This window comes from Centrocercus urophasianus, unplaced genomic scaffold, assembly GCF_019232065.1.
Source record: "Centrocercus urophasianus isolate 14NV4802_14NV808 unplaced genomic scaffold, USGS_Curo_1.0 seq_17, whole genome shotgun sequence".
Taxonomy (NCBI): domain Eukaryota; kingdom Metazoa; phylum Chordata; class Aves; order Galliformes; family Phasianidae; genus Centrocercus; species Centrocercus urophasianus.
The window spans coordinates 491586-561334 of record NW_024884722.1 but is presented as its reverse complement, the minus strand read 5'-3'; the positions used below and the strand labels follow the sequence as shown (position 1 = coordinate 561334).

The following is a 69749-nucleotide window of genomic DNA, read 5'->3' as shown; positions in this document are numbered from 1 at the left end:
TGACCTCTGGTCTAAATCGATCCTCTTCCAGTTGAAAGCCACTTCCCCTTGTCCTGTTGCTGTATGCTCCTACACTAAATCCCTCCCTAGCTTTTCCGTAGGCACCTTTTGGGCCGCTAGAAGGTCTCCCTGCTGCCTTCTCTTGTGCAGCCTGAAGAGCCCCATGTCTCTCAGCCCGGCCTTGCAGGCAGGTGCTGCAGCCCTCGGATCATCTTCGTGCTCCTCCTCTGGACCCACTCCAGCAGCTCCAGTCCTCCTTGTGTTGGGGGCCCAGAACTGGACGCAGTGCTCCAGGTGGGGTCTCCCGAGAGCAGAGCAGAGGGGCAGAATCACCTCCCTCGCCCTGCTGGTCACCCTTCTCTTGATGCAGCCCGGGATGCAGTTGGCCTTCTGGGCTGTGAGAGCAACTGCTGGCTGTGTTGCATTGCAATCAGTTGGCACTCCCAAATCCTTCTCCTCAGGGCTGCTCTCAAGCCAGGACTTTTCTGGTATTATGATAGATAGCAGAGAAACCAATGTCAGTGTGATTCATACGCAAATAGGAATTCCCACCCCAATTATAGCCTCAGCAATGTTTACTTCAGCGCATGGCAGCAGCACCCTAGAACTGACCCACAGTCCAAGCCATGGATGCTGCATCTTCAGGACCATGTGCAGAACGTTTAAAATCCTCCAGTTTAAACATCATCAAACAGCTTCATGACTGCATGATTATTTCATAATTGCTGTTTTTCCCTTTAGAGTGGCTGAGATGCGAATGTGAAAAATAATCTCTTTTCTTTCCTTCTTTTGTTTGCGTACTTCTGGAAGTTTATGGCAGCACATCAGAATGACATTTTCTAAATGGGCTTCGTGGCACTCAGTCAGGGCAAAGTGAGCTTAATGCAGTCGGATCACAAGGTAACTCCAGCGGAAGCAGATGAAGATGACGTGGGAACTGTGAATGCAATATTTCCTGTATTCTGAAGGATTGATCTCTACTCGTCACACAGAGCACAGATTCAGGGAGGATGGCAGATACAGACGAAAGAGAGACAAGAGGGGCTGAGTTCTGGAAATGGAGAACATTATGTAACATGATACATTCCAACTTATTTTCTCTTATTTGAAGGCAATAATTTGTATCTATTTATGTGTCAGAAGAACTAATGGCATTACAAAGCACTACTGATCCTGGTGCTTGTGCAACACTAACACAAGTGAGGTGTGTTACAATTAGAGAAAACCTCTCATCCAATCCCATCCTAAGAAATAAAACCTGAATATTAATGGCTTGCATGTTTTTATATGGGAGCTCACATAAACTAGAGCACTGAACTGACCCAGTTCTTTATTCTTGTGGCTCATAAGATGTCTTCTTTACGTTCCTTCTAAATCTGGCACAGCTGCTTCCATAGCATTGGCTTTTTATAGACTCGGGGCTCATTCTCGTGTGCGATATTTTCTTACTCCATCTGAAAACAAATATCAGCAAAGGCAGCTCTTGAGAAATGTGAAGGCACACTGCAAATGTGATGTAACCACCCAAAGCACAGACCTCTTTCTCTGCCTTAAAGGCAAAGCTTCAGCTTTTCCTCTACATATAGGAAAAAATTCTGCACACATCCTTGGTGCCACGTTTGCGTGTCAGGCGGGCAGCGATTTTCAGTCACAGCCTTTTCTCTGTGCAGGGCTGCAGTGACGGCGTGCTGTGATATCTGTGCTTCCAACTGGTCCCCAGGCACAAGTGGCCTTTGGCCCATACTGCAGATCCCCACGGTGATTATGGGGTGCTCACTGGTGCTTCTACATTACTTGCCTCTTATGTTGGTAGCGAAGTGAAATGGTTGCTCGCAGTGCATTATTTCTTCACTTGCTGATATTGAAACTCCTTCCTGCATGTTAGGTAAGGCCAGATGGCCTCGCTGGTTCCTGGGAAATGCTTTTGCATTGGATGGGAAGTTTGCTTCTAGCTTGTTTGCATCCGAGGTAAAGTCAGAGGAGGTACAGGAAAAGGACGTGGTGCTGTTTGGGCTCAGCCATGCTCACAGCACTGCTCCCACCATTCAGACCTGGTGGGGCTGTGAAGCTGTGCACTCAGCTGGCTCGCTGCACGCATCTCATTGTGCACAGCCACCCCAGGCTGCATCCTGGCTTAGCAGCTGTCAGCACAGAGGTTGATTGCCCACAGGTGTCCGTCCTTGGCTGTCAGTTACCCAACAAGCACGGAGCTGCTGACTTGGTGCTCAGCACAGCCTGGCTGGGTTGGTCTGGGCAGCTCTTATGAACAGGGTGGTGCTGCAGATCTCTTTGGTTGGTGGGAGGCCTGGCCTGATGAGGTCTGGGTATCGCAAACCAAATTAAAGCATAGTGGAGAAGTAAATGGGAAGCATTATAGATATGCAGGATGAAAAAAAGAGGAGCAGTTGGCATGTGCTGGGGCTGTCCCATGAGGGAAGGCCTGGTTCAGTGCAGTACCTGACCGCTGGGCAGCATCTCTGGGGCTGGGGTCCTATTTGGGTAGACCCAATGTCACCCCATAGTGTGGATGGAGAGCTCAGGAGAAGGATACCACAAGGTGCCCATCTTTGTAGTGTTAGAGAGAGGTGTGCATGGCAAGGAAACAAAGCAGGCTTTGGGACTGGGCTTACAGCATGGCTTGTGCTCACTCTGCAGTCACTGGCAGCCTCTTAGGAGGAGCACTGTGAGGAGTGGGGGGCAGATGATTCTTACAGCCTGCAGTGTGTTCCCTTTTCTTGATATGAAGTAATGTGTGTTGGGGGGGTTTCCATTTGTGCAGAGTTCATGGGAAAGAAAAAGATGTAAAAGATGTAAGCAGTTTCTTCCATCATCTGGAGAGCTGAGATGCTCAGCAGGAGTGGCTTAGCACCAGCACTGAGTGCTTTGGGGAAATCTGGAATGGCCTCCACAAGCAGGATGCTTGCTATTGGCACCAGCCGCTTTATTTGCCATCAAGGGGCAGCTCTCCATAGCAGAAGTGGGCCGGGTGTCCATCTGAACATGGCAGCTCTGCTTGCCAGCCTTCTGGTCGGATGCCATCAGGGATGTTTGGTTGTATTTATGAGCAGTAACAGTATGTGAGGGGGGAAAGTTGCTGATTAACTCAGGATTGAGAATAAATGTGTGAAACTGAAGGAAAATAGGTGCTCCTGCTAAGAAATATCTTTGCTGTCAGTTACAAATGAGTCACTCAACAGCTGCATTTGACACTGATGGTATCATACAGACATGAATATTTTTCCTTCTCCTTACATTTCGATGTCAATCCACCAACAGTGATATCAGGTAGCATTAGTCGGCTCAGGAGTAGATGTACCTCCTGGGAAGGGATGTCTGCACAGAAATAGATGTGCATGGAGATCTCCAGATCAGGAGTGAAAGACAGAAAGGCAGGGAGTGAGAAATGCAAGGGTTTGTTAAAACAACAGGCATATCTATGGGTCAGAGTTTGAAGGTATAACTGAATATCAGCATTTAATGAAGCCAGGTAATTCAGCTGATAAAGCCTGCCCTGGAAACTATGAGCTGCATTGCTCCTGCCCCCAGCCAGCCCTTGGGCTCATTGCCTCATCTTTGTGTTTTCTTTAGCATCCTTTATCATTGCTTTACACATTGCTGTCTATAGGAACCGGTTTGCTAACTCTGGGCTGTGATTTAAGCACACTGGAAATGTCTCCTGCTCTGCTTTTCATTTTGAGAGCTGCTGTTGCAGTCCCTGTGCTGCTCTCAGCTCCAGGCACATCCTGGGGCACACAGATCTGTCTGTTCCACAGCCCAGGCGTTCTCACAGCTCTCGTTGGTAACTCAGGATATCTCAGCATTCCTCTAAGAATTATTATTATTTACAATTTATGTATTTATTTATTTGACCACTGAGATCAGCACCATATGCATGAAATGTTCTGTCTCAGTAACAGCAATGATTACTATTTTGCCCAAAGGACCCAGGCGTTTGCACTGATGTAGATGGGGCCGTTTCCTTACAGACAGGAGCACAGAATGCTAACACACAACAGGCCACTTCCCACTGACAGCTTGGAGAGCAGTGGGTGAGAACCTGCAAAACTTCAGATGCCATTTAAAAAAGGCAACTTTGGATAGCAGTAACTTCTCATTAAACTTAGCTTTGGTTTTCTGGCTGAGGGCCATCAATAAGAACATCATTTTGCAGATGCCCAATTCACGTTGATGTGACTCACTATTTAAAGTAGCAAATGTGCAAACTCAGGTCTCTGAAGTTTTCTCAAAGTTCCAAGCACTGGCTTGACTTGTCTGAGTCCAAATACTTCATGCTATGACCACTGAAGTCCCTGCTTTATTACTGCAAAGCCTCGGGTGTCAGCCATTCGGGTGAGATCAACAGCAAGCACTTGTGATAAGCATGCAATCATTTTATTGCTGCCATTTTCATGTGGAAGAGGAAAGCAGGGATTTGAATGTGCTCTGCGCCTTCAAGTCACTGCAAAGGAAGCGTGGCCGCCTGGGGGTCACAGCATTGCTGAATTGCCTCCACGGTGCCTCAGTTTCAGGCCATTTTCTTCCAAAAATGCCTCTGTGGAGTAACTCCTAGGCACCCTGCGTTAGGCTGCTTTTCAGAAACGTGTGCCTGCCCGTTGTGATGATTCACCTGTGAGATGAGGGCTGGAAAGCAGAGCCGTGCGGTGCTGCGCTCTGCTTGGACTCCGAAATATCTGTAGTTCTGATCTCAGACACAGGGGTTTTGTTCTGCTTTCTACCATATCTACTTCAGAAGCAAGAGGCATCAGAACTTTTCTTTGTTATCTGATGCTAAGTTGACGCCAAGGGACAGCATCTGCTTTGACAGCAGCAGGGCACAGCATTCCTGTTGGTGAGGAGCCTTCCTGTCCCCCCACGGCTCAGCTTTGCTGGGGCAGGAGGAGCCCCACAGGCTGCAGTGGCCATGCCTTCCTGAGCAGGGGCTGAGCACGGCGCAGGCAGCCCCTCCTGCATGAGGGCCGTGGTGCCTGGCAGCAGGATTGAGGCAGGCAGGGGCTGATTGCCCGTGGCGATGAGACGTGGGCTCTTCTTTTCTTGCAGAACCTGCTTTCTATTCTCAGTGACATGCACACGTGCTAAAAATTTGTCCAGAAGCGTGCATCAAACCAAAATGTTTTTTCCTCCTTAAAGCGTGCTATAAAGAGAAGCAGAAAGGGAGGAAGGCTATGCAAACTTTGATCAAAGGAAATATCTATTTAGCTCACACCAAGATGCTTTATTTCCACCTGGAGGGTCTAACACAAAGCAGTGCAGTCAGGAGCTGGGCTATGCATGAAATCATTGTGGGAGAAATGGACACAGTGCAGTTTCTCCTCATCTCTCCCACCCCTGCTGCAGGACACAGCAGTGGCTGTGAAGTCCCAGTGTTCCCCCCTGCTGCATGGGCACAGCCTCTGGGAGAGCCACTACTTTAAATTTTGTTTTGATAGCACTTCAGGTTAGTAAAAAAACCCCTTCCCCCCCCCAGGTATTCATTCACCTTGCAGTCTCCCAGGTGCCATGAAATATTCATTTCTTTATTTTCTTACTAATTCACACACTGAATCCATTCTAAATCTCTCAGTTGTGCTATTCTCCCATTGCAACCAGCGGGGCCAGTGTTTGTGTCCGTGTGGTGCCCAAACCCAGCAGCACTGCTGCCAGGAGCACTGGGACATGCTGTGGCTGTCAGCAGGTGCTGGGGATGCTGCTGGAGCTGCCTGTCGGCCCCAAGCAGCGCTGTATTCAGAGCTCTCAGTGATAAACAACTGCCCAGCTGTAGCTGATGGTCTTCAATATTTCAGTGGTTTGAACAAGCCATTAAGTAAACAGAGGCTGAGGGAGCTGGGGGTGTTCAACACGGAGAAGGGAGAGCTCTGGGGAGACCTCGTTGCTGCCCTCCAGTATTGAAGGGAGCATATAAACAGGAGGGAGAGTGACTTTTTACATGGTCTGATACAAAAGGGAACAGCTTTAAACCAAGAGAGGAGAGTTTTCGATGCAATGCTAGTTGGAAATTCTTTGCTGAGGGTGGTGTGGCCCTGGCACTGCTGCCCAGAGCTGTGGGTGCCCCATCCCTGGAGGAGCCCCAGGCCATAGCCAGGCCCTGGGCAGGCTGAACTGGGGGGCACCCAGCCCATGGCAGGGGTGGGGCTGGGGGGCTCTAGGGGCCCTTCCAGCCAGCCATGATGTGTTTCTATGAATAAATGGCTGCAGAGACCTGTGCTGAATCCATGCAGATGTGCAGTGTGGCTGCGAGTCAGTTGTGCTAGCAGTGGAAGGAGCACAGGAGCTGGCCTGGGGCTGTGGCCCCTCAGTGGGCAGCTCAATGTACCTGGACATGACATCTTGCTGTGTGTTACCCGACAAGACAGGCTGCTGGCATTAGATGGAGAGGCTGGATTTTGCACTGGAACAGGCCAACCTGTTTTCTTCCTCACCTGCTGGAGATGGCATTCTCTGAAGCGGCAGCCACAGGTTGTGCCCTGAGCTGCAGCTCGCCGGGTGCCTGCTCCTTTTTGCTGTCTCTGAGCCCCCAGCCCTCCTGCCCCTCTGTGAGATGTTCACCATGTGTAGGGGGCTGTGGCCTCAGGGATGCTCAGAGTGGAGGTTGCTGCTCCTAGTCACACAGCTCCATGGCTAATGATAAGATGCTGCATCTGCTCTTACACGCAGCAGAGATAGAGGTTGAGGATGTTTTTCTGTCTTGCTCCACTTGATTCCCATGCAGGCTTGCAATTGATTTTCCCCAAATAAACCGACTCCCGTCATCATAACATAACCAGATGGGGAGGGCTTAGTGAAAATACCTCCGGAGAGGCCGGCAGAGAGGCGGATGCAGGAAGCAGATCCTCCCCGTAACGCTGGCACGGTTTGGTAAGTTCCATCTGAAAAATCAAAAGCTGTTCCCTGTGCTGAGTCACAGCCCCTCGGCGCCGGAGGCAGCGCGCAGGTGAGGCAGCGCCGCTCGGAATCCCTGCTGAGCGCGTTTCTCAGCTGATCCCATTTGATCACCTCCTTACAGTGCATTGCAGGTGTGATTCTGTCTGCAGAAGGGTTCTGTCGCGTTTCTGTCTCGCGGCTGCGTGGCTTTTCCGAGGCACACGCGGTGCCAGCCCTGCTGGCAGCCCCCCGCGCCCCATGGCAGGAGCAGCCCCGTGCCCCCGGCCCGGCCTGAGGCACAGCACAGCCCCTCTTGTGCCCCCGCAGTGCAATCCTACTGAATTTGGGGGCGCCGGGCGCATCGCTCCCCCGCCGGCTGGAAGCAACAGCTTTATTTAGACTCGTTTTTATGGCGCGTTCCAGCGGTTCAGACGCACAGCTAAAGGCTGTTTGCTTTCGGAAGCCTTTCCGTCTTCTTAAATCTACAGAACTGGGGTGAAATCCAGAGTGTGAGTGTGCATGGGGGGATGGGAGAGGGGGCTGGCGGTGCTGGGAGCCAACCAGCAGAGCTGCACAGCAGCATCCCCTGACCACCATGAAAACACAGCGTTTGGCTTTGGAAAGTAGCCCTGTTTGTGTTGTTAAGATACAGATTATTCAGATGGAAAAATAATCTCTGTCTATAATCTCAGATACAGACACGGAAATTTAATTGGCAGTCCCTTGTAGGTTGCAGATTTGTATTTTATGAACAAAACCACTTCCAACGTAAATATTAAACTTAAGATATCATGGGTAAATATGTGTTTTCTATAGATTTTAAAAAGCAAGAACTGGTATCCCGAGGGGCTGTGGTTGGTGCAGAACTGCCCAGCCCCCAAGGCTGCCCTCCCACCCCACTTATTCTCCACCACCCTTGAGCCCTTGTGGTCCTGCTCCTCGCTCAGGCCCCACTCTTCACTCCTGTCCGTTCCTATTCTAATATAGAAATGGACAAAGTGAACTGAAAGGGTGGGGGAAAAGGTCTTGCTACATTGAAGGACCAAGAGACATTGCTGTCTCAGCCCTGATGCCTGGAGTGTTGTACGAGGGAGGTCCGGTCCCAGCCTAGGAGCACTCTGATGTGGGGCTGGGGGCAACGCAGTTGTGCTGGGAGCTATAAATGTTTCTGCAGATTCACCGAAGACAGTATTTTACGTGTCTTACTGCCAAAACAAACTTGTTGGTGTTCTATTCCACTTTTGGTTCTGAGCAGCAGGTACATTTTGGCTATTTTTTCTCCGAAAGAGAAAGCAAAATAGCATGTGGAGGCTGAACAATAACCACTGAGGCTCCCCAGGGCTGGAAGCTGAGGCCATGTGCTCTTCATGGTCATCTGAGTACTGCATGCTTTCCTAACTGGCGTGATTCGGGGCAGTGCTGAGCCTGGCTCTGCACCACGTCCTCTCCATCACAGCAAGGTGGGCTTTCAGCGCAGGCCAACTGCGTTCCTGTCATGCTCTGCCTGCAGCCATGGGAGCTCCGCAGCCCGAACCGCACAGCTGACCCAGCCTGCTGGTCTGCCACAGGGCTTATTGCAGGCACTGAATGATGATATGTTGTGGCTCCGGCCGTGGGCTTGGAGTTGGTGCCTGGCCCAGAGAGGCTGCTTACAGCCCTGGCTGCCCTGGGCTGTTCCCATGCTGATCTGACACAAAAGTGATGTTTTTCCAGTCAGGAAATTTAAATCTAGACATAGATTCGCTCTGTGATCCTCATTTGATGTGAGCTGGGGTTGGAGTGAGACATTCCCAGCGATGGGGCTGATCTCCTTCCTTCTGGTTGTGCTGTGGTTGGGCAGCAGGGCTGGGTGCTTCCCTGCACCATGTGTGCTCAGGGAAGCTGCAAGAAGGAATCAGAACGATGATCTTGCTGGAACAACAAGTGAGGATGCAGCTGGAGCCCTGTGGTGAGCTTTGGGTTCCACTATTTTCTGGAGGAGTCTGGGTTCTGTGGGGAGAATGTTTTAAAGAAATAAAAGAGCATGCAAGAGGGGTTGTATGCCTAGAGCTGAGTGCTGGGGCAGCTCACCACAGGGCCCACTGCTGCAGGGGAAGAGAAACTGCAGTGACTGTGCTGCAAGCCCCTTCAAAACAGCCACAAAAAAACACCAGAACCCGATCACAGCAGTGAGCAATACAAAGGCTGCATAATTATATTGATATTTCCTGTGTTCCTTTCAGTATCTGCTGATGGAGATGTAACGGCTGGAGCGGAGCAGGGCACTCTCTGCAGTGCTCCTCAGCTGCTGCAGGTGCACTTCTGTGTGCTGGGACAGTCCTCTTCCACACTGCTGTGCCATTGCAGGTCACCCCACACCGTGGTGTTGCAGGCTGTTCTCCTACCAGTCCTCCTGGGGCTCTGTTACTCACTGCTCACCAACCCAGCAATGCTGAGGTTCACGGAGGCAGCTCAGAGCAGTCCAACAGCACCCTATGGAGGCTCAGACAGGTGTGCAGGGCTGGGAGCTGTGCCCTGCAGGTGCCACAGGGCTGCAGAGCCTTGGAGCAGCGTGGCACTGTGCTGGTGGTGCCTGGCTGATGGGAGCAGCAGGGCAGGGCGTGCTGCTGTTGCCTGCAGAGCACAGAGCAAAAGGGAAGGTGCAGCTTTCCTCTGCAAAACCCATAACTGTCCCCTGCCAGCGTCCCTTAATAATGTTGGGTATTTCTTGTCCTTGCAGTATTGTGGAAAAAAATCAGAGCAGTTGTTCTCACTCTCATAACATCAATAATTTATAACTGCCTGCTTAATGTCTCTTGCACAAATCACAGATCCTGGTAATTTATCTCCTGGCTGTACCTTTTGTTTCAGATGAGTGTTGGTGTGATAATGACTGCCTTCCTGCAACATTGCAATGCTTTCCATCTTATTTCCTATCTCCTGCTATTGCAATCTAATACCTTGTTTACCTTGCTGCTACACAACAGATGTCCCCAGTGATGGCTTGATCTTTCCTTCTAAACCTCTGTCTGCAGGGTATGCCAAATTGTATTTTTAAATATAGATTATCTTGTACTTTTCATATTGAATCTTGCGTTGCTTAGTTACCTAATTTTCTGTGCTTATTGTTTTAAATTTTTCTTCCTTCTTCTTGCTTTATATCCCTCCCTCATCTCGATTGACCTAGATAATCCTCTGTTATCAGCAGGTTGTGATAGCCTGTCCACTCTTTCCACAGGTTGCCAGCAGGGTCCCAAACTTTGCCAGCCCACCTCCAGTCCAGGCAGCCCTTTTGCTGGGACTGTCCATCCCAATGGCTGTTCCCCCTCTGATTCTGTGCCCTGTACATGATGAGTTGCTTAAGCTTCGTCTTACCAAATCTTCTTAAGCAGCTAATTGCTTGGCACCCAGCCCTTAAGCATACACCATGGAACTGAGACTCAGATTTGCACTCTCATGCTGTACACGTGTGTTTACCTGCAAGGTTTCACTGAGCACAGGCTGCTGCTCACTGCCAAGGGCGAGGGTCAGCCAGGAGGTCGGGAGCCAGGAGGGTGCATCCTCCTAACTAGGAGTGGTGCAGCACAGGCTTGTGAGAAGCAATATTCTCTGGAGGAGTGAGTGCAGAGGGCTGCCAGATGGGAAATGCCGAATTTAAGTACTATTCAGCATGGTGAAGCCCTGGCACTGCTGCCCAGAGCTGTGGGTGCCCCGTCCCTGGAGGAGCCCCAGGTCACAGCCGGGCCGGGGCAGCCAGAACCAGGGGGCACTCAGCCCTTGGCAGGCTGTGCAGCTCTGAGGTCCCTTCCAACCCATCATGCTGGGATTCTGCCATTACCCACTGAACAAATAATAAGGAAAGAGCTCTTCTGTAGCTGCGCCCTGTCTGTAGGCAGAGAGCTCTGTGAGAGGGTTCCACCACTTGGTGATACTGCATTTTTCACAATGAAAAGCAAGGCCAGCACTATTTCCAGCCTGAACAAGTCTCTGGGAGGGACACTGGCTGGCGTTGCTCCCAGGAGATTCCATTTGGGAATGGGTGACTTCGTTCCTGGTGTTTATGGGCCAGAAGAGCCCATGTGGTGCTGCAGGTTTCCTTTTGGTGGAGCATTTTGGCACTTGGTGCTGTGCAGGCTAAAAAAGGCCACGGCACTGATGTGGGATAGGTCCTTGGGATGGGTAAATGAGCTCCAGTGATAGAAAGGGAGAGTGAGTGGCAGCCTTTAAGCAAGGCAGACTCATGTTCCTTCTGGTACCCAGGTACTCCTCGAGTGCAACAAAACAGTTTCAATCTGTAACCAATAATTAAGCATCTAAGGGTTAGCAGCTATTGGAAAGAAAAGGGCTCGTTCTATAGATGTGCATGTTCTTGTGGGAAATTAAAAGCAAGTTGGGAAACTAAGCTATCAGAAACAGACATGACAGACCCACGCATGTTGGGCAGTGGATGCACCAGCTGACACTGGGCTCCGGTCTGTCACTTCTCGACATTTGACTTTAGAAACTGGAAACATCCATTTTCTATTTTATTTGTGTGTGTTCTTTTATCTCTGTTTTCTTTCATTTGGACAGTGCTGCAAATCTGGACAATTCCCATGCTTGAGCAGCACTCAGAGGTCAAGCACTGGTGCTAAATCTATTCTTCTCTATTGGATGAACCACAGAAGTCCAAGACTACAAAAAGGTGTTTGGGACCAGAGCTCACCTGGGGACAGGCTGTAAGGTTTGGGGTTGCTGATATTGTATTTTGAAGCCATGTTTGGCCTAGCTGAGAGATGAGGTCTTTCTCACTGTTTGTCATAGCATCAGATACTTGGAGCTGTCACGTTACACCACTGGTTTCCAAATGGAAATACTGGGAACCTGATGTAGAAGACAAGTTGGTCTGTTATAGGAACGTGCTTGGCAACATGCATTTCCTTGCAGATGATCTGTAGGGGGCTTTTCATTGAAATAATCTCATCGGGGTGGGGGTGGCACATTTCACTTTGCATTTTAGGATTCAGCTGTAGAAGAACAGCCAACATTCTGCTTACACCCCATTGATTACGTTAGCACCCTGTGTTGAAGTGTGGGGTTTTCTGTTCCTGGCTCGGTTAAACCAACCCTCAGCTCTGCAGCAGGCAGCCACTGTTGGTGCCGTTGTGCCACTGGGAGCTCACTGCTGACACAGAGCACATTTCCAAGCTGCTGTTCAGTTCTAGTCTGTTGCATGCAGCGTGGCAGCAGATACACTGATGTGGTTGGTTTTACTTCTTGCCTTTGAATATCGGATGTCTCTTGAGGGCAGGTGGAAGGCGTGTGAGTTGGAGCTGTAAACCTTAACGCATGTTTGTCATTGGTCCTGCTTGCAGGAGGCTGTACAGCACTCATTTTTTTTGGATGAACTGCCTTCTGAGTTGATCACTCAATTTATCTGTACGTTTATTGCTTCTTACATTTAGTGAAGCATTAGAAGACTCAATTGTAAAACATGGCCCTCTTGTACAGTGAGGGCAGTGAGGCACTGGAACAGGCTGCACAGAGATGTGGTGGATGCAGCTTCCCTGGAGACTTTCAGGGCAGATCTGACTCTGGGCAACCTGATCCAGCTTTGGTGTCGCTGTTCAGGGCAGGGGGTTGCACTAGATAGCCTGCAGAGCCCCCTTCCAACTCTTAGGCTTCTGTGATTCTATGATTCTGATTTACGTCATCCTTCTTTGTAACTCTGCAGTTGTATCTTGAATATGGCAACATGCACAAAATGGATGTGATTCTCCATTGAAGTCAGCCCATTTCTGGCAGCTAGTCTTGGTTAAAGAAAACATTTAAAAGATGACAGAGCTCCTGTGCTGAAGAAAACATTTCCCTAAAGGAATGGATTCCTGGCCCTGCTTTAGGTGGGCTGGTTCTGCCCTGCCGAATGGAAGTCTCAACTCCCTGACTGTTCTGTTCCATGAAACTGCAGAGAAATGGATACCTGCAAGCTAACAAAATTGACCGGAATGATTGATGTGGCATCATGGATCAAGTCAGCTTTAAAGAAAAAAATCAGTTTACAGCTTAAAAATTCCTTGCCATGTGCATCTGCTTAAAGCAGAACCCAGAACCCCCTCCGAGCAGAAGTCACGTTGCCATGGTCAGCAGCAATGATGGAGCCCCACAGCAGCCCCTGCCCCACAGCTGCTGTGCTCTGTGCTCAGGACCACACGCTCCATTGCTGTAGGGTTTGGTATTCTCCCCATTCCATTCCTGGGAGGGCATTTTGCCTTCAAGACGTCGTTCAGTCATCTTCTGAGGCCTGGAATGACTCAGGGTTTTTCTGGTTTTGTTGCTGTTGTTTAAACCTTATTCATTTCTTCAAATTTAATTTAAAGCACTCATTTCGTTTCCTTGTAGCTGGAAATGTCAGGCAGATAACGATTACCTCACATGGATCACAGCATGCACAGGTTGGTGGCTTAGCTTGGGAGCACAGATGAGCACAGAGCCCTGCAGACTGAGCACCCATGGGTGCTGTATGGAGGAGGCCAGCATTCTGCTCCCAGGGCGGTGGTTTGTTTGCCAGAAAGCAATTGCCTGAAAGGGGCCTTTAGGTGCCAGAAGCAGACACAAAAAGAGAAAGGTTTGTCAAAGTGCTGCGCTCATCCTGCTGCCCCATTCTCCCCGCAAGCTCCTTTTCCTTTTTGCATTAATCATTTTCTGTTTGCTGAGCATCTCTCTGTCCTCCTGGCAGGTGCTCTGCACCATTAAAACATGCCATGTTACGGAGCAGTGTGTTCTGGTTGTCCACAGCACTCAGCAGCACTGAGGAGCACAGCCCACTTGCTGAGTGCTGGGCAGATCACACAGCCCAGGGCAGCTCCCAGGGCAGGTGCTGCAGCAGATGGGTGCAGGCGGTGCCTGCTGTCCCCAGGGACACCCATGTTAGGTTCAGTCCTCCTTTTCAAGTTTGAAGATCCGAAGGACTTCTGGTTTTCACTTAGATCTGCCCCCAGCTATTTCAGATTACAGCAGTTCTTAATCGCAGTTCATTTGGGTTCATGTGAGATCGTCGGTGAGATTCAGGATGCGAATAGCCCAGAGCACACAATTTCCAGCAACAGCTTTCATCTATTCCCAGCCATATGCTATTATGTTGTAATGTGTCAGAAACCTGTGTACCTACAATTATCCCAGCTAATTGGGTAACAGTGCATATCAATACAGCTGCGTTTGTTATAGTTTTGCTGCCCCAGTTCCAGTTCCTGTGCTGAGATCAGCTGGGTGCTGCCCACTTCCAGTGCTAAGAAGCCCCATGCTGTGATGCTCAGTGACAAATCTGCAGTCACAGTAATGTGACATTCAAACAGCTTCTCCTTTCTGAACTCACAGATCATTACTAAATTGGATATCACTCTAGGTTCCATCCTTTCCAGCAGTGTTCCTGCTAGTAGCCTGCATGGTGTGAAGGGCAGACCTCTCTCTCCAGTGACTGCAATACAGAACATCTCCCTTTTACCAGAATTCATCCAAAGCTCTCTTGGTCCTTCCCAAGGTCTTTTCCAAGGTCTTTCCCATCTCCCCACCAGCAGGCCCAGACCTGATTCCATGGGCACTGGGACCCCCACCCTTCCCTGGGACCCTTTCAGATGCTCGTGGCAGAGGATCAGTGCTGAGCTCCATACAGTGCAGTGGGGCCCACATTGTGCACCCCCATCCCACACTGACACCCCCAGGACGCACCGCCAGCAGCGCTCGTGCTTTGATCCAATTTCTGCTTTCTTAACCAGCTTATGGGCCAAGCATCGAGCTGCCTGCTAAACGAGGGGACAGAGGTGGGCTGAGACTGGGGAGGGGACCTCAGCAATTGCCAAGAGGTGGCAATTTAAACCGATGAAAAAACAGGTTTGAAATAATCTGACCCTCAAAGAATAAGCTTCTGGGACACGAGCAGGCAGCATTAGAGCTTATGGGCATCTAACAACTTGTAGTAGACTTCCTAGCAAGTTCTTGTTTGCTGCTGTTAAATGTCTTTCTATTAGCGTAGAACTGGGCACATATCTGGTTACAAATGAAACAAATTCTCCAACTAAAAATCCATTTTTTCTCTTGGAAAACCAGAGTCAGGCTGAGGAAAGGTTCCACCTGCCACCAGCATCCTCCCATGCTGCCTGATCCTCGATGGCACATTGGCTGAGGATGAGTCACTCTGGAAATTGGTCGTGTTTCTGAAATCTGAAGGGCAGTGCTGTTTGTTGCCACGGTACAGCCTGCTATTTACAATCTCATTCATCAACTGAATAGCTGCAAGAACTGGAATCTTTTTCTGATAGCACTGCAGTGAAATGCCACCTGATGCTCCGCAGTCCAGCTGTGTTGTGTGTTCGCACAGAAGAGGGTTGGAGAAGCACCATTAAATAATTATTTGGTGATATTAATGACGTGCTCAAAACACTGCCATGAAGTGCTTTTGGGTCACGCGATGCCATCTGTGTTGCAGTTGCCTGTGGTTCATCACACAGGAATGAATTCCTCGGGGAAGTGGATGGGTTGTGCAGACTGCTTGTGATCGAGATAATGCAGTGACACAGCATTAAGCTGAGAGAATTAAGCTTGAAATGCATCCCTCAGTAATAATCCCAGGGAGATCTGTGAAATTACTGCGAGCTGCTCTAGGTTAGCTGGGCATTCGGGTGGGTGTGCATTGCACTGCTATTGTAACACCCCAATGGATCTGTGTACCCAAAGTACTGCAGAGTATCCAAGGAAAAAAGAAAAATTAACTTCCTACCTATCAGCCACCGCCTCTATTTTTTGTTAATTTCTTTAACAATTTAGCCATAGGAGATATAAGAGCAAAAAAGGTGTCCTGCTTAGGCAATATCAAACCTGTGTTAAAATGGCAGTTCTGTGTGTTGGGATTTGGGAACAACTATGCCTTCTGGTCCTTACATGCTATTAACGTAACTGTAAACCATGCTGCTCACAGATGTGACTCCCAGTTATGTTTTGCATTTAAAAAACACAAGCACACGAAAAGAAACCCCACAAATGGCTGTAACATTTAAGATGAAAGGTCAGTACGGATGTGAAGCAGACAGGTAATTACATAATCACACACAGGCTGTGTGTGCATGTATGTAAGCTATGTGTGTGTAGCTAACAGGGGCCAGGATTTTGCTGTGGACTTTGTGACCTTGGCCCGGCCATCAGTGAGTCGAAGCTAACGATGGCTGAGGATTAATCTTTGGGGACAGACTGCGGCCGGTAGGATTTGACATGTGTCTGTTAAAGCTGTAGCTGGCACTGATCTAATCCTGAGCAACGGCCGGGATGGACTTCCAGCTGCAGGAACCCATTGCTGTGGGGTTTTGTGGCTTTGTTTCCTTTCTTACTGGATGCTCTTTCTTGAAAGGCACAGCCTAGATGGCTGTTTGCTTGTTTTTCATGGTGGGGACTGAGATGTGCTCTGGAACAGCCCCCTGTTGATAAATAAGGTAGACCACCAGGGATTTGTTGGCACAAATTAGAGGGCACCACCTCTTTTTGGAGCTGAAATCTCCAAGACGAGATGCAGTTTCCCACTCACGTGGCTCTTGTCTGGAAGGAGGGTGCTGAGCACAAGGCTCCTGCGCCCCAAACTCCTGTCCTGCCTGCAAGGCTTCTCCCTGCTCTGCTGTCTTCTACCCAAATTCACGTGAGATTTGGTTTTAAACCTGACACTTTCTCAGCAGAATTGTGATTAAGACAGATACACTCCTTTGGAAGTTTGGGTTACCTGCATTTGATCTTGTTAAACATATATATAAATACGTATACATATTTAAAATCAAGCTCAGCTCAGTTAAGCAATGATATCAACAGCATAAAGACAAAGATCCTCATAGCACGCATGAGCTAAATACCAGCATGACTCTGCATGCATGACAATTTGTGTCTTGGCAATTCTTGATCTCGGGGCTTTAAAGGCTCACTGCCTGCTCGCTGTGCTTTACCATGGCATTTCCAACAGCTCTTCTTCTCCTCATGTTGCAGGTAAGCCACATACTTGTTGTGACAAACATTTATGCACTGAAAACATAGGTTTCGGGTGGCAAAACTGTGCTGAATTTATCAGATAGATTAGGGCTAAAATTTAAGTCTTCGTGAAAATTAGGAAAAATTCATGGTAACATCCTTGGAAGTTTCTGTTGCAGAGTCCAGAAAATGAGAGCCTGGGTTACAGTGCTGGGCTTTGTGAGCTGAGAGTTGGCATCCTCTGTCAGGTGTGGGGGCTGCTCCAAGCTGAGAAGAGATTAAAAGAGCAAAAGAGCCTCTTTATCATGAGAGCCTATAGGCAGAGTGCAAAAGTTTGTTTTGCTTAAAATATTGGTACAATATGGTTTGGAGTTGAAGGAGGGCAGATTGAGGTTGGATGTCAGGGGGAAGTTCTTTGCTATGAGAGCAGTGAGGTGCTGGAGCAGCTGCCAGAGAGGCTGTGATGCCCCGTCCATCCCTGCAGGTGTTCAAGGCCATTGGATGGGGCCCTGGGCAGCCTGGGCTGCTGTGAAATGGGGAGGTTGGTGGCCCTGCATGTGGTGGCGGGGTTGGAGATTCATGATCGTTGGGGTCCCTTCCAACCCTGGCCATTCTGTGATTCCATGATACGCTGGGTTGCAATTTACTCATTTATTTTAAGCTGTGGTGAAACCTTGATTTCAGAAACTGTTATCTAGAAAACATGTTTTCCAATTAGCCTTGATGTCTGGATTCCAAGTCAGGAGCCAAAAGAATGATGAGCCCTTGCTGGAGGCAGCGTATGATGCATTATTAATGCTATTTTCAATATCAAACATGTCAGGAATCATACACATGCTGTATTCTCCCAGCATCAAAAATACGAAGGCCTTATTGCTGATAGAACTTAAAGATGCCCCGCTACAGAACTTGCTGGAAAAAAAAGGAAATCTACCCATGTGACATGGCTCTGTCACAGGCAGTGCTTCCTGCCCATTCTTTCCCAGGACCACAAGCTCCATGTCCTGCCATGCTGCCTGCTGTCCCAGCTGTGCACACCCCAGCTCGGCCCCTTGGAGCACTGCTCACCTGCAGCTGTCAGAGCAGAACAGAGCCAGCAGGGAATGACTGGTTTGCATTCCTTCTCCAGAAAGGAAAACTCTTTGCTGGTTTTAAACTGAGACAGGAGAGGTTTAGGTTGGATATGAGGAGGAAGTTTTTCCCCCAGAGGGTGGTGAGGCACTGGCACAGGCTGCCCAAGGAGGCTGTGGATGCCCCATCCCTGCAGGCATTCAAGGCCAGGCTGGATGTGGCTCTGGGCAGCCTGGGCTGCTGGTTGGTGACCTGCACACAGCAGGGGGTTGGAGCTGGATGAGCACTGTGGGTCTTTTGCAATCCAGGCCGTTCTGTGATTCTGTGATGATATCATTGTACGGATGATGCTGTTACCTTGGAAATATTTTTATGGGTTCTTTTTCTCCCAGTATTTGGGAGCAATATGCCCCCATGCCTGGCCCTGTCCCAGCAGCCTGCAGATGGCTGATGTGCAGGCAGGCACGCACCAGCCGGCACCGCTGTCTCAGTGTTACAAGGCCACAACGTTTTGAAACACAAATAACCACTTTCATACTCTGCAACAATGATGCTTGTTCCCCAGCAGGCACAGAAGCTCAGGGCTGTCGCTAGAAAGCTGCCACGCTCTGTTCAGACCAGTTTCCCATTATATCTCCAGGGAAAGCAGGGCTGCTTTTCCTGAGCGCCCCGTTCTGAGCTGTGTGATCCCTTCCTGATCGCTGGAACGGCAAACGCTGCAGGGCTGCTCTGTGTGTAGACCAGCCCATAATGACACTGCTTTGGGGTTTTCCCTTTAATCCCTTACACTGCTGCGTGTCAGCCTGAGAAGCCCACAAGTGGGCAGGTCCATGGTTGGTGCTGCGTGTCTTCGTTTGCCCTCCCTGCCGCTGTCTTCATGGATAAGCAGCAACAAGGGAACGGGTTTTTGTAACGTTGTGGTGCCTCTGCTCTGTCTCACACAAAGTCTCTGCTGTAAATTCCAGCAGGGTTTTTGCTGCTTTGCTCTCTGAATCGATGTCCTCGCAGGTGAACAGCAGCTCAGGTTATGTCCCTTACTTTGACAGAGCTGCACGAATCTGGTCAGTAATTGCGTATATTGCTCATACTGCATTTTAATTTTTTTGTATTTAGAAGCTCGGGAGCCTGACTGTTTCTTGTCTTTGAAGTGAGTGTCTCTGAATCCAGTGGAGTTCCATGAATGTATATTATCTAAAATCTGTCTACCATTCACTAACCATTCATTGATTTGAACAAAATGAGGCAAAACTAAAGTGAAACCATACAAGGGAGCATTTAGCAATGCTGACATGCCCAGTCCTTGGTCCCAGGCTGATTTTCCTTCCCTCTCTCCTCCTTCTCAGGGAAGGACACAGACTCAGGTCTGTAGCAGGGCAGGAAGCACCTCCTTCTCTGTGTGCTCCAGGGTCCACATCTTCCATGTCAGGAGGGATGTTCTTCCATGACAGGAGGGGAAATTCTTTACAGAGAGAGCGGTGAGGTGCTGGAACAGCTGCCCAGAGAGGCTGTGATGCCCAGTCCATCCTTGGAGGTGTTCAAGGACATTGGATGGGGCCCTGGGCAGCCTGGGCTGCTATGAAATGTGGAGGTTGGTGGCCGTGCATGTGGCAAGGGATTTGGAGCTTCATGATCGTTGGGGTCCCTTCCAACCCTGGCCATTCTGTGATTCTGTATGTGCAGAGCATCCCACCAGCCTGGGCCAGGGCCTGGGGGTCTGCACTCTGTCATACCCAATAATACATCCTGCTGTAGCTCTGCACAGATCTACATCTCATGTACCCATGTTTCCTCTGGGAAGCTGGAGAAGCACAATTCTTTTTGTGTGCTTTCCTCTGGGAAACCTTCCCTGCCTCCCTCACAAGTTTTAGAGCTTGCAATGTGCATGCAGAGTGGCTTCTCCATCGTGCTGCAGCTCTCAGTGCCAGCAGTACCTGTGCAGAGATCGTTACCAAGGCTGATCAAATTCCGATTATCTGCATCCCTTAATCCTCTGATGTTTTCCTTGGCTACATTCAGGATTAATCATTATATCCTTTCTTCAGCCTTGAAGATTTAATTAAAAGAGAAAAAGAGTCGTCAATTTCTGCGTAGTTTTTCAGAACCAGTCCTATTACAGTAAGTAGTGGTGAGGCAGCAGATTTTTCTCTGGGAAATCTTGTTAAAGCCTTAGCATTCCAGGTTGGAAGCTCCTGATGGCAGCTCCATGCCTGCACTGATCTGATGGGAGCCTGTGGGATCTGCACTCCGGTTCTGTGCCCATCCATTGTCACCTCCCTTGTGTTACAGGACGTGTTGTGCGACCAGAGCTGAGCTGGCAGCGAACTTCTCACTCTGATTCCTGGGGGAATGGATGCCACATGTGGGCAGCCCCATCTGGGCCAAAAGTGGCCACCCGTGGGCTCAGGGCAGCACCCAGCCTTCCAGGCTCCTATGGGACAGAGCAGAACAGGCTAATTGTAGCTCAGTTGTCACCCTGGGGGTGTCAGACAGCTCTGTGCTGTGACCGTGTGCTGTCCCCCAAAGCAGCTGCTGGGCTCATGCTCCTTCTACTGTGCCTCTATTAACAGTTTTGCCCTTTGCTTTCTTGTTCCAGTTTCTTCAGTTTGCTTTCTGTGAACAAGCAAACGTTCTTGTAGTTTTTGCCCTTCAGAAGTAGAGGTTCTGATGTAAGTTATTCTGACAAATCACTGTGTCATTAAATCTGTTATTTCTCTGACATTCACATATAAGCAGTTAAAATTGGATTACGCTGCTTCTCATTTGCCAGGGTTGTGGAGCAGCCAGACTCCACTGACCGCAGCCATCACTGCAACATATTGTTGAAGAAAGTCGTCATACACAAAAATGCTTCATTCATCTCAGAAGGAGGAATTCAGTGCCATGGGCTATGGACTGCCCCATTTTCTGCTTGAAGATACCTCTGTTCTCGAGCAGTCACTGACGCAGTGTATCTTCTGACAGAAACAAGCAGGAATTTCAAACGCTAAGGATATCTACACCACCTCTTTACAGATTTTGTAGCGTGTATCCAACATTTTTTTCATTTTAATTTCTTTGAATTACTAAAAACATGTTGGCTTTTTTTCTGTAGAAAAATGGAGGCTGCAGTCAAACACCACCACAGGAAACAGCAGAGCTAAGGCTGCTCGCACTGCCCTGCTTTGGTCCCCTGGCAGCAGTGCAGCTCTTTCCCTCCACCCCTCCACATCCGTGCTCCCCATCACCCAGCAGCTCTGTCCATTTGTTCCCAAACTTGGCCACCTCCCCCGGCTGCTCTCAGCCCTGTCCCAGCTTCTCATCTCGGTTAAGTAGCACCAGAGGTGGCTGCCCCTATCTGCTCTTTTCTCCTCATGGATGCAGTGTTTGCTCTTAGAACATAAATTGGATTTCTTTCGTTATGATGTTATTTATATTTATTATTATTCTGCTTTTGCAGCTGTCTGCAATGCTTAGCCTCCTTCCTAGCACTTGGACAGGACTAGGGCTGCTCTACTGTGCTTTTCATTATGAATCAAGATGAATATCTCAGTGCATTCAAAGTCATTGTCTAAAAGCATTTTTATCTGCATTAATAAGGTTAGTGTTAAGGAGTCTGGGAATACTTCTCCAAATGAGAGCTTTCTGTGTATGTTTTATTGTATGAATTCACCAAAATTTGGAAACAAATTGTTATTTCAAAACAGAAGTGTGGTGGCAGTTAAAAATGCATTCCAATGGATTTTGGAACTGATGAATGCATGCAATCTGTCTGCAGTTTGGCTTTATCTTAGCAACTTACTTCTCCAGCAAAGCATTTTTCATTAGATTTTTTGCTATTCTTCAACCTTCAATTGTGTTCTGAAGCGCCATCCTTTCTGCTCTTTGCTCCCAAACAACAAAACGTGTGCTGGCACAGAGATCTTCTGGGGCTTTGTGCAACCCCTGCTTGTTCCTATAACTTCTTGCTATTTCTATCACTTTTATTATGTTTACCATTGCTTTCTTAAAGTTATTTGGAGGAAAGCAAACTTTTTTATGTGAGACATTTTTCTGCCCGTACTGGAAGCAGATTTCCCAGCCAGAGCCGTGAGGGTGCCTTGAGACTGGAGGTGGAAGGCCAGGCATTGCTAAGGCTAGGAATGGCATCCGGGATCATTGAGTCCAACAGAGCACAGTCCACATCCTCCGTGCTGTGTGAATGCAAAGTGCAGGTGAATGATGAGATGAACGGTGAGAAACGTTTCAGTGACAGCCAGTGGAGTAAACGGTGTGCTGTGCACCCAGCAGCGCAGGCTGAGCTCCAGCCAGCCTCACGCACCACAGGCGGAGCACCTGAGCTGGAGGTGTGAGCTTCGAGTTCCCGAATCCCAGCTCCCAGCTCGGCGCTCCTCCCTGCAACGGGAGACGGGCGGAGGAGTGAGAAAGGCCGCAGCAGCTCGTGGCACGGATGGGTTTCCGTGCCTTTGAAGCACCGCTCGCACAGCGTGGGGTGAGATGCCGGCACGCAGCCCGTCCTTTGACGCCTCGCGGCGGCAAACCCGTATTTATCAGGCACGTTTATTGACCATAAACCTGGCTGTGGATGGTCACAGGGCGGTGGTGCGCAGCCCGGGCAGAGCCACGCAGTGCCCACAGGGGACGCCGGCGCCCGGCAGCGCTGCCCAGCCCTGCCTTCACACGTCTGCTTCCCTCCCTGCAGGCGGCTGAGAAGATGTAGCGCCGGAGGAGCAGCACCGCAGGGGGACGCGGGGCCGCACCATGTCGAGGAGGGGCAGCAGCCGCGCCAGGCCCGACGCCTTGGCCGCCCTGCAGGCCGCCAACGAGGAGCTGCGGGCCAAGCTCACCGACATCCAGATCGAGCTCCAGCAGGAGAAGAGCAAGGTGTGCTTCCTTCCCACCCCTCTCGGCCCTCCGCCTCGCGCGCAGCCCGTTGCCGTGCCTTGGGAAACACGTGGCCAGCGGGGATCGACCCTGTGTGAAGCGAGCTGGTCCGTTCCCATCCAGCTCGGAAGCCCATCCAGCGGTTCCCCCGTGCTGCAGCACAAGGCGCCCCGCTCCCAGGCCGGAGCCGCGGCCCCGCGGCAGCCATCAGCCCTGCGTGGCCGCCGGGACGCAGCCCCGGTAGAGGCACGCAGTGCCCGCGAGCGCAGCGCTGTGCTCTGTACCAATCGGCCCCGAGATGTGACGCTGGAGGCTACGATTCTAATTTTTAAGGAAGTTGGCCAAGGCAACACACACACATACATTTCAATAGGGCGGCAACCAATAATTGCGTGGTGAAGCAGGGTCTGCAGCTTTAAGAACAAGGACGCTGCTTTCCATCCCACTGCCATCCCCTTTTTGATACATGGCTTCTCATCATAGCTTCTATTGAGTTCCTGCTACGGTTTTGAACTGAAATATCATTTGACCCTTCTGTGGTCAGGTACATTTTGTTACTTGCAATGCAGAATTCATCTCTGAAAAAGCACCTGATCAAATTCTGCTGTCTGGGGCTTCGCAGCAGTTGTCGCCAGGCTTTCTGTACCTCCCTGCGTGTGCAGACAGCTGCATTCAGGTCTGTGCCTGAGCAGCCCCATGGGATGTGGCAGGAGGGCTTCTTCAGAGACCCAGCCAGAAAGTAAAGGGCTCAGACTTCTCTGGAAGGTGCTGGCTAATTCTTAGGTGTGTATGAAACGTAATCCTGTCCATAGCTTGTATCACAGACATGTTAGTCCAGTTTCTGAGCATTTGCCTCATGTGGTGTTTGGATATTAGTGCTTAGTTCACTTGGGTTTTGTGCTTCTTGCAGAAATTTATTACACTTACATGTCAGCTAATGCTTCTCGGGCACTAAATCAGGCAAACTGAAGTCTCTGAGACCGCAAGGGATTATTAAAATATACGGATATTACCACTGAGGCTGACTTCTTGACAAAGTCTTTTCTATTGAGCTGTCAGGATTCCTTTTCTCCTATTCTCAAATTATTTTCTTCCAGTTCTCTGTAACGTTGCAGTTTTTCCTTTGCAGCCTCAGTGTTTAGTTCTATAGAGTGCTCTCATTTGGGAGACAGACTTAGACATATTCTTAGCAAGGAAGCCTTATTGTGTCACCATAGGAAGACAAACGCAGCTTCGCTAAAAAGAATTGACCTGACCTTTTTTTCCCAGTAAGTAAATAATTATAAAGTACCAAATATTCATTTCCTAATCTTGGCATTTGAACATATGCACAGACTGATCTGATAAACAACGTGGAGCAGAAAAGAGAGCAAATGGAATTGTGCTCCCTGCCCCTGAGCAAAGCTGCTCAAAGGAGGTGGTCACGTATGCAAACGCCACGAGTGCTACAGCAGATACATGCTGGAATACACTGCACTGCAACGCCTGCTGCTGTGCCAAACCTGCTCCCACTGAGGTGGATATTGTCCCCTAGGACCTGTGGCACACTGGTACCCCAGGACACCACTGGTGGCTGCTGCCAGCAGTACCAGCTCTCCCGGTGCGTGTGCAAGTGTGACCCCCCATGCACACAGCTGCATTCACTGCTACTGTGGTCAGAATTAAAGGAAAGGATCTCTGACTTAGTGCCTCATTGAAGTGCACTATTTCATAGCCACAGCACACAGAGGACCAGTTGCATTTGAAGAGTTTTATCCATTGCCACCACCAGTTTTGGTTACGTGCAGCTACACTGGCTCTGGTAGCTACATGGTGAACATTTGGTGCTTCCGTGGGAGGGGACGGATCCTATTAGGGCTGTGACAAATGTGATCCTGGTGTTACTGGTGTGCCTGGAATCACACACAGCCCTGAGACCCCCGGCTGCACTGGGGCCCCATCGAGGGCCCCATCTGATGGGGCCAGACCTGGAGTCCAGCAGCACTGCAGATGGGAAGCACAAAGAACCTTTCCCACAAATCATAAAGGCCTTCTCCTTGAGGAAAAGGGTTTCGTATTGTGCATTTTGTTCAAATGAAATGCCTCAAGAGAGGAAATTTCTCTTTTTGAAGCATACAGCATGAAGGCAGGGGGAGCAGTGAGGTCTGCTAAGGGATGGATCTGATGCCAGAGCAGCCAAGGCAGTGCCTGCTGATCCCATTGGTACCCAAAAGCTCTTCTGAAGAGGGTTCCTAAAGCACCTGAGACAAAGGACATTTGTACTCCTGCATCGGTAGCACCAGCTCTCCCAGGCACAGATGTAAAACATTAGGTCTGATACAATAATGTGATCCATATCTGTCCTAGATTATCTCAGAATTTCTGGTAATCATTTTGTTCGTAAAAATGCTGCTCTTGTTTGGTTTTCCATGCAGGTCAGCAAGTTGGAGAGAGAGAAGAATCAGGAGGTGAAGCAAATCAAAGAGCACGAGCAGCACAAAAGCACAGTGGTGGTCACAGAGCTCAAAGTCAAACTTCACGAAGAGAAAATGAAGGAGCTCCAAGCTGTTCGGGAAGCACTGCTGAGACAGCACGAGGCCGAACTGCTCAGAGTAATAAAAATCAAAGATAACGAAATCCAGAGACTCCAGGCCCTGCTGACTGCTGTGCGCGACGGGGCTCCCGACAAGGTGAAAACCGTGCTGCTGACAGAGGCCAAGGAGGAGGCCAAGAGGGGCTTCGAGGTAGAGAAAATAAAAATGCAGCAGGAAATTTCGGAACTTAAGGGGGCTAAGAAACAAGTGGAGGAGGCTCTGACTATGGTCATCCAAGCTGACAAAATTAAAGCCGCAGAGATAAGGAGCGTGTATCACCTGCACCAAGAGGAAATCACCAGGATTAAGAGGGAGTGTGAGAGGGAAATCCGCAGGCTGGTATGTGTTGCTGTCTGTCCCAGTGCTTTTACTAACGCTTTTGCTATTGATAGCGGTTCAATGAAAGTGCTGGGCTGCTTAGATGCATGAGGATGGGCAACCAAACTTTCGGAGCTTACTCCAGACCCATTTTCTGATGGCTAATAGTGATGTCCAAGTGTCTTTTTTTAAACCTGCTTGGGATGATTTTGTATGGAGCTTCTTTTTACCTCTGTCAGTGCTTATTGGTACAAACCATGTTTCAGATGTGAGGAACAGGCCTTTTGTTGCCAGCTGTGTGAGGGGAATCCCACAAAATAGCCATGCTTTTGGCCTCCTGCAGCCTTTCATCCCTTTCCCCCCGTCTCTTTCCCCACCCTTTGCTCCTCACTGACCAACTTCCATCCCTCCCCATTGCTGGTTCCTGTAAACATTCCATAACAAGCTGTATGCAATCCCAGCATGCTGTTTTCTCCCATCCTAGAGTCCTGAGCCCTGCAGCCTGGAGGTGATGACCCCACCACTCTGCAGGGTGCTCAGGAGGAATTCTCCCCTCTGCGTCCCCCCTCAGTGGCTTTCCCCCAGGGCAGACAGTGACAGTCCTCTCCGTGGACCCATCTGAGCCTTGCTGCATCTGTGTGTTTCAATCAGCTCTTCAGACCATTTGAGTTTCAGCTACGACAGATTGGATCTCAAAAGCTACACACCAACAGCTTCAGAATACAAATCCAATGGACTTGGAAGCTAGTTAGGGATGTTAGAATGTGCCATTTAAAGAAAAACAGGAGAATTCCCCATGGAAGGGAAGTTTTTGCAAGCAAACCTGGTAGCCACCTGCACTTTCTGGAGTTTGGAACAGCTCCTCCTGCACTGGCAGTTGGCTGCTTGCCTTGCCATTCTCCCACAGCCTCTGAGTGCAGCACAGCCCATCTGCAGGACTCTCCTAACCTTGCTACCATTCCCAAGAACACAGGAACAAATTGAACACCCATACTCCAATGTGGTGTATTTTGGGTTTTCTTTCAGTATTTATTTGATGCTACCATCTTTTGGGGTCTGCCATGTTTTTAAAGGTATGCAGTGTCTCAGGATAAACTCATAAATGTCTCTTCTAACCCATTCTCACTTGAGTATTAAGAAAGCTAAATCAAAGCCAACTGGACTGTCATGGTTCTATGTCACGGAGTTGACACAGACCAGCACCAGGAATAAAATGGCCCCATGTGAAGGCAAGGCAGTGTGGTCTCTCCATGGAATGCCCTGCAGCACTGCTCACCCTGTACTCTGCCACCCGCTCTCTCAGAATTCACATTGCTTCTTCCCCTCATATATTATTTTCTTTTAAGACGAGGATGTTAAAACAATTTACAACCAACTGATCTGTCAGTGCTGTTCAAATATCCTGCAGTGTAAGTAATTCTTCTCTAAACATACACTGCTGGATGCATTGATTTAATACATCACAGTGAAAGGATGGCTAATGTACATCCTAAATAAACTTAAGGCATTACAATAAAATCCACGCTAATGGCCTCTAATGTAGAAGTTATAAAATAAATATGTCCTTAGTTATGAAGAATAGAGCGACTGAATGTCATGTTTTCTAAATTGCCTTTGGAAATCAAACTTTTTTTATTCCTGCTTCAATGAATCAGATTATCTAACCATACTAATTAAATTACACGATGCCATCGCTTTACCAGGCCCTAAGTGCTTCCTGAATGACATCAAGCTCTCTCTGTTCCACTGACTTGACCACAGTTGGTTTCAATGGAGCCGCTGGCACCTCACGGGGGAGGGCCGTGATGTTCCAAGCTGGTGTGGTGCTCCGTGGAAAACTCTGTTCTTTATGAAAGGGAAGCACTTCTCAAAACCCTCAAACTATTACTGAAAACCAGTTCTCCTGGCTCAGATGCTTCCAAGACGTTAACGTAAGAGACAAGAGTCATATTGCAGACAGTAACAAGTCCATATGGCAACGTCCCTTCTGGTTTTAGTAAACTTCAATTTTTAATTTGTACATTTCAAAACAATGTAAAGCAGCAGATACATGAATTCAGATGCATTCATATGGCCTCCATCTGATGCCACCCCACTCAGGAATGCGGGTGCTTTGCAGGGCTGGATCTGACCCAGCCCATCACCATCCATAGAACCATAGAATGGCCTGGGTTGAAAAGACCCACAGTGCTCATCCAGCTCCAACCCCCTGCTGTGTGCAGGTCACCAACCAGCAGCCCAGGCTGCCCAGAGCCACATCCAGCCTGGCCTTGGATGCCTGCAGGGATGGGGCATCCACAGCCTCCTTGGGCAACCTGTTCCAGTGTCCATGTCCAGTGTCCATGTGTCAGCAGGGGCATTGCTGGGCATGCTGCTTTCCCTGGGCACGTCACAAACATTTGGCTGGAGTTCAGTCAGCCTGCAGACAGAGTCCTTCTCTGGCCAGTGTTGTCCCCTCACATTCCCTACCTGCTGGCTCTCCCCTTGCACACCCTGGCTGCTGTCTAGGACACGATGCAGGCAGGGAGGTTGTTAGGGAATGGCTCTGCTGCAAAGGGCTGCTCTCACTGACATCTCAGCTGCTGCCCATGGAGGGCTGCCTTTCTTTCATGTGCATCAAATGCAGGTGTCTGCAGAATTTGCAAAGCCCCAAGAACATCACAAGTAGAAATTTCCCAAGCAGGGAAACCGACATGTAGGTTTTAAAATCATTGTGGAAATAATGCATTTTAAAAGAGCCACAAGGCTTAAGACCAGCTAAGTGTGAAAACCATGCTAGGAACTGCACTGGAGAGCACAAGGAGAGGACAACACGTTGTGCTCCGCATGCAATTAGGTTTGCATAACTGGTCTCAGCTGTGCTCATGGCTGGCACTGCTACCAGGACCTCATCTACCCCTCCTGTTGATGTCTGTGATGCAAGGAAGAAATGTGCTGGATAACAACTGCAGTGAAATGCTTCCTTCCTTTGGTACTGCTTCCACACCATTTCACTTTAATAGTGAGATGGCAGCATCAAATTGTTTTATGTGCTTCATGAATGTGAATTTCATCCTAAGAAAGGAAATGTGGCCACTGATGCTTCCTCAGCTGTTCACCACATGTTCTTTTAGGCTTTTTTCTAAAACATAGACCACTGCTGAGGCACTGTGTTAAAAGTGCATTTTCTGCTGTATCTTTATTCCTTTTAAAGTGCTATTCGTGTAGTACCTTGACTCTGCTTTCACAAAAATAGAGATAACCACCAACATTCTATCTATTTTAAGCAAATAATCGTTTGATGGTGCATTATCTTTTCCTTTATGGATCCATATTGATTTCTATTGATCTCTTTGCTCAATGAAGCTGCAGATGCCTCCTCCCTGGAAGCATTCAAGGCCAGGCTGGATGGGGCTGTGAGCAACCCGGGCTACGGGAGGTGTCCCTGCCTGCAGCAGGGGGTTGGAACTGGATGATCTTTAGGGTCCCTTCCAACTCAAACCAACCTATGATTCTAACTGTTTAGATATTTAGCAGAAGGGCCTCTACAGATATATCTGAGTCACAGTCAGCAGATCATTGCCTTAATGGAATTCCTCAGAGCACCCATACTAATGTGCAGCTGAGCAGCTCCTGTTTTCAGCATTTTACAAAGAGAACCTGCACTTGTTCCCAGGAGGCAGGGACAACATCCTTGGAGAGATGTGTCCATGTGCTGTGCCATTCTTCCCCAAGTTTTCACACTGTTTTCCAGGTCACAGACAAAGCTATCACAAAGAGATAAACGTGTCAAATCCAGTCCTCGCATGGCAAAGCATTCTTATTTGAGCAGGCCATGTTTTAAAAGAGTCCCTTTAAACGAAATGTGTCCAGCTTCAAAACTGCTTAAAACCTCACTTGCCCAGGATGCACGTGTTGTGCCTGGAGAGCACAGGTGCTTCAGTGGGCGTGCTTTAGCAATCTCGAGCTTCCCAGATCCACTCCCTGTAAGCACAGCTGGCCACCCAGAGGTGTGTGTGTGCACTTAATGCTTCACGTTCACACACTGTGTGTATGAGCACAATGCAGCTGTGAAGGGCCTGAGGTCGTGCTGCAGCACTGCACACACCTGCAGGCAAATGCCCCAGTGCACAACTGCTTGTCCTTGGCAGCCCTGGCATCGTCCTGTCTGCACTGCCCTGAGGAGCCCAGGGCTGCCCTGCTGCGGAGATCATCAAGGAAATCACTCAAAAGGAAACTTTTGGGAAGAAAAACCTTTCGAGCATTGACAATGTTCAACTTTTAACTTCTTTCTCTCAAAGTTATTATTTTTTTTATCCCTTTTACTTTTGTTGTTCACTGAAGTGAAGGGGGGTGTTCTGAAGTGGTACTGAAACTGCGGGTTGTCTCCTAACTGCTTTAAAGAAAAACTCCTGAAAAGTTGGGGTGGTCTCTAGAAGCTGTCGGTCGGCCACACGTGCATGCACAATGCTCATGAGTTACTGAAGCAATGCTGGGTTTGTTCGTTGTCCATTTTTCCTTGCTGTTGTGTTTGCAAGAGGAGGGTTTGTCTTCATGTCCAGGGGTTGGCTCTGTGGCAATGGTTGGGCTGTAGGGCGCTTCGTACGGCCGAGCTGCTGCATGTGTGTGTGATTGTGTTCTGTTCTCCTTATAGATGGAGGAGATTAAGTTTAAAGACAGAGCAGTCTACGTGCTGGAAAGAGAGTTAGGGGTTCAAGCCGGGCATGCCCAGAGACTGCAGCTCCAAAAGGAGGCTTTAGATGAACAACTGTCCCAGATCAAAGAGTCTGACCGGCACCTGGGCAGCCCCAAGCGGGAACTTCCTTATGCAAGTGGTGCAGGAGACGCTTCAGATCATTCGGGAAGCCCCGTAAGCACTTTCACGTGGTTTCACCTAAACAAACGAACGAGCAGAATGACCAAATGACACCAAATGACAGGATCTTGATGAGTGCCCTGTGAGCAACAGCTTTCCCATAGTGACCCAGGGGAAACGGAGAGGCGTTAATTTCTCGCTCTCGTTCATTAGCTGGATGTTTAACATTTCAAACCGAACCAAATTATGGGAGAGCTTTTGCTTGTTTGTCGTTTTGTTTTCTGGTTTCCTTTGTTTGTTTTTGATACCAGGGTGAAAATTTTCCTCTCTCTCTTCTTTCCTTTCCTTACCGTACCATTCTTCTACCACCCGCCTTAATTTGACCGTCTGACACAATTCTTGCCAACAAATGATGCAAATGCTTTTCTAACCAAGCGATGTATGTGTGCTAGCTGTTGGAACTGCTGACAATGTACTGTGCAAGCAGATGAGCAAGGCTGCTTTACAGAGGGAGGCGGGTGAAGGCGCCCAGTGCACAAGCACTGGAAGCCCACGTGCTGCACTCCCTGCTCCTCCATCCTCGCGCTGCAATTGCTTTCAGTGGGCCAGAAGGTCAATTAGAAGCCTGTTAACCTCTTCTTTCCTATCTCTTTTCTACAACACAATATCCAAAACATTAAATCTTAGTCATCTTTTCACGATGTTGTTTGTTGTTTTTTTTTAATTGTAACAACAGCACCTTTCTGCTTTTGCCTTAATTTGCTAACAGCAGAAAGCTTCAGTTAACTAACCTTGTATGTCTCACATTTGCCAATTTTCTCCATTGCTGATTCTCATCAAGATTTCCTTTGCAACAGCCTTAATTTTCTCAGTAGAAGTGTAAATAGTCACACATGAGCAAAGCGATCTGTTTTGTTCTTTATCCCAAGCCTCTCCTGCACCTGTTGAATGAGGAATCATAGACCTCCAGAAAGTGCCACCGGGACTGAGGGCACTAATTTGCTTCTTTTGATTTGTGCTCAACTTCTGCCAAACATCAGAATAAGTACAGAGGAGGAAAAAATAGCACGTCACACCTGTAAATAGATGTAACTTTTCTCTGATTCTGAATGAGAGCACCTACCTGTATTTCTCTTCATTTATGAATTGATTTAAGCATTTTCACTCAGATAAACTGCTGCCCCATTTGCTTTACGAGTGACTCTACCCAATAAGGGCCACAGCTTTATGGAAGAGAGCTTATGCAATGGTATAATTGCATGGATTTTCCCCATTTGTATGTCAGTACTTCTGATACCATCTTATAACAAAGTCCTCGGAGTGGGTGACGTGTCTGAAACACTCAGTTCAACAGTGGCATACATTGGAAACACTGCCTTGTTTTTTTATGTTTTCTATTTCCAAGTTTAGCATTTTCCACCTTGTATTTGCATATACATACTTTGCATTTGCATACTTTGTTACATTTTCACTCTTGCCTTTCCATCGGTCCCATCTTGCAGCTCTCAGTGGTCAGCTCCACTAAAGCGTACCTTACACTCTTCCATCTGATAGCTTTGAAATATTTGGATTCGGGATAAAAAGGAGGCTGAGCTTTGCATAACACTGCTATTCCCTGCGCACTTAGGAGCAGTTATTTGCAGTTGATCTTTGTTTTAGGAACAGCAGTTGGATGAAAAGGATGCGCGGCGCTTCCAACTGAAAATCGCCGAGCTGAGTGCCATCATCAGGAAGCTGGAGGACCGCAATGCGCTGCTGTCGGAGGAGAGGAACGAGCTGGTGAGCCGCTGGGATGGGCACTGCGCTGCTACAGCACTGATCACACTGATTTTTGCTTATAAAACGGTGTCTTTTTTAAGAAGGAATTGGCAAGAGTTGTCAGCTCCCCTACAAAGACAGGCTGAGGGAGCTGGGCTTGTTCAGCCTGGAGAAGAGGAGGTGTGGGGTGACCTCAGTGCAGCCTGCAGTACCTAAAGGGAGCCTACAAACAGGAGGGGAAACAACTCCTGGAAAGGGCAGATAACAACAGGACAAGGGGAAATGGTTTGAGGGAGGGCAGATTGAGGTTGGATGTCAGGGGGAAGTTCTTTGCTATGAGAGTGGTGAGGTGCTGGAGCAGCTGCCCAGAGAGGCTGTGATGCCCCGTCCATCCCTGCAGGTGTTCAAGGCCAGGTTGGATGGGGCCCTGGGCAGCCTGGTCTAGCATTAAATGTGCAGGTTGGTGGCCCTGCCTGTGGCAGAGGGTTGGAGATTCATGAGGTCCCTTCCAACCCAAACCACTCAGTGATTCTGTGATTATAATTGTTTTCAATAAATACATTCCCCACATGCTATATTTGTTGCAAACCTCACAAGTGAGGAACAACCCACTCCCCAATGGGCTATACCAAGAATTTCCTGATATATTCTGCTACATATTAAGAGAAAGTACTGCTACTATAGTAGGGAAAGAAAATGATTAATTTATTTGATAATACATAATTGTTCCTGAGGTACCAATTCTCTCTTAATTTTTCAGTTAAAACGCCTCAGAGAAGCTGAAAGTCAGTACAAGCCCATCCTGGACAAAAACAAACGCCTCAGCAGGAAGAATGAAGAGCTGTCACATGCCTTACGTCGAATGGAAAATAAATTAAAATTTGTAACGCAGGAAAACATAGCAATGGTAAGTTTGGGAATGAGAGCCATCCCAGAACAGGCAACCCGTGCCCACAGGGCAACGCGACAGCAGCACCACAGCTTGTGAGGTGCTTGGGAATTCCTTCTCCTTTCTGCTGTTTGCTGTGATGCCCTGAGTGCTTTGTGGCTTCAGCTTGTTTTCTTTTGTATAACGTGCTTTATTTTGGCCTGACAGAACAATAGTTGTGAAGAAAAGGAACTGTGTGAGCTTTGTGGATGTCGATCAGATGGCTGCTCGGTCACAGAGCGCTGTTACAACACAAACACAAAGCAGTTCACTTCAGCTTTGCCTTTTGTACCACAGTCACCCCATCACCCAAGGGAGCCCACACCCACTGTGCTCTCCCTTCCCCTCCAGCATTACCTCCAGCACTGCTGGCAGCCACGAGCAACAGCTGTTGGTGGTGACACTCATAGATGCCATCACCACGGGGCCAACCTCAGCCCCTCATCATCCCAGAGCACAGCAACCCGGGCTGCTGCAGGTGCACACGAGTGCACAGCACAGCAGGCAGAGCTGGTGGCCACAGCCCCCTGAGTGCCTTCTCCAGCAGGAGAATGGCCTGGGATGTGGGCAGAACCGCAGAACCAAGGGGCAGCTGTGAGCACAGCTGCTAGATGAGTGCATTAATAGCTGGGAACGGGAAAGGCTGAATGCAGCTCTTCAGCAAAGCCTCTGGATCGTTTCCTCTTTTGCCACATGGGTTTCTTTCAGAGGCAAAGAGCAGGAGCAATGCGGAGACCGAGCTCCTTAAATGACCTCGACCACAGCCAGGAAGAAAGAGAAGTGGATCTGCTGAGACTACAAATCATCGAACAGCAGAATATCATTGATGAGCTCTCTAAGGTAAGGTGGAACAGTGCCCCACAGACAGGAGGCCATCTGAGGACACACAGAGGAGGGGAAGCCCAAGGGAGGGCACAGCAGCAGAGGGAGCACAGCTGGTGTCTGTGATCAGCAGTCACTGACCTGAATCTAGGTTATATGTGGGACAGCATCTGGACAGAATCCTTCATCCCATGTAGTGCTTGCACAGCACGACCACTGCAGTGCTCCCAGCACACACACGCCAGCGGCCGGATCCTGCACCAGCAAAGCAAACTGCCCAGACTCCTTCAGCCAGAGCAGCACCGGGCCTGGGGGCAACTGCTGCATGAACAAGGGGCGCATTCTGCAGCACTGTGCTCTGGTTTTCTCTTCTTTGCTAACTTGTGCTCAGTCTTTGAAAAGAGCAGATGAAAGTGTTTCACATACTGTGACCAGACCACTCCTCAAGAAAAGTGTGTTTGTTTTATTTGTGGGTTATTTCTTGTATCCACTTTTACTGAAGTTATTTCATTCTTTTTTTTGTTAGACCCTGGAAACTGCCGGCTATGTGAAGAGTGTCATGGTACGTGAGAGGCTAACTTTACCCTCATCTTTTTACATATTTTAAATGCAGGTCATGAAAAGCACACAAGAGACACTTATTGTCACTTTCCTCCCTTTCTGGACAGCAAAGTAACTCAGTGTCTGTTCCAGTGCCGTTGCCACTGAAGGCCCTACCAGCAGTTGTTCTTTGTATAACAATGCAGTGCCAGTGTGGAGCAGAGCTCTGCTGAGAGAGGAAAGCTTTCCCCTGTCCCAAGGACACCACAGATGGCAGCAGGGCTGGCTCGTCCCAGTGGCACAGCACATGGTGCCCATCTGTGGGACAGCTCTGCCACATCACTGGGGTGTTTTTGGAAGGATATCCCAGCCTTGCCTCATCGTACCCACAGCAGCTCCCCTACAGGGCCCTGCACAACTCATCCCTTGGCTCTTGGTGCTGAAGATTTCATTAAGTTTAGCCACCAATATGCACCAAACATCTGTACCATTTTGCTTTCCATTGCTAAGTGTGCAGCAAGCTTATGTTGCCAAGCAAAAAACAAGTGTTTGATTTTTCTCTGTCACTGCGGATAATGCAGGAGTGTCCCAGCATAAGCACACCCTCCAGCAAAGGGCTGAGGTGAGGCAGTGGGAGAGCATCCTTGTAGGAATTCACTGGCTCTTCAGCTCCAGAGTTTGCATGGATGTGCCATCCAGAATAACAATAATAAAGTAATCAGCACAATAAAAAATTAATAGCACTCTATGAAGAGAGGCATAATTACCAGCAAAGAGAAAAATTGGCTGGCAGCAGAACAGGCTCAGCCCCTTCATCAGAGTCTCTGAGAGCTGCACATCCTTGGGGAATGCAGGCGGGTTTGGCTTGGGCTTGCTGTTAATGTTGTTGGCTTTGGATGTGCTTGTTGCAAACAGCCTCAGAATTCTGTGCAATCTGGGCGATGACATGCATGCGTGGCACAGAGCAGTCAGAGGGCTGGGCTCTGTTTTTGTCCCAGCACAGAGCCTCACTGCATGGAGCAGGGTGCAGAGCGGTGCCTGTGCTGTCCTGCGTTTGTTTTGCTATTTGGATTTTCATGACCACGAAGAGCATTTGACAGTTGTTTACTGTAAACTCAGAAGACATTGGAGCAAAATTAAAACCAGTCCAGCACTGCCGTCTTAGGTTGCCTCGTGACTATGAAAACTGCAGTGGTTAACTTAATTAACTGCTCTGTATCTGCTGTTCCAGGAACGTGATAAGCTGTTAAGGTATAGGAAGCAAAGGAAAAAAATGACAAGAATTCCTAAGGTAAAAGAAAAAAGCAAAAAAAAAAAACAAGCTGGTTTGTGATGGGCACGGTGGGCAGAGCGGCTGTGAGGGCTGGGGGAGGAACGGGGTGTGAGTGCAGGGCCAAAGCAGGCTGCCCCCATGGCACGGCTTGGGGGCAGGGCTGGGGGTGGTGTCCAACGGGGCGTGCGCACAAACCCCACAAGCTGCAGGGTAGGAGAGAGTTCCTACAGCCCTCCCAAGCCAGGCCCAGCGGCTGAGTGCGGGGCACGGCGCGAGGACACGCTGACACCTCTCTCTGGCCAGAAGCCGGTGGTGGAGACGTTTTTCGGCTACGATGAAGAAGCCTCCTTGGAGTCTGATGGTTCCTCTATCTCATATCAAACGGATCGGACGGACCAGACCCCGTGCACCCCTGATGATGACCTGGAAGAGGTATTCACGGAGCTGCGTGGTGTGTTTTGGGCGTTGAACCTGCTGTTGCTGTGCAGTGGAACCCTTGGTCTGTCCACCTCTGGTCGGCTCTGACCACAGCATTACAGACTGGTGCTGATGTCACACTGGGTGTGATGGGTAATGTTTCTGGGTCTCAGGTTTTTGGTAACTTCACAGCTTTTAGCCTAACTGGAAATACTGTTATCCTAAAGACACTGGGTCCAGAGTGGGTCTGGAGAGGGGAGGTCCCAGGTGCCCTGAGGAAGGCCTGCTCCCGTGGCTCTCCTGCACTCAACATGCACCCTGCTTCTCCTCTGTCATCCGGAGCTTGGCATGAGTGCAGCCATGAGCAGTATGACCCTGCTGCCCTGGGTTCTGCAGCCAGCACGGTGCTGGGGAAGAGCTGGCTCCCTGCAATGCTCTGAGGATATGGTGTTTCTGGGACTCTGAGTGTGTCTAATGGAGGGAAAGGATTGTTTCCAGCATTCTGCACCTCTTCCCTACAGATGCACTCCCTGGTGTATGCCAGCCCTGTTCCTCAGCTTAACAAGAGCCTTGTAATGAACACCACTTGCTAACAGTGACAGTAGCCATTGCAGGCTATGATAGCTGCAGTTTCTCTTCTGTCACTTTGTTTCATAGGTTGTAATAAGATCTCTTGGTTCTGAAAGGGAACTTAAACAATGATATTTCTACCCTAAAAGATACACAAGTGGTTGCCAGGTGCGAGCTGCACTGCAGGAGGCTGAATCTATTTTTTGGAACCTATTTGTTTTTCACTCTTCTATTGCCATTTCCCCCCATGCAGACAGCTCTGAGCTTCTGCATGCACCCACAGTGTCATTTCATCTCATGTAGAGTGAAATATTGTGGTCAGCCTGACATGGAAGCACGCAGTGCTGGATGTGGTAAGGAGGGGAAAGAAGACGAAAGGTGCTCTTCCTGTTGATGTCACCATTTCTGCAGCTGGTATCTCCAGATTCCTGTTTTAATAATTGAGATGTTAGGTGTGAGTCAATCTGCAGACTGGAAACCTATTCGTGATGCAAGAAAGCTTGGTTTCACCTTCACGTGTGATGGCTTTGCCTGGTAAAGTAATATAGGGTCACCCAGTTACTAGTGTATGACTCAGACAGAAGTCTTCATCTTCTCAAGGAGAAGGAGATTCTCTCTGTTTCTTTTATATAATTGTATATTTTATCTTAGTAAGGTGTATGCGGGAGGTGATTACTGGACAGAAGAGCAATAGTGTGAGCACACAAACAAGGTCTTCAGTGCTGCACTTCCCAAATTGCATTCTAATAGTAGTGACTTCAGCACTTCTAGAGAAGTGCTTCCAGAGAAAGCAATTATCCACTCATCTGTTATTATTACTGTTATTATTTTAACTTATTACCTCTTGTTTTGAACAATTTCAGGGCATGGCCAAAGAAGAGACAGAACTGCGGTTCCGGCAGCTGACGATGGAGTACCAGGCTCTGCAGCGCGCTTACGCCCTATTGCAGGAACAGGTCGGAGGAACATTGGATGCAGAGCGAGAAGTTAAGGTCTAAATGGCTTATATTACATGCACTAAAGGGCTGTTGTTGTGTGCACCGTGCTGTTGTACCTCTTCACACTGCAGCTGTCAGCTGCCCTCTGGCACCTGGCTGGGCTGTGGGATTGGGGATCCCATGGGGGGGTCCCATCCCCATTCCCACCCCACTCCCTCCCTCCTGCCCAGCCCACTACAGCCTGCGCTGCTTGCCGAGGTGAATTCCTTCTGCTGTTTTCACCTCGTGATCAGATTAAGAGAAATTCAGCCAGATTTTTAATGGGAAATCCTTAAAATTAAGCTCTCTTTCTATAAAAGTCCACTATGGTTGACCTTAAATGCATGATGCCTGTTATTCAGTTCCTCTGGATTCTAATTATTTGATTCTTCATAATATGGATTATAGCCCCAAAATTCATCTTCTTAATGAGGTTTCCAAGTGCCCTGTGCAGCTCTGCCTGTCTGCCTGGCTCACATGGCCACGCAGCTTCATCGCCTCTAGTGGCATTTCCTTACCTGATGTCTTATCAGATGTAAGACGTTCTGGTCATGAGGAATCTGCTCTGTGCTACAAGGACACAGTGTGTCGTGTAGCTGCTGGGGCACAGAGTGCAAGGGAGAACACAGCCAGTAAGGGTGCTCTCAGCTGGCAGTCTGAAGCCTAAGAGAAAGATGCAGGCATAGCGATCAAAAAAGGATCATTTTCATTTGCAAACGACAGGATAAAGAGCAGATAAATGGTTTGAGAAAAGAAAACATTCTATAAACATAGCATTTGATGAATAAAACAGCTACTGACAGTTCCATGTGCTCTCCCTCAAAAATGCAGGGAGGCGTTGGATATTTAAGAAGGAAGCTATGAGCGTGGGTGAGAATGGCATACCGTGCAGTAGGAGCAGAAGGAAGGGCACTGAGTGCACAGGGAGCAGTGCGTGCTGTCAGTGTGTCCCTGCTCACACAGTGTGCTCTCTGCTGAGTCCCACATCACTCCTTGCACTGGTTTTCATGGCGAGACGAATGCATGCATTGCCTGCTGGTGTCACCCCCCTCGTTGTGGAGCACAGAGGGCTGCCAGCTGCACCTCCTGTGGTCGGCTGTAAGAAGCCATGTGTCCTGTCCCGTTCTTGTACCTACCACCAGAATGTTCATCTAAAATCTTAAAATTGTCGTGCCATCTTGTAGGCTTCGTTTCACAGTGAGTGACCAATGCTGCGTGCTTAGCCCCGAATTTACCCTGCCATAGAGCTGTTAAAATTATTTGTGAAAAGGATTTGATGTTTTAAGCATTTTCCGTACCTGTGTTAGCTTTCGGCTTTTAGGGAAAGTTGTATTTACTTATTTATTTCTGTGGTGTTTTTCCCTCCTCTCCTACAGACACGTGAGCAGCTCCAAGCAGAGATACACCGATCCCAGGCTCAGATAGAGGACCTGGAAAAGGCCCTGGCGGAGCAGGGGCAGGTAATGCCCTCAGCCCCTGCCCCATCCCAGGGGCAGCTGCAGTGCAGGGTGGGCAGGGGAGTGCGAGGGAAGGATGGCCATTCTCTAACGAAACGCTTGGTCTGCATGCATTACAGTAAGCTTCCATCGCCAGCTTTCCTTGTAGCTCGGTAAGAGTTTGCTATGCTGAAGGAGGGAAAAGGTGGGGAAGCTGTCAGAGCTGGGGGTGGGAGGCAGTGCCCAGTGCAGGCTGCTGGCTGCCTGCCTCATGTCCACCAACATGACTTGCATCCACGTGACCAAAATTTAACAGGAACTGGGTGGTGAGACATAGCCCTCTGAAGGCAAACATTTTTTAACCTTAGTTCTTTTTGGTCATTAGAGTTTTTAAATTCCATTTGTACTCTCCAGACTTTCTCAAATAAGATGGATGAGTTGCTCTGCTGCATCACAGGCAAACAACAGAGTTGCAATTTCCTATGCAGCATCATTCCTCTCTGTATGTGTGACTTAATGAACGACGTGCTGCTGTGCTTGTGCCAAACACTGATGGTTTTCACCCATACTATCAACCATTTGTGTTTCCCAGGACATGAAGTGGATTGAGGAGAAGCAAGCACTGTACAGAAGGAACCAAGAACTTGTGGAAAAGGTGCCCAGCACTTCTACTGGTGTTATTCAAATAACATCTATTGCTTATGGAATGCAGAAAATGGTACCAAGGCGTATTGCTTTCTTGTACAGATCAAACAAATGGAAGCAGAGGAGGCTCGCCTGAAGCACGATGTGCAGGACGTCAAAGACCAGAACGAGCTCCTGGAGTTCAGGATCCTGGAGCTGGAGGTGAGCTCGTGCCGCAGGGCTGTGCTGCTGCCCCACACTGCGTGTCACTGGGGCTGGGGCACCACAGCTGGGCCCGTCCCGACTGCCTTGTTGTGAGACACAGCACTCAGTGAAGGTGCTGACGAGAGGAAAAGTACCCCAGGTTACTTCCAGCACCGCCGCCGTGCCCGTGGCAGAGCTGCTCTGCCAGCTGCTGGAGGCAATCCTGGTGCATGTAACAACAACAGCAGTGCAGTAATCAGAAAATGCTTCTTTCAGGAGAGAGAAAGAAGATCGCCTGCTATCAACTTCCACCACGTTCCCTTCACGGAGGGGAAAAGCCCTCTCCAGGTTTACTGCGAGGCAGAAGGTGTCACAGTAAGGATCCCCACGTCTGGCTCTCCTTTCTCTAAATCAAATCCGACACTCTGTTCTGACTCCTGCTTTTTCCATTCCTCTCTTGTTAGGACATAGTAGTGGCAGAGCTGATGAAAAAATTGGACATTTTAGGGGATAACGCCGTAAGTGTATGTTCCTTTAATATATTGTGCATGCTTTGGTATGCGTTGTCCTCACGTTTATTGTAGCAAAGCTGCTTGGGTTGCAATGGCCAAAGCTGTCTGCAGAGCGGGCGCTGAGCTGCACGCTATGTGCTCCCCAGCTTGTCAAGGCTTTTGTTGAGTGCCTTCTTGCAAATGCTGCACAGGACCTCGATACCACAGTATTGCTTCTAAATTGCCAATGAATGGTTTAGAAAATACTTGGGAATTTTGGATTTTCGTGCTTCTGTTTTTTTTTTTTCTCGACGCTGCTCACACACGTTTTGTTCTCTGCATTTGCTTTACATTTCCATTAACTGCTGTGTGTTTTAGTTTTGTCCAATGCCAAAAACGTTTAAATGGAAGCAGGATGTTACGCAACAAGTTACAACAGCAGTAGGAGAAGAAGAAACAAATAGTAAGAAGTTTGAAAGTGTTTCACCTGTATCAAGTCGGAGTGATTGCGCACATACACATCTTGTGTGCACCCACACACCTGTGTAGCAGAGACACTGCAGCTGCAGGTGGGTGTCCCTGTGCATGGGGCACATGGAGCAGTCAGAACAGCACCTCTCACTGCTCAGACCCTCCATCTGCCCCTCCAGACAGCCCTGAAGCTAGGAGATAGCAGAGCAATCAGAAGATACTGAAGTAATTAGCAATATTTACTGCTGCTGCAGTTAAGGATGCTTGTATTGGCAGAAGCGTGACAAATCCTAAAATCCTTGGGGTGTGGAGAATAAAAGCATGCGCATAAACCCAAGCATCAGTGAATGAGGCTGGCCCTGGGAAAGGCAGAAAGATGAGCCCTTGTTCATGTCAGGCCATGCGGGACTGGAAGTGGTGATGGCAGGTCAGTCCTACGCCCAGGGCTCACCTCCCACCCTGCTGCTCCAGCCTTGTGCCCGCAGTCACACCTGTTGTGCATGCAAGGAAAGGCCAAGGACTGCACCTCTCCTCTAACAGCACGTCCCACGAGGCTCAGTTCTGTGTGGTGCAGCTGCTTTTATTCCCTGCTGGACAAAAACAAGATCTGGTGTCTGCATCTTCTTTCTTAATGCCAGAGTTTTAGAAGAACTCCCCACCTGTGTGATCACCATTCAGCATTAGTAGTTAATTACAGCTGTTCCTACAGCAACGCTGCGTTACAATGCTATTTTTATTTGCCTTGGTTTATTGTTGCTCGAATGATTTAATTTCGTATTTATCTCACACAGCAGTGGCCCAGTGCTGGGTTACATGCCAGGCGCCGGGACTTGTTGTAATTCTGCTCTGATCTTGTGCAGAACCTGACCAACGAGGAGCAAGTGGTTGTCATACAAGCAAGGACAGTTCTCACATTGGCTGAAAAGGTAACGGCTGCGGAGCCCCACGATGAGCCCTGGTGCTCAGAGCAGCTGCTGGAGGTGCTGGGGATGAACCAGAGGGTGTTCACCAAAGGCCATGATTCCCTATAGGGCTACCTGAATGGGCTCTTGTCAGAATAGAGAGAAAATTCGAGCCATGTGCACAAACTGTTTGGTTTAAAAAGCTATTTAATTAGGGAAATGTTGGAGGGCAAATGGCAAACTTGGAACTAATGTTTTTTTTCCATCACAAATTCTTATAAAAGTGAAGGTGTCACAGTAGGTTCCATCCTTCCCTTGTCAATCAGTGAAGCTAACTGCATGTTTGCAGTGCAAAGATGCACTCTGAATTTCCAGTGAGGGCTGACTGCTGCCTGTGGCCCTGTGTCCCAGCAGCCCCCAGCCTCTGCCTCAGCCCTGCTCTCTTTGTGTGCACAGTGGCTCCAGCAGATTGAGGTGACTGAGTCCGCACTGCAGCAGAAGATGCTGGATCTGGAGAATGAAAAGGTATGGGAATGGGGAGGGGGGGAACTGCAGGAAGGCAGGGAGGGCAGGCACAGCACTGACTGCACCTCCCTGTGCACCAGGAGCTGTTCAGCAAGCAGAAGGGCTACCTGGATGAGGAGCTGGACTTCAGGAAGCAGTCCTTGGACCAGGCGCACAAGGTGAGGACCGGGCAGTGCCAGAGGGACCCATTTCCCCCCTGTAAGGTTGTGCTGTGCTGTCTCCAGAAATGCCCTCTGCTTCTGCCACTGCTGCTCATGGAGTGACCCAAGGACTGCATGGCTGGAATGCTAAGCAAATCCTCTGTGCCCTGGTCTCATAGTGAGCTCCTTGGGGATGGTGGTCCTTGGGTGTGCGTGGTCCCTGCAGGTTTAGGACCTAAATGTAAAGTTATTAAACACAGATTTAAATTTAGCAGAGGCTGTAGTTAATGATAGTGCTTTTCTTTATGAAAGAGAGATTTTTGCCTAGACTTTCTCTTAGATCTTAGATTATGGTCTCTGCCACCAAAATACCTGGAGATATTATGGGATTCTGCACACTTGAAACGAAACTGCTGTTAGGTGAGGTTCATTGCACGCACTAATGGATCCTATGCCATTTCAACCACCTCCTCAGCCCGCAGCCATTCTACTTCCTCCAGTGAAAGTACTTGTGTAGTCATAATATAGGCATAAATGCACACCTTGACCTATAGATTTAGCCTATTCTTTTGGTTTCCCTTAAATCCTGAGGACAGTTATGCTTCCTGAGAAGCAATGGGTTTTTACACCTCTTTTTTGGGAACCCATAATCTGCTCAGATGTCAAACCACTTGGGAGAGCTTTCAGTACACTTTTCAGTGCTGTGTGGATGACTTAAGCCTGGTTTGGCAAAATGCTCAGCTTGGTGCTCTTTGTCTGCCACTGGAGCAGAAGGAAGGAGCATAATGAAGTGAGCCTTCGTCCGTGCAGAACTGGCTGAGGATTATCTGCACTTCCCCACATTCTCAGGCAGCGCAGTGAGTTTCTGCACACGCACAAATGCGGGCTGAAAGCAGCCAGGAAGCTTTGTTCTTCCCTGAAATTCCAACGGTAAAAGCCATTCTGATTTGTGTAACTTGTCTCACATCCATGTTCCCTTTGTGCTGCCCAAGACGAGCTGCTGCTAATCTCCCCTGCAGCCACAGCCAAGCCGATTACCAGCCTGAACCGCCACACTTTTTGCACGGCTTTCACTCCCTTGATTGCTGCTGAGGATTTTGTTCCAAGAAACGCTTTGTCACACAGATACAACTGCCCCGAAGACACTGAATTTCTCAGTTCTTCCCATTTTATTCGCAACTCAATTTAAGCAGAGAGGTATAACGGTGTTTAAGCAAGGTGTGGAGCCCAACGTGTTCCCAGCAGTGGGGTTTTGTTAGGGCAGCTATGGTCAGCCCGCTTGCTGGGGTTATTGCTACAAGTGGAAGGAGAACCTTCTTGTATATCCCACCATCCTTGCAGCGACGCAGCAGCTACTGCTGCTCTCACCCATGTCTGCAGCTCCAAAGTGCAATTCCTTGTTTTCTTGTAAATACGAGTGTTACTCCGTCCCGACTCTGCTAAGTCATAATAAAAAAGCAGCAACAGCCACCTCAGATGGAGCAAATTGCTCGTTTTGAATTCAGCTGAGTTATCACAGCAGACATCTCTGACATTTTCAATCAGCCCAGAGGTTCCCACCACACTACTTCGTCTTTTCCCTTTCCGCAACCGTCCGCCAACTCCGTGAAAGCAGGAGCTGAGCCCCAAGGTTTGGGTGGCACACGGGGGGACCGGGGCCCTCCCAGCAGCCACTCAGCCCACAGCCCTGCAGCACGGGGCTCCCAGCGCCCTGCCTGTGGCTGAGCTCTGTGCTGCCCTGTGCAGGATGCTGCCCCCAGCCCTCCCCTTGTCGTACAGAGGAAGGACGACCAGTTCCCCGCTGAACCCTCCCACCACCCGTGACCACGTTGAGCTGACAGCCGTATATATTATTTTTGATTAGCAAATTCTGGAATTAGAAGCCATGCTCTATGATGCCCTGCAGCAAGAAGCTGGAGCCAAAATTTCCGAACTTCTTTCAGAAGAGGAGAAAGAGAAACTGAAGAGCGCGGTAGAGCAGTGGAAGCGCCAGGTGATGAGCGAGCTGCGGGAGAGGGACGCCCAAATCCTGCGCGAGCGCATGGAGCTCGTCCAGCACGCCCAGCAGGTATGTGCTGCAGTGGGCAGGCAGCACTCATCGCAGGGGCACGCTGAGATCCATGCCACCCCTGCAGGGCCGCGCCGGGGTCCCTGGTGTTGGAGCCAGGTTTGGTTTGCCTCAGAGCATCCCTTGAAATGGCAGCCTGGCTTTTGTGGGTTTGTCGTGCGTGGTGCTGCACTAACAGAGGACTCGTCTATGGCTTAAAACACGCATTTGTTTTTTAGAAGAGATATGTGCGAGTCACATCCCTGAAAATAATACATCTTCTGGGTACGTTTGTGTTCGGTTGGTTAATATATTCTTCTTAAATTTCAAATTGAACAGAGAATTAAAGAGCTAGAAGAAAGAATTGAAGGCCAAAAAAGACAAATAAAAGAGTTAGAGGAAAAGGTAAGAGAATGCAGATGAAGCAGCTGATACATGATGTGTGCATGTCTGTATCTTCATTCCATCTTTGCTAAGAAAATAATCTTACAAAAAGTGATGCTGTGCATAAATTACCTTCTCGCAGTTCTCTCCCTATGCCCAAAGCTCCCACCTGAATCTCACACAGAAGCAGCTCCCACGTGCCCGGCGCCACTTCTCCTCCTACAGCTTCAATTTTGGCCAAACCATAACTCACATTCTGCCCTAACGTGACCCTCATGTGAAACATCTATTCCTTGAGCAATTGCCAAGAGGGAACTTGCAGAATCACAGAACTGTAGAATCATAGAATTTTAGAATCATTTGAGCTGGAAAGGACCTGTAAGGTCCAGCCCCCCTGCAATGCACAGGGACACCCACAGCTCCATCAGTGCTCAGAGCCCATTCCCTGCCCTGGGCTGTCTGCAGGGACCACCCCCTCTCTGGGCAGCCCACGCAGTGCCTCACTTCCCACTTCTTTCTTATACCCAGTCTAAGTCTCCCCTTACCGCAGGCACAATAGTTGTTGAGCTGAACTCTTGCCCAAAATCAAGCTCCAGCCTTAGCAGTGCATACTTCTGGAGTATCAGAAGATCTCAGCTGCTGCTCTCCCTGCCTGCCTGCCCCAGGCTGCAGCTGGGCCGTGTTTCCCCATGCCCCAAGGGATGCAGGTAACTGCCTGAGCTGAGCAGAGCTGGCTCTGGGGGTCACCCTGCAGTCGGTATTGCTTCCCAACACAAAGATTTGTTGCACTGTCTGTAACCATGGCTTATTCTCAGCTAAACACACTGTAAAATCTCACTCTCTTTCTTCTCTTCCATTTTTTCCTCTTTTCCCTCCCCTTTTCAGTTTTTATTTTTGTTTTTATTTTTCTCTCTAGCTTTCATTCTTTGGTCATAGCCCTCCAGGCCAAATGCAGAAGGTAAGCACTCGGATTGCTTGGGTCCCCTCCTCTTCCCACGTGGCACAGAGCCCACCAGTGCTGCACAGCCTGCCCCGGCTGTGTCCATGCACTCTCTAGAGCTGCCCACACCTTAAATTAACGTGTGCCCGAAGTGTTGCTGGGATTACCCATTATCTCATGAAAACAGGAGAAAAAAGGCCAACCCATTTGTGCCTGGAGAGGTGGCAGAGATTGCCACGTTGGCCATGAGCAGCTTTGGAAGGAACGGTCTCTGTTACTCACGGAAGTCAATGGGATACGACACAAATGCTTTTTTACTTGTTGTGCAATTCAAACAGATATATGCAAATATGAACCTTACAGAATTTTTGTGCGTGTTATTTAGGAATGGATTTTCTTTTCTTTGATCCATGTTTTAATGTATTTTTCTTGTTTCAGCCTACTGATGAAGCTGGAATTGCTTCTACTGTTACTAAGTGGAAGATGGCATTGGTTGCCAAGACAGAGAAAGAGACATTGCAATGTCAAGAAAGCCAAATATATATTGTATTTTGCTGCTGGAGATGGAGGAGCGAACCCTATGATCCTTTCAGACTGAAGATGAACCAGGCTGTGTGGGAACTTCTGCACAGGCGGGGTCTGCACCGCTGAAACCTCTGTCCATGCATTTTCAAAAGCTGGCACTAAGCTGACAAAGAAGAAAGCCAAAAAGCCCTGCCTCTGCTAACAGTTATGGGCTTCTCCCAAGCCTGTCTCTGCTGCTTGGAATAACTCAGCTTTACCTAAGGAGCAGTATACTAATTCAGATACACTGAATATATTTTAGTTCCCTGCTAAGCAGGTAGAGAATTGCTTCTCTGTGGAAGTGACTATGTCCCGTTTTATATGTCAGTCATTTATATTTGTGATTCATAGTTATTTACAAATCTGTCTTGAAAGAAATTTATAGAGGGAGCTCCAGGTGAATAACTCCTGAAAAGATAAACGTGAGCTACGAGAGTGCGCTGTGTTCCAGGCATTTCATCACAGCACAGGGTCTGCCCAAATTGCTGACTGCCCCACCAGGCCAGGATTAGGGGAAAACGTGAAGCTCTGTTTGAACCCTTCAGGAAATGAAACTGTACTTGGCTGTGAGCTGTCAGTAGGCCATGCTGCGCAGCACGATGACAAAACTGGCATGCTAATTTGGAGCTTGCTATTCCTGAATGATGCTAACAGGCCCAACACTGTCCATTAAAACGTTCAACTTGAGAAAGAACCTGAAAACACACCATCCCTGATCCCAATGTGGGAGGTGGCACGAGGAGCGCAGGCACGGATATGCAGAGCATGTGCCCGAGGCCGGGCTCGGAGCCAGGAGAGGGAATCTTGGATAGCAACAGGTGAGGAGGAAGAACCCCAGGGGAGTCCCACCAGTACTTCGCCACATGGGAACTGGAGCCAGGTGTGTAAATCCGGACCTGCTGGTGGATGACAGGAGCCGCCTGCTGTTCCTGGAGCCCCAGCCTGCAGGGAGCAGCGCTGCCCACCGCTGGGAGCACCGGGAGGAACGCGAAGCCAGGGAGCTCCGACAGGTAAGGCAGGAGATTCCTAAAAGCTGATTTATTATATAATTACATGTATGACTTCCTTCGTAACTGCGTGGCGGTCGGTCTGGCTCCCTCAACCTATTTGTGATAATAACGCAGAGAAGAAATGGAATAGTCCACGGTCTTTATGTAAATGACTTGTTTGTTTGTCTTACTTTAGTCCATAATTTCGACACCGAATTTCAGTATGAGCACAGCTGTTTCGTTGTTGGGCTTTTATTTTTTCCAAATCAGTGCTCACTCCCAAAAGCAGAGTCCATCAGGATCAGCTGGAACGTGTCAGCCCTGAAGGAGCCGCAAGCCGCCGCCGTGCCGCTCCGCAGCGCTCCCTCCCGCCCAGCCTGCCGACACACGGCGCAGGGCTGCGGCTGGAAATTACCGATCTGAAACGGGGCCGCCCCCAACCCTCCTGCACAGAGCTCCGCCGCGCCGCAAGGGGGCGCTGCAGCACAGAGAGCGGCTGCGGGGCGGCAGAGCCCGCTACTTCCGGGGCTGCTCTTCACTGACTTCCGGCCGGCGGGGCGGCGATGGCGGCGCTGCGAGCTGCCAGCGCTAGGGGGCGGCAGCGCCGCCGGGGCTCGTTGTTCTCGGACCCGTAGAAGCGTTTAAGCGCCCCCAGAGCCGTTATTTTTGTCCCGTTGATCTCGCTTAATAAAGAGAAGTTAAAAAGAGAAGCCCCGTCCCTCGGGAGCAGCGCAGCACACGCTGCTGTCGGGGTTCCCAGAACAATTCCCTGCTGCCCTCGGGCTGCCGCACAGCTCTCAGGAGCCGGCCCTGATGTCAAAGTGCGCTGCGGAGCGGAGCAGATAACGCAGAGCGACGGAGGCGGTTCCTGTGTCTGCCCTCAGAGGGAGACACCCCTCGTGGGGCAGGATCGCACTCAGGCAGCAATCCAGATTCACGTCTGCAAAGGTTTCCTACTGATAATACAAGATAGCAATGTATTTACTATTCTAATTAAACTTAGGTATTGGAAATGTTAGGTGTTGGCAGAGCTCAGCCTGCGAGGTGGGCGCCGTTGCCATTCAGCACACGGGGCATGCAGGACGCCCTGCAGAGCACGGGGAGCTGCCTCCTCCTGACCCCCGTGAGCAGCAGTGGGCCGCCCTCGGGCTCACGGTGCACAGTAATCCCAGGCAGTGACACAGCTCTACCCTCCTGTTTCTTCTTCAGCAGCACGAATTTGCTTTAGGAGTGGATGTACCATTTTTAACGGAGAATATTCAGCGTTCTTTCCTACTGCAGGCAGGAGAGCAATTAGAAACGCCAAATCGAGATCTTCAGCACCTGATCTTTTTATCTCCCCATGGCACCTCTGGGCGCCTTCACACCTGCCCAGCAGTGAAGCTGGAGAGCAGAGTTCTGCTGCCAGCTGTCCCGTCGGGTCACCTCCTTTTACACCACTGCTGGATCACAGAATCACAGAATGGCCCGGGTTGGAAGGGACCTCAAGGATCATGAATCTCCAAGCCCCCCACCACAGGCAGGGCCACCAACCTCCACGTTTCATAGCAGCCCAGGCTGCCCAGAGCCCCATCCAATGGCCTTGAACACCTCCAGGGATGGACGGGGCATCCACAGCCTCTCTGGGCAGCTGCTCCAGCACCTCACCGCTCTCATAGCAAAGAACTTCCCCCTGACATCCAACATAAATCTTCCCTCCCTCAACTTCAAACCATTTCCCCTCGTCCTGCAGTCATCAACCCTTTCAAAGAATTGATTCCCCTCCCCTCTGTAGGCTCCCCTTAGGTTGCAGTGAGGTCACCCCACGGCCTTATGTCCATGCTTCTGTCCAGGATCTGTCCATGCTATCCTGTTCCTTTGGTAGATAATTACTTTTCTCTAAATCACTTTATTTATTGGCGGTGTAATCATGCTGCACTTTTTATTGGTGTGCTTCAGTTATCAGAAGAGATTTTTTTTAAGGTCAGCAGCACATTTTTGCAGAAACGATCCACAGGAGAGATGATGAGCTGCTAGAGCTTAAATTTTGCTTCATTGTTCCATCGGCCACATCCTGTATATTTCCATTTATTTTCAAAGGGGCTGTAAAAGGCTTACTTCACAGGGGTATGGAGGCAAGGTTAATAAGCTACGTTATTAGAATACTAATTGGGGATCCTTTGCTGTGCAGAAGGACTCAAAACATCTTTGTTTAGCATGAGCCAAATAGGGGAAATTCAGGACTTCAGGAAGCTCCCCCCAGTGGGATGAATGGGAGCATATAAAGCAGAAGGCTCGAAGTCTGCTGGTGTTTACTGTGATGTAAATCCTGTGTAATTGATCCCAGTAAAGAGCAGAATGTGGCTCAGTATTAACAAAGGGGTTTCCTGCAGACTAATAATAACCAACATGCAGAAAAGTGTGGAGCGCCTCGTTGCACCGTTTTTCTGCTTTAATATTTCAGGGATTTATATGGGCTGAAGTGCATAGAAATGCACAGAAATGACAGTGTCAGCCCGAATTTGCAGTGTCTGGAGACGAGGTGAGAGGGAGGAACCTCGGGCAGAAATAACGACACGGTGGTGCCTGAGCACAGCGCAGATTGGAGGTTTGATCACTGAGGGATTTCAGTTCATGAAGCCAAAGTGAAAGGCTGCAAATTACTGTTCAGCCAATTCCACCAGAAAACAGTGTGAAGCAGACCTGATGAGGTTTTCCTTGTAAGCAGAAAGTCTGCTTTCTGGAAGTTATGTGAGATGCTGCTCCAGAGCAACAGACTTCACACAGGACTGATTTGTTGCATTAATTGGACACAAACCCAGAAAAGACAATGGCATCATGTCCTTCTCCGTCAGATACAGCTACAAAATGCAGACACCTAAAATGCTAAGCAGAGAACAATGTTTCTGTAATGAAGCAGGACCCCCCAGACAGTTAAATGCTTAGAATTAACATTGCTGGAAAAATATTTCTACTGACTTGTATTGCTGTTAAGGTCAGCTTGCAGCCAACCATTCCAGTCAGATGAACAGATTCACTTCTGCTCTCTTTCTGAGGGCCTGAGCACGGTGCTTCCACCACCTCTGAATAGCACAGGGTTTGTTTGATTGAGTTTCCTGCTGAGATTTGGGAGCACAACAGCTCCAGACCCAGAGGTGAACAAAAGCAGAGCTGTGTGCTCGCCGTGCGTTCTTCAGGAGAGCTCAGTGAAAGGATGGAAGCCATCGAAATGGTCAAAGCACGACCTCATGTGCAGAGCCCTGTTTTGCGGGGTGGCGTTTGATGCCGAGCGCACAATTAATTCATACAAGTGTCCTCATGTTTGCTGTACAGAGCAGGGCGGTCTCTGATCTCTCAGTGCTGCAGTTCCTGCAGGGCCTCCCCCTCAAACCTCCTGAACTGTGGGTCTGTGCTTTCGTGGAAGAGTCAAATTCTGATCTGTGAGCTCGCATAAATATGGGGTTAAACGCCTTGATTAACATTTAAAAGGGCCCCCACATCTGTCAGGCCTTCCCACAGCTGCTGCATTTCGGCAGCAGTGTCTGCTGGCTCCCATCCACAGGGCAGGACAGCGTGCTCTGCTCAAACAGCAGCATCCAGCACAGAGCTGAGGTTTGGAGCAGTGTCACACAGAGCTTTCTGCTCGTGCTGCCAGTGTCCTGGCAGGCCAGCCGGGTTACACGCTCTGCAGTGACAACTGTTTTCCCTGGGTATCATGTTGGCAATGCGATGTTTTGTTCACCAAAACCAGCAAGGCAGTAGCTGTAATCGAGTGACCCATTCAGCCCTAACGCGGCACAGAAGCTGAGATTTGCCCTGTAGAGGTAATGATCCATGGAGCACTCTTTTCTGAAACAAACTTTGCCCTTTTTATCATTCCCCTTCAGGGGGGCTGCAGCACTGCAGATCTCATTTCCATGAGGTCCAAAGCATTCTCTCCTTGGTTTACTCTCATTTCAAGACTGTATCTTCCAGACAGGGCAGGATCCTATTCTGTTAGGGAGGAAACAAGGGAAACTGACCAGCTAAAACAAACTCATCTTTGTCAATCTTTCCCATTTCATTCATTCACAGTCCCAGGAATGAACTGTGAGCTGGGGACGTGTGGGCTTTGTGTTCCTTCACTTTGGTGGGGCTGAGATGCACAGCATAGCCCTTAACTATTGTCTGAGGAATGGAGTTTTGAGTACACACACAAATCAGCTAGATTAAACTTCATTTGTGTAAGTCACAGTGCTGTCAGTCACGGCTTGTCGTGTTCGTCCTCATCTGTAAAGATCTCGTGTGGTGGGGCTGAGGAGGAGGTCCAGCTGCCCAGTGGTGTCACGGTGAGGGACTGGTGTGTCCCTGCCAGCAGCACCACAGTGTGCATAGACAGAGCTGCAGGAAGGATTTCTTAGATGTACTGTGGAGAATGACAATTCTGAAGAGTGAGAACAACGACTCTTTGGCCTGGCTTAAGTTTAAGTTCCAGGTGTTGTTGTGCAGCTCCTGCTTCTCAGCCTGGCTTCCTAAGGATAGGGATGTGTCTGCACCCAGCCCACAGCCCAGGGTTCCACCAGTAGTTCCAGCAGTGACAGGAGGGCAGGAGAGGAGGCTGGGTGAGGTGCAGGGCTGCAGCAGGCCGTGGTGTGAGTGGGCACAGAGCAGCAGGGCAGTGCGTGGCAGGAGGCTGCCCTGAGCAGCAGTGCGGGTGCTGTGCGGGATGTGTCTGCCCCACTGGGCAATTAGAGCTCCCAGACGAACCTCCGCCAGGAAAAGAACCTGTCTGAGGAGCTCAGACCTGTGATGGCTTTCTTACAAAGATCTGCAGAGGCAGATGTAGGCAAACGTGTTCCGTCGGTGGCTTTTGCTGAAGTAGGGCTGTCCCAGTGGCTGGCTTCATTCTCGTAATGAGCAGGAAAAGCCCCGGGGCTGCCACAAATTGACAGGAGGACCATGAGGGGGCTGTGAAGGAGATGGCAGTGCTGTGACAGCCATGGAGATGGGGGCTGCACCACTCACCCCTGCCAGACCAGCACAGCCTGCCCAGCCTGCAATAATTGCTCTGGTAGGGTGGCTGCGGAGCACCAACAGCTGCAAATACACCACCCCATATTTTTTTCCTTACTTAGAAATAGTTCCACACGGTTTGTGTACAATTACAGTTGTTAGCTAATAGATTCGTCTTACTAAAAAGCAATCAAACATCATTAAGCAATTAAACACAACTGCGCGGTTGCACGACAGTTCCACACAGGTGTAGTGCAGATTCACCAGTAGCACCATATGCTGCCAAACGAACAAAAGGCTTTGAAGGAGCTAAAGGCTCCTATCTGGGAGCCACGCCAACGCTGGCTCTGTGTCCCAAAGCAGTTTGTTTCAGCCCTGCATGGCTGCTCTGCCCAGCAGTTACACCCCGCAGTGTGGGAGGGGGTCCCCAGAAGTGCTGCAGTGTTTGGGATCAGCATCGCTGCAGGAGGGGCCTCTGGCTGTGCTTCACCCCTGTGTTTGTTTCTCCCATAGGTGCCCGCACCGCTTCTGCAACCCACGGCAGCTTTAGAAAGCTGAGAAGTGAACCCGTTGATAACAAAATTCTAAAGCCCTGGTGTTGGTCCAGCAGCCCTCCATTCACACCGGGCACTGAGCAGCACGGGAGCCAACAGCAGAACTGTCAGAGCTCAGATTGTTCAGAAGAGTGTTTCATCTGTGCTGAAATAATGGGACAAAACGAGAATCAAAGGTTATGGACTTCGATATCAGCATATATCTGATAGGAGTCATGTACCCGACCCAGCTCCACCCCACACAAGCACCTACATTGGGGTGACACAGATGAGCCAAACAGTCCCTTCCACATTTTATGCACAAAGAAGTCAAATCCCAAACGTCCGTTTTGAATTGCACTTAAACGCAACGTCTTACCGCACTCAGTTACGTGGCAGCACTGCACAGAGCTGTGTGTGGCACACGGCGGGCCCTCGTGGAGATTCTGCAAGCCAGGAAGGCCCGGGATGTGCTCTGTGGCATCTGCAGAATGCCTTAACCCCACCGGGGGGCGGCGTGGGGCAGAGAACCGCCTCCAAACTGAGATCCCCCGTAACTCAGACCCCGGTCCCGTGTGCGTGCCGCACAGGTCCAGCTCTTGGTTAGACTTCCTTACGGTGTTTTCTTTAATGAGAAAGCTGTACAGGACGGGTCCATGTGTAAATAAGGGATTACGTTTATGTAGATGTTAATATTTACATGTAAAAAGTTATGTACATAGGAAAGAAAACAACGGCTCAAAGAATGTTTTTAAAACAGTTTCTTCTGTCTAAAGGCACAGAAGGACAGCGACACAGACGTGCTGCTGAGCTCAACATAAGCTCAGCTTTGTGCTCGGCTTGGGGAGGCTCGGGGCTCGGTCCTGGGGGCTGAGGGGCCCTGGGCAGCCCCAGCCCTGCTCCAAACAGGACGGAGGGGCACGCACTGAACGCACTGCCCGCTCACCGCTGCTCTGCTATGGCAGCCTGATTTCACCTACCGGAGTTTGGAAAGAGCGTGCAGTGTGTTATGTGCAGCACGGGGAGCTTCTGGAGGAACGCCGAAGGAGTCGCAGGTGCTCCCAGTTCGGGTACTGCAGCGCTGGGCACAGGCACGGCCTGGGCTGGACTGATGCAACACAGCTGAACTACGAGCCGCTCTGATCTCAGCTCACCCGGCTGCAGGAGCGCGGCCGTCAGTGAGCGCTGTGCTCCAGCAGCGCCCCAGCTTTCAGCGCATCCCCGAGTGCCTTACGCAGCTCCCAAACGGAGCCACCGGCAGCCCAGGGGCTCAGGAATCCGTGCTGCGAATAGTGCAGCACAGCCCCTACTGATGCGAGGTGTGTTTGCTAAAAAGGAACGCTGAACATCGATGCGAACCGGAGAAAATGAATCCCCGGCCGCCGTGCTGTGCGCCGCGCTGTGACCTCCAGCAGCCGCATCCCGAGTGCAGAACGTTGGGTCGGTGCTGAGGCGACGACTGCTGGGCCCAAGGCGGGGCTGCATCGATCAATTACAGAATTTTACACGTATTTTTGTATCGTGATTCATATGATATATATCAAGAGACTTTCTATTCATTTGTAAAATACATAAATTATTGTAAACTTTTAATAAAAAGAGCTGTTTTAAACCTTGAAATAGGCGACTTGTTTTCTCCCTGCCACAGGTGGAAGCCAGGTGTTACTCACTTCGCTCACCCTTTCCATTATGCCCTAATTTTAAACAGCTGAAGTTCCACCCGACCCATCGATGATACCCGGAACAAAACCCGCACCCGCAGCGCAGCCCCTATCGCCGGGCTCAGCGCCGATCTCTGCCGCTCTCAAACCGCTGACCGCGGAGTCCCCAGCAGCGCGGAGTTCCGGGGCACGGCGCGGCCATCGCTGCGGAGTGCCGCCCGCGGCGGGGGGCGGCGCGGAGAAGCGCCGGGCGCGGCGGGGGGCCGCTCCCAGAGGACGGGCCGCGGCCGTCGGAGGTGGGCGCTGAGCGGCTGCGGGCGCTCCTCCCGCGCGGTGCCGCCCGGTGCAGGCCATGGCGGAGCGGAGCGCCGAGCCGCTGCCTGCCTGCTTCGCGGGTCTGGGAGCGGGCAGCCCTCGGCCGCGACAGAAACGCGGCGGGATGTTCTGCAGCGTGGAGGACGCCTTCGACAACAAGACGTTGGATTTCCCCTCGCTCGGCGGCGGCGGTGGCTGCGGTCGGTCCCGTGGCTCCGCGACCCCGTCCGACGGCAGTAGCAGCCCCGCGCCGCCGCCGCGCTCTCCGGGGGCTGCCACCGCGGGTCGAGACGTCGGGACGTCCGACGGCTGCCGGCAGGTGCGTGTTTGTGTGTGTTTGTGTGCGCGTGGGGCTGGCCGGGCCCTCCGCTCCGTCCCGTGCCGTCGGGGAAGCCTCGCGCGGGGGCTGGGCCGGCCAGCACGGCGCCGCCGGTCAGCGTGGGTGCCAGGAGCAGCTACTGCTCGGGCCGGTTCTGACGGAGCCACCGCCGCGGCCGCGGAGCCGCTTCCGACGGCAGCAGCGGGAGCGTGGCCCCGGCGGGCGGGGGGAGCCGGCGGCGGGGGGCGCGCAGGCGCGGGGCCGCGCACGGCCGGGCACGACGCAGACACACGGAGCGGTGGAAGATGTCGAACCCGGGCAAGAGGAGCGGCCCTCGTGGCACGGTGAGGGGCTCCGGAGGGGGGGGAGCCGGGCTCGCGCCGTCCGGCAGCGGGAGCGGAAGAGCCGAGGCTGGCCGCGCGTCCCGGCTGGGAGCTTTCGGCTCCTTCGGGAGAGCGCCCCGCAGCGCTGGGGCCGTTCGGCTCCGAACCGCGACCCCCAGCCCCGCATCGCGGCTTCGGGCGCAGGGCCCTTCGGTGGCGGCGGCCCCGCGTGACCCGCTGTGACTCGGAGCTCCGGCTCTGCGCCTTTGTCTGCCCGGCGGCCCCGCACACAAAGCCGCGCTCCGCGCACAAAGGCGACGGCGCCGCTCTCCGCAGCGCCCCGAGCCCCGCGATGCCCCGCGCTTCATCCCGCGCCCGGAGCGCTGCGGGGGTCCGGCGGAGATCCTCCGCCTGTTGTCGCCGCTCTGTTTGGGAGCGCTCCGCCAACCGGCGCCGCCGCTGCTGCTGTAGGAGGGGATTCCCTGCTCCTATTGCCGAGCAGGAGTGAGGGAAATCTCCAGACAGCGACGCTGCTTTTTTTATTTATTTATTTATTTTTCTTTTCCTTTTTATCCTGTGTTTTCCCGTCGGCTCACCCTGCAGTCCCCGCACGCATCGCGCTGAGCGCAGCCGCGCGGATCGGAGCCGCCATCCCAGCCGGGGGCGGGGATTTGCTCTGTGCCCGTGGGGCAGCCGGCGCAGCTCCTCGTGATTGATGTTATGGGACTCGCACGAACAATAGCGATGCGATAAATGCCTTTTCCGAAAGGCAGCGCCGTTGCTCGTGGTTCCTTCATGCACCCAGGAGGGCCCTTTCCCCGCACCCCGACGTGTTTGCAGGCTGTCCCGCAGCAGCACGCAATGCTGGGGCGGTCGGCAGCCCCGCGTGCGTCCCTCGCTGTGTTTGTGCCCCCAGCACCGCCCACTGCAGCCTCGCTGATATTCGTTAATACAGCATAGGGTCGGAAAGAAGCCCTCTAATTATGCTGCAGCTCTCTAACGTTTCTGGTTAAAGATCTCATCAATCTGACAGCGGCTTGCAGCCTTACTTTGAAGGGAGGAAAGGCCTCGAGGCGTTACCACCTCTCCGGGACTGGAAAAGCTAATTGTGTCAATAAATTAGCAGGTCAATGAGATGCACTTAGTGGTGCTTGCAGCCCCAACCCCACATCTCACCGTGAGCAGCGTCCACGGGAAGAAATCCTACGTTTGTTTTTTGTCCACTTAGAGCGAGCAGCTTCTGATCAAGGGCGGGAAGATCGTCAACGACGACCAGTCTTTCTATGCCGACATATACGTGGAGGATGGCTTAATAAAGTAAGTGAAGTTGTGTGATGTCACTGCCGGGCAGATCCCAGTGCTGTTCAGTTTGCACGAAGCTCCTGGCTGCGGGGCTGGGCTGGGTGTTCACCTGAATGCTGTGTTCAGACAGATTGGAGAGAACCTGGCTGTTCCCAGCGGGGTGAGGACAGTGGATGCCTACGGGCAGCTGGTGGTGCCGGGTGGCATCGATGTGCACACGAGGCTGCAGATGGCTGTGATGGGGATGGACTCCGCTGATGACTTCTACCAAGGCACGAGGGCGGCCCTGGCGGGAGGAACCACGATGATAAGTAAGATGGGCAGCGCTGAGCTGGGCGCTGTGCAGGGCCTTTGTCATGGCAGAGCTTCGTTCTCCTCCTAGCAGAGAAATGCTCATTTTTCTGTAGTAACCAAAGCATTAAAAAGCAAAGTCGAATGCATGATGTGCTTCTCAGTAACCTCCTCTTGTAACACGTGTATATTGAACACACTTAGCAGTTCCTGCTTCACCTCATAGAGCCACAGAACCATTAATGCTGGAAAAGCCCTCTGAGACCCCCACACAGCCCACGTCCCTCAGTGCCACATCCCTGCAGCTCTGAACACCTCTGTAGATGGGGACTGCCCACCCCTGGGCAGCTGTGCCAGCGCCTGGCTGCTCTCTGGAGAACAAATTGTTCCTAATACCCAACTTGAATCTCAGACAATAGAACAGGAGAAAATGTTAATCACCATTTTGTATATTTTAATAGCTATGCAACTATACTTATAAATCTATCAGCTCTATGAGTGTGGGTTCCACTTTGTTACATATGTCAGTTTTGATTTCTATTTGTTCTTATTCTGATCCCAAAGCCCACAGAGCAGCACCTGTCTGCACGGAGCTCGGCAAGCCCTGCCCCAGCTCTGTGCATCCATCTGCCCACCCAGGGGGTGGAGGTGCCCCATCCCTGCAGGCAGCCCAGGGCAGGGGATGGGCTCTGAGCACCGACGGAGCTGTGGACATCCCTGCTCCCTGCAGGGGCTGGCCTTTGGAAGTCCCTTCCAACTCAGATGGTTCTGTGCATGTGAATTGCTGTCGGGGTGTTTCTTTGGGGCAGCGGCTGCGCTGATGTCCAGCCACACACGGTGGTGCCAGGCAGCCCCCCAGCTCTGTGTGGTGTTTTTCAGTGGACCACGTGCTGCCCGAGGCTGGGACCAGCCTGCTGGCTGCCTACGAGCAGTGGCGGCAGCGTGCTGACAGCAGGGCCTGCTGCGACTACGCGCTGCACATGGACATCCCACGCTGGCACGAGGGCCTGCAGGAGGAGCTGGAGGCGCTGGTGAAGGACAAGGGTAAGGAGCTCTGACTTACAGAAGCTGTTCGAGTGCAAACGTTGGAGGTTGGGCTCCAGAATGGGGTGAAGCGTTGGGCTTTTCCCGGAGATGTCCTTTGTGTTCTGATTCCTGCGCTCTCTGAGCATCCCTTGGATGCAGCCCAGGGAGGTGCTGGCCGGGCGTCAGGAATTTGTGCCTTTCATTAATTCTTAATGCCGAGTTTGGAGCTGCATTTTGCTTTCAGATACGCTAACGCAACGCTAAATGACTTCAGTGTAATTTGCAGTCTTGCAAGCGAGGCCCTAATTGGTTGTTTAACATAAAAAAATTGCAATGAATCTCCTATTAAAACTCAGAGCAGCCGAGTAATGGACCATTTGGAGCTTAAAACATATTTTTCATATTTACCTTCTCTTGAAATACAGTTTGTTTGTGGTTTGATCATAGTTTGGAATCAATTGTTGCCTTTATCCATATAAAACACGCTGGCAGTTCTCAGGCTTTGACTCTGCTCCGTGAGTCGTGTTCTGCGTTCAGTAGGAACAAAAGGGGTTGTGTGCAATGCTGCGTGCAAAGCAGTGTGCCTGTTTCTCTGTTGAAATAGTGCACTGAGTAACAGTGCTTAGGAATAGGAGAGGCCCTCACAGCTGAGCCCACACAGAGCTCAGCCGTGCCCAGGCTCTGAGCTCTGGCAATCACTGCACGTCTCGTTTTCTCTTCCCAAGGTGTGAACTCCTTCCTGGTTTTTATGGCCTACAAGGACAGGCTTCAGTGCACCGATGCCCAGGTAATGCAGGCAGCTGCTGTGCAGTGGAAGCAGTGACCCCCAGTGAGCAGAATCCATCGTTGGTCTGATATTGGGCACCTGTTCTCTCTTGGCAGATGTATGAAATATTCTGCATTATTCGAGACCTGGGGGCCATAGCCCAAGTGCATGCTGAAAACGGAGACATCATAGAGGAGGTATTGTGCTTACATTCATTCACATTGCAAGCTGATCAGAGTAATTTGGTGTGAGGCAAAATGCTGACTTAGCAGATGGGCCGTAGTGGCTGATAGGAAGTGCCAGCATGCTTTTAGTGCTCATTTGATGCTGCAGAATCAATAGGGATTTGTCCAAGTGAGACAGAGGAGCAGCCTGCTCTGGACTCTATTGCTTTGTGAAGACAATCAGCGTGCATTTTGCAGTGCATGCTGTCTGCTGGCATCACCTGGGTTGTTCAGCATCAGGTTGTTTCTGATAGAAACCTCACCACGTGGGCTGGCCTTGCTGCAGCAGAGCAGTCTCTGGTTGCTTGCTGCACGTTAACTGAGATGTGAAGAGGTTGGGGGCTGTGGCTGTCCCTGCATCCCACCCCTTCTCCCTCCTCCCACACGCACCTGGTGGTGGGATTTGGCCTCCAGGACAATCTGCTTACCAAAGCTTTGGAAGGACGGGGCTGATAGGAAATCCTGTTGTGGCAGGAACGTGCAGGGGGATCTGGGGCTCTCGGTAACAGCAGCAGCATCCTCCCAGTTCCACACACTCACCTGGGTTTCATCACAGAAATCTGCTTAGTAGTTCCCAGCAAGAACTCTGAGGGGCTCCCTGAAGGCTGCCTGCCCACCCTCAGTGGTGTTTATCCCTCTGTTTATCTTGTGTAGACCCCCTGTGTAGCCAGGTGTCTCTACTGCTTGAGAAGGCTGAAGAGTTGTGTTTTTTCAGTGATCTGCATTACAGCTGCTGTGTATCACCAGAACCAACAGTCAGTACCTCATTTGGTATTGCAAGCTATCCATTATTTTCCTTTTTCCCATTAGAAAAGGAAGTGCTAGACAAACACTGCGAATGGGTGCTGTGCAGCAGAATTAGATGTGCAGTTCTTTGTAGCTTACATTCAGCAAGCAGAATCCTGATCCTTGAAATTGGTTTATTTAAACAAACAGGTTGGAGGGTCATTGCCACCTCGTGTTCTGTGGTGTCACATCATTGTATTCCTCGTTGCTGTCAGCCTGTGGCTGCTCCTGAACACTGTCTGTGTCCCACAGTGCTTCAGACCGACCGCTTTCGTTTATCTTTGTCCCTGTAGGAGCAGAAGAGGCTGCTGGACATCGGAATCACTGGGCCAGAGGGGCACGTCCTGAGCCGCCCCGAGGAGGTAATGGTGCCCACATTTCCCAAGAACTGCAGGCAGCTGCTGCTCATGTTCCTGGGGCTGCGAGGAGATGCTCTGTGCCTCTGTTTTTGTGTCTGCAGGTTGAAGCAGAGGCCGTGTACCGTGCAATTACAATAGCAAAACAAGCCAACTGCCCCTTGTACGTAACGAAAATAATGAGCAAAAGTGCAGCGGATGTGGTAGCTCAAGCAAAAAGAAAAGGTAAGGCTCTATGTCATGTCTGTGTGCTACGTGAGCCCACTCACATATGTCCAGGAATGCTGCTCTAGCTGCAGGGCCTGCGAGCTCGTTATCACCCCAGTTGTCTCTGTAAGGGTGCTAACTCGTGGTGTTGGCTGTTCCTTGCTGTGTGCTGGAGCTCACTGCTCTGAGCTGCACTCAGAAGATGTGATGTTCTTGAAACTTTGACACCTGAATCCCAGCAGATGCAGCTGAAAAAAGAACAGAAAACAACTCCTAATCATCTATCATGATCTAAGTGAAAAATGGAACTGGAGCAAACTTTAAACTCAAACCAGGGAATGGTGGGAGAGCCAGCTGTGCTCCTGCAGGGAGTCAGGAGCAGAGCGGTGTGCTGAGAGAGCAGCAGTGCATGGCCATGTCAGCTCCCAGCCAGAGGGACACCAGCTTGGTACAGATAATAGAACCACAGAACCATTAATGCTGGAAAAGCCCTCTGAGTCCCCCACCCAGCCCACAGCCCACGTCCCTCAGAGCCACATCCCTGCAGCTCTGAACGCCTCTGTAGATGGGGACTGCCCACCCTGGGCAGCTGTGCCAGCGCCTGGCCGCTCTCTTTTTCCCAATGCCCAGCCCAAGGCTGCAGAGCAAATTGCAGCTGGAGATGTGTGTTTTCCTGAGGATGAATAGATGCATTCACAGCGCGTTCTGGCAGCGCTTCCCAGACGTCCGAGGTAATCAGAGGTTTTAGTCTGAGTTTAAAAAGCTGCCGTGCTGAGAACACCGGAGAGCAATGAAAGCAGCACGGCGAGCAGTGAGCGTGCTGTGAACAGAGGCCAAGGCTGTGAGCACTGCCCTGACCCCCTCTGCAGGCACTGTGGTGTACGGTGAGCCCATCACTGCCAGCCTGGGCGCCGACGGCTCGCACTACTGGAGCAAGAACTGGGCCAAGGCTGCGGCCTTCGTCACCTCACCCCCGCTCAGCCCCGACCCCACCACGCCGGAGCGCCTCTCCTCCCTGCTGTCCTGGTGAGTGCAGCCTGGGGCTCGGCCAGGGGGGCCCTGGGGTCGCGGCACAGCCTGGGCATCCACTGAGCTCCAGGGTGTTGATGTCAGATGAAGGGTTTTATCAGCAGCGGCGCTTGGTGTTCACGAGGTTTGAAGTCTAAGCTGTGAGTGCTTGGGGATGGTGCATGTGGGGCTGCTTCAGTCAGTTGTTGCCCCCATGTCAGCACGAGCATCTCTGTGCACAAGCACAGCACCAACAGCCCTGCAGGCTTGGGGATGGGTAAACAGAAATACATCTGTGCGTGCTCCACTGCAGGCAGGATGCAGCAGTGACCCTTTGGGGCTGGCTGCAGCCATGTGCAGTGCATGTCCACGCAGCACTGCGTAACCTGCAGTATGCTACGGGGCTGGGATGTGCTTGTTGTATCCTTCCTTTAAAAAGTACTTTGGAAGTGCATCAGAATGGTTTTTCTTAGAACCGTCTTCATATTAGAAGGGCTTGAGGTTCAAAAGGGAGGTGCAGAGATCAAGATATTGAATAAATAGAAATTACAGCCAGTTTAGGAGAAAAGAGCAGAGGTGCTCATGAGGCTACGGCTGCTGCTACTGTATGATTCCAGTGCTATGAGTGAATAGAGAGCAGTACCTCTGTGCACCTCTTCACTTCCAGTGGGACTTAGGGGTCTAAGCCGCCTGCCTGTGAGCCTGCGTTGATGAGATCAGCGTGTATCATACAATCACAGAACAGTTCAGGGTGGGGAAGCCCTCCTTGACCCCCGGGTTCAACCCCAGCCTGCCCACACTGCGCGCAGTGCCCACGTCCCCCAGTCAGAGCTCAGGGCTGTTGTGTCACAGCTCCCAGCGAGCCTCCCGGCACGCGGCTCCGCACGAAGGGCAGGTTTGCTGAGGAGCCCGTTCAGAGCCGCTGTGTCTGCGATGTCCTCTGACCGCGTCTCCTTTTGGTGCAGCGGGGACCTGCAGGTGGCAGGCAGCGCTCACTGCACGTTCACCACCGCCCAGAAGGCCGTGGGGAAGGACAACTTCACCCTCATCCCTGAGGGGACGAATGGCATCGAGGAGCGGATGGCCATAATCTGGGAGAAGTGTGTGGTAGGTGCAGGAATACCTAACCTGGTTCCTTCCAGGTTGTGAATGCGAGTGGATGGGAGCGGTGCTGAAATCGGGTGATGTCAGATTTCTCATTAATTCAGATGAGCCCTGCAGAGTGACACTGTCTAGACGGCTCCTTCAAGAGCTCGGCAGTGGGGAAATGTGACACTGAGCGCCTTCAAAGCCTCTTCAAAGGCTGCGGTGGGGAGCAGCCCCCGCGCTGTGACACACAGTCAGGAGGCAGCTCTCGGTGATGCTGTGAGGGCTGAGATGCTGCTCTTTGCTGGTGCTCGCAGGGGGTGGGGATGGAGAATCGCCACAGTGCCTCTGTCTGCCTGCGGCCACCTTGGCCCCGCACTGAGCACAGTGCTCAGCCCTGGGCCGCTGCCCCACGAGCATCCCTGGGTCACAGTCTGACGGAAGATTTGTTCTTGAGATAAATACCATTTATCTTAAGACAATTCAAGAGAATTAAGATATTTAAGGCAGTTAATTCTTAGGTTCACTTCTTTCTGTATTGAAATATCCTTAGCCATCTCTGGTGGGTGTGAGTCTCCTGTCTCACTTGAGCCTACGAAGGAAGCCCTCTCCAGAGACCTTATCTTTCCCAGTGCAGAAAGCAAACCCTCTAGTGCATCCTTAGCTCCCAGGGATGATTTGGTTGTGGTGGGCTGCTGTGCTGTCCTGTGTTGAACAGCCCTTCCCTCCTCCTGCTGCTCAGGTCTCAGGGAAGATGGATGAGAACGATTTCGTGGCAGTGACCAGCACAAATGCTGCCAAAATCTTTAACTGCTACCCCAGGAAGGGGCGAATTGCGGTGGGCTCTGATGCAGACTTGGTCTTGTGGAACCCCAAGGCTACAAAAATCATCTCAGCAAAAACCCACAATTTGGTAAGATACCTTAATTATTTTCCTGAGCTGGTTTTACAGTTGGAAGGGAGCGGCAAAGCAGTGTATATCTTCATATCAAAAAGATGAGGGCGTTTGCCATGTGAATGGAGGAACAGGTGGAAAACCTTGCATTTCCTTTGTGAAATGCAAAGCGTGCTGTTTGCTGCACCACTGGACAGTCAGGGGGGCTGGGACTGGGCTGAGCAGCAGTGACTGAGCCACGAAGCTTTGCTGCCATAACACAGAGCTCACACAGGTTGTGCTCATTGCAGAGCAGAGAAATTAAGTGCTGACCTCATTCTGAGTATTAAACATCCTGGTTTGTTTCTTCCAGAACGTGGAGTACAACATATTTGAAGGCATGGAGTGTCATGGGGCTCCTGCTGTGGTCATCAGTCAGGGGAAAGTCGTTCTTGAGGATGGGAACCTGTTTGTCACCGAGGGCTCGGGTCGCTTCATTCCCAGAAAGACGTTCCCTGATTTTGTTTATAAGAGAATAAAGGCGAGGAACAGGGTAAGGAGAACTTCATTTGCCATAATCACAACCTGTGCATTATTGCACGGTGATCCCTGTTCTGCTCCAAGCACTGGGGTGCAGCAGGCAGCAGAGCTGTGCTGGTGGAATGTTGCAGTGGGATGCCCTGGTCAGTGTCGTGGCACGTACTGCTTGCAGTGCCTGCTGCAGGATTGCAGCTGATTATGCAGGTGTTAGTATTACTCAATTATTACAAAGTTACAGAGCAAAAATGCAACCTCTACCTGTTTGTTCTATAGGTAGGGAGGAAGAATTTGGTTGTGCTTTTGTTGGGAATTATGGAGTTGCTGTATTACCACTCTGCAAGTTGGCTGCTGCCCACAGCTAGTGGAGTGGTTGTAGTTACTGCAAGTAACAGCAGCCCTTCCCAGTGTGGCAGCACAGCTCTCCTGGGAGACACAAAGACGTGCAAAGGCGTAGAATGCCCCTAAGGACCGCACCTTCCTGCCTTTCTCCTTGTGTTATTTCAGACCTTTTCATTATGCACTGAAGAGCAAAAATCTCAAACCCCAGGCACACCGACGGCGCTGGCTGCTGCAGCAGTGCTCGCAGTGTGCACCTCTGTGTCCGTGCTGCAGTGCGGTGGTGGCGCAGCCCCCAGCACCTCGGTGCTGTGTGTGCAGGGAGCTGTGCAGGGCTGGCAGTCAGCCTGTGTTTGTGTCAGTGCTAAAAGGAGACGCCCGGTGCCACTGCTTTGTCACAAAGGACAGACAGAGCTTGCTAAATATAAACGCTCACGTCCTGAAGGTCCCTGGTCTCCCAGTAGATGATAATTGAGTGTCAGACCCGGCTGTTGGTGATTTGTTTGTTAAGCTAATTCACTTGGGCAGCCTCATTGGGCAAGTTGCAAACAACCAGACAGCCGGCCCCTGCCTCCTCATCTGTGGTTCAAGCAGAGCTTCAGGAAAAGCCAGGGTCAAAAGGAGCACAGCAAGATGCTGATCAGAGCACAGTCTGTGTGAGATAGGGGCCAGGATGAAGGTGATGTACCAGAAACCTTGCTGTGGAAAACGCTGTATGCTTGTGGAGAACCCATGAGGCCCTGTGCTTTTAATTTGAAACCCTGCTCTTCTCCTGCAAACCACATGTGTGCTGACCCTTTGGTTCTCAAATGCCTCTCAGTCATTAGTCTGCTTCGCTGCAGAGACAACACAGCCTGAAGCAGAGCTGTGATGCATACTGGTACAGGGGCCATTGCTCCACTCTGGTTTTGGCCAGATGCCCAAGAATACAGAGGTTGGTAGAACGAAGCACCGTGCTGCTCTGGTTGAGGTGTGTGCCTGCGGGATGCGCCCCCTCTGCTGCCCACCACCTACCAGCACCTGGAGCCCCGGGCTGTGGGCTGCCTCTGCTGCATGTGAAGGGAGAGGGGCCTTGGGGGGGAGGCAGGGGGTGGACCGCAGCGCCAGGCTCACACCTCACCTCCCTCCCGCAGCTGGCAGAGGTGCACGGTGTCCCGCGGGGGCTGTATGACGGCCCGGTCCACGATGTCGTCCTCAGCACCAAAGCTGTGCCCACCATCGCGGCCTCCAGGATCGCAGGCTGTGCCAGCAAAGTGCCCGCCGTGCCCGTGCGCAACCTGCACCAGTCGGGGTTCAGCCTGTCGGGTAGGTGGGGGCAGGGCTGTCAGTGGGGCAGGGCTCAATGCGGATGTGTTTGTGCTGCTCCAGGGCTGGGTCACACAGCTCTGTTCCCAGGAAGGAGCACTAATGCTGCCATCCTGTGCAGCCTCCTCACCTCCACCCCATCTTCACTCTTTTTGCACAAAGCCATTCCCCCTTCTCTGGCTGTCAGACCATGCCTCTTTTAGAAGCCCCTTAAAATACCAGGGGCCACACGGCCATTTATATTGTACTGTGCTAACGCAGCATCCAAGTGGAGTTAGAGGGAGACGCGGGCTGTTCCCCAAAGGCCTTATGGCTGCACACTGACGTCCTGCTCTGCTCTCCCCAGGCTCTCAGGCTGATGACCACGTTGCCCGCCGCACAGCCCAGAAGATCATGGCCCCCCCGGGCGGGCGCTCCAACATCACCTCCCTGTCCTGATGCTGCGCCCGTGGTGCTGGTATGGAGGGCACGGCTGGTTCCCTCAGCTCAGGGTGGAAGCGAGGTGGGCCCTGGGCACCTGATGAACCTTCTCTTAGGTAGAAAGTAGACGAAGCCCACCCCGAGGTAGCTCACCCACCTGTATGTCCCCCAGTCCCTAGAGCTCCTGCTCCGTGTCTCTTACCTGGATCCTCAGAGCCCTTAGCATATGCATGCCCACACCTAGAAGTACATCTAATGTGTGCTCAGCAGTGCTGCTCGCTGCTCTGCACAGGAAGTCTGGTGGACAGGTTGTCTGGTGTTCGTTCCTTTCTATCCCAATGACTGCCCTTCTCTAAGGACTGTTACCCGATGAGCCCTGCCAGGCGCTGTGTGCTGGCAGCTGCCCCCAGGGCCTGTCCCTGTGCTGGGGCTGTGCGCAGGGGCTGCAGGCTGGGCTGCTGTAGGCAGACTTTTTTTTAAAAAGGGTTATTTATACAGCTTTTCAAGTACCAAGTGTAAGTGAAGTCTTACAGCCAATAAAAGGCCCAGCTGAAGGCTGCGTGCACAGGGCAGACTCTTTTATAAAATCTCTGCGAGGCAGTTTGTTACATTAAAGGTATGTACAGAAAAGGTGAACCTCTGTGCCATGAATCTATGCATGTCCCTCCGCCCCATGCCTCGCAGTTGGTTTTCTGTTCCTTGCATTGAATAAACTTTATTTGAAATCCTGAAGTGATGGAAGCAGCTGCCCTGCCTCACTTTGTGTGCTCGTACCTCATCTTGCCATGTGCACTGCTTTGTGGAACAGCTCGTGCTGTGCAGGTCTGTGCTGTGTCCTGTGGCCGTGCAGCTGCTGTGTGCGGGGCTGGGCTGCAGCTGTGGGCCTGAGCCCAAGCATGTGGACCAGAATGCAGATGGGGTGGCTGGATCAAGCATATATGCTCAGATATATTTAAACAAATGACTTAATTTTGTTTAATGTCTTTCTTTTTTTTTTTTGCCTGCAAAGGCTATTGAACATCCATCTAGTTTCTTTGCAAGCAGCGTTTTGCTTACATCTAAATAAAAGCATCTTTGAAAACTGAGTGTTTTTTCAAGTGAAAACACTCACTTGAACTCGTATCCCCCACCTGCACAATGCTGAAACCATAGCCAGCAAGGACAAAGGCAGCAGTAACTCCAGCACAGGTTGCCCCAGCCTTGCACAAGCTCCAACACAGCTGTTCTTAACAAGAGAAATGCTGCAATCCCTAGCAGCTGGGCTCATTTATTTTAGGGTACCTGGGCACAGGCCCACCCCTCCCCTCTGCTCTGTGGCACAGCTGTGGGCAGCCCCTCTGCAGGAGGAGCCTGGGGGAGCTGAAGCAGCACTGGCATGGAGGTACCTGGCCTTGGCATGGGGCAGCAAGGTTAGAACCCAGTGCTTGTCTCAGGAAGATGTCTCAGCCCTTCCTGAAGATCCATCCCTCTGCCAGCATGTCTGGTGCCTGCAGGGAGCAGCCCCACTGAGCTGCACAGCCCTAATTCCCTCTGACAGCACCGCAGGCTCTGGGTCAGGCGCTGGCTCAGCCAGACGGAGGGGAGCAGCTGAGTGCCACTGCTGAGCCTGGCACTGCAGGGCATGAGGCACAGGGACGCCTGTCTGACCCTGGGAAAGGCCCACAGGTGCGGTTTGCAGCCACTGAGGAGCAGCGATGCTGGCCCCTAAACTTCTGCATTAAGCACCACAACAGCATTCCTGCAGCTCATCTCATTACCTTGCTGTGGGATGGACGGAGCATCCTGCAGTCCCGAGGTGTCAGGCTGTATTTGCACGGAGCTTTCAGCATCTTGATGCATCTCGGGGGCAGCCTTCACAGCGCAGCACAGTGCAGCACTCTGCAATGCACCGCAGGGACAGCAGTGGCTGCACAAGACCCAGGTGCGAAGCCCTCGGGCTCTGTGGGGCAGGGACCCCTGTGAGGAAATTCCTGGCACACGGAGCTGCTCGTTACACAGCTGTACCACAGTGCTGCCCATAGGAGCAGCGAATGTGCAGCTGACTGATGGTGCATTTTGGCTGTGATGCCAATGCTGTGGTCTGGATGCTGAACAGTGGAGGTCTGCAATGTGGAAGCACTAACTGTATCCCAATGCTCTTTCCTGGACTCGTCCTGCAGAGCAATAACCCAGAAATGACTGCCAAGACTTGGCAATGTTAAAAATACACATTTATTACTCCACATAGGCAATGGCTTCTCGCAGTGTCTGTAAAAACACAAATTTGTTGTCCTAATTGAAACGCTCCGTGACATGGCAGTATTGCTATGCAATAAATTACAGAAATGTATTAACATAAAATACAAAGGTATACTTTACCTATTCAATTTACACTGAGATGATTTAAAAATATTCCCTACCAAGGCATCAGGGTTTCGGCACTGTCCAACCTCAAGTTCACATTGCCTCATTCGTATTACTCTTATTCTCTTCTCACCAAGGTGCAGAGTGATGAATTGGCAACAAAAGACCCATCCGGACCTGACCTGGCATTGGTTTCTACAAAAATTCCCAGCAAAGTCTGTGGAATTCAATGGAAACACTTGAAAATATGCAATTCTGCAAAACTCCCAAATACAACGGCGATCAGAAAAAAAACCTCATGGCAAGAATTCAAGGAGAATAATTCCTAGGCGATGTAGACGTCTCACAGCGGGTAACGGCACTCCCTGTATAAATCTGTCATACAAAAGATGCACGTGTTTAAACAGTTATGTACAGAACGCTGTTGTGGAGATGCACAGCAGTGCTGGACCGGCTCCCGCAGGCTCTGCAGTGGGGTCAGGGCTCACACATGGCCGTGAGCTCTGCTCACAGCTGCACTGACCCAGGATGGACAGGAGGGCTCGGGGCTTTGGCAGTGCAGCCATCTCAGCCCCTGTGCAGAGCGCAGCCCGCAGCCCAGTACAGCCTGATGCACCATTGCTGTGCCTCCTTCTCACCATCACTCTTCGCTTTCGGTTTCATCTCCAGCTTCTATGCATAAGTAAATGGGCAGGAACAGAACCTGCTCTGTGGCAGGCAGTAGCAAAACACACATCCACACACGGCTGGAAACCAGACCCAAGTGGTGCTGGACTCACAGCGCCCTGGCTGCACCGTGCTCCCAAAGCTGGCCGTGCCCCCTGCTCTGGTGCCGGGGCAGACGCACACACTCTGCAGTCTGTCCTCCCCGCCTCTGAGCCCCCATCTCAGCCTGGGGCGGCGGCCACGCGGTGCCCCCAGCACTGCTGGGCACTGCACGACGTGCAGGGGGAAAAGGGACAGGGCTGGGGAGCGCCGGGGAAAGAGGCAGCGTGTGGGCACAGCGGGGGGAGCAGGGCTGCAGGCAGCTCAGCCCAGGGAGCAGCGCTCAGATGGGCCGTCCCACGGGGCTGGGCGCAGGGCTACCCAGCCATTGCTGCACACCCGGTGCTGGGGTCTGCACCTCGAGCCTCTGCTGCCCCCTCATGAACGTGTGGTTCTGCACAGTCACTGATCTCCACATAAAACTGTGGAAAATTAATGTTTAGTGTCATCTTTCATATAAAATAATTGTACACGGTTAAGCTGATCTATTTCATCCACAGAAACTAAAACGCAGCAGTGTTTGCCCTAAAAGTCTGC

General features: G+C 50.8%; 2 protein-coding genes across 3 annotated transcripts; both read left to right on the top strand.

The window, feature by feature from the left end:
* Nucleotides 1–22644: 22644 nt before the first annotated feature.
* On the top strand, nucleotides 22645–46612 carry JAKMIP3 (Janus kinase and microtubule interacting protein 3). The gene is made up of 22 exons (XM_042818302.1): nucleotides 22645–22767; nucleotides 25182–25679; nucleotides 30292–30507; nucleotides 32113–32232; nucleotides 32972–33118; nucleotides 33848–33979; nucleotides 34488–34523; nucleotides 35733–35792; nucleotides 36078–36206; nucleotides 37625–37753; nucleotides 39115–39198; nucleotides 39767–39829; nucleotides 39922–40020; nucleotides 40279–40377; nucleotides 40467–40526; nucleotides 41825–41890; nucleotides 42323–42391; nucleotides 42472–42549; nucleotides 44396–44599; nucleotides 44918–44983; nucleotides 45879–45920; nucleotides 46341–46612. Exons 1-22 carry the CDS (start codon nucleotides 22645–22647, stop codon nucleotides 46551–46553), a joined length of 2733 nt encoding a protein of 910 aa, XP_042674236.1. The 3' UTR covers nucleotides 46554–46612.
* An 8360-nt stretch (nucleotides 46613–54972) lies between these two features.
* Nucleotides 54973–66122, top strand: DPYSL4 (dihydropyrimidinase like 4). Of its 2 annotated transcripts, none has more exons than XM_042818423.1 (14): nucleotides 54973–55254; nucleotides 56806–56894; nucleotides 57006–57190; nucleotides 58050–58214; nucleotides 58922–58983; nucleotides 59079–59159; nucleotides 60266–60334; nucleotides 60433–60553; nucleotides 61405–61561; nucleotides 62509–62650; nucleotides 63372–63542; nucleotides 63877–64056; nucleotides 65513–65684; nucleotides 66031–66122. In XM_042818423.1, the coding sequence occupies exons 1-14, from the start codon at nucleotides 54973–54975 to the stop codon at nucleotides 66120–66122; spliced, it is 1968 nt and encodes a 655-aa protein (XP_042674357.1). The 2 variants fall into 2 exon arrangements, with proteins under 2 accessions (XP_042674357.1, XP_042674358.1); XM_042818424.1 differs by lacking the exon at nucleotides 54973–55254 and adding an exon at nucleotides 55556–55598.
* Nucleotides 66123–69749: the final 3627 nt, after the last annotated feature.

What these genes read in the sequence shown, in the direction of transcription:
- JAKMIP3 (XM_042818302.1), top strand. Translation starts at nt 22,645, where the DNA reads ATGTCGAGGAGGGGCAGCAGCCGCGCCAGGCCCGACGCCTTGGCCGCC. An exon ending in AAATGACAAGAATTCCTAAG is followed by an intron (nt 35,793 to 36,077) that starts GTAAAAGAAAAA and finishes CTCTCTGGCCAG; the next exon opens with AAGCCGGTGGTGGAGACGTT. An exon ending in TCAGGATCCTGGAGCTGGAG is followed by an intron (nt 40,021 to 40,278) that starts GTGAGCTCGTGC and finishes TGCTTCTTTCAG; the next exon opens with GAGAGAGAAAGAAGATCGCC.
- DPYSL4 (XM_042818423.1), top strand. Translation starts at nt 54,973, where the DNA reads ATGGCGGAGCGGAGCGCCGAGCCGCTGCCTGCCTGCTTCGCGGGTCTG. An exon ending in GTGGAGGATGGCTTAATAAA is followed by an intron (nt 56,895 to 57,005) that starts GTAAGTGAAGTT and finishes TGCTGTGTTCAG; the next exon opens with ACAGATTGGAGAGAACCTGG. An exon ending in GAATAAAGGCGAGGAACAGG is followed by an intron (nt 64,057 to 65,512) that starts GTAAGGAGAACT and finishes TCCCTCCCGCAG; the next exon opens with CTGGCAGAGGTGCACGGTGT.